At 41.1% G+C, this 72,089-nt stretch overlaps 2 protein-coding genes across 3 annotated transcripts; one reads left to right on the forward strand and one right to left on the reverse strand.

Annotated features, from left to right (window-relative positions):
- The first annotated feature begins 28,810 nt into the window (after window positions 1-28,810).
- ADO (2-aminoethanethiol dioxygenase) lies at window positions 28,811-33,948 on the forward strand. The gene has a single exon (XM_066242574.1). It carries the CDS (start codon window positions 29,155-29,157, stop codon window positions 29,965-29,967), a length of 813 nt encoding a protein of 270 aa, XP_066098671.1. The 5' UTR covers window positions 28,811-29,154; the 3' UTR covers window positions 29,968-33,948.
- Window positions 33,949-35,576: 1,628 nt separating this feature from the next.
- On the reverse strand, window positions 35,577-42,798 carry EGR2 (early growth response 2). 2 transcript variants are annotated; one of them, XM_066243801.1, is made up of 3 exons: window positions 42,700-42,798; window positions 39,794-39,902; window positions 35,577-38,457 (listed from the first exon to the last, which is right to left on the reverse strand). In XM_066243801.1, exons 1-3 carry the CDS (start codon window positions 42,796-42,798, stop codon window positions 37,208-37,210), a joined length of 1,458 nt encoding a protein of 485 aa, XP_066099898.1. In that variant the 3' UTR covers window positions 35,577-37,207. The 2 variants fall into 2 exon arrangements, with proteins under 2 accessions (XP_066099898.1, XP_066099899.1); XM_066243802.1 differs by lacking the exon at window positions 42,700-42,798 and adding an exon at window positions 40,003-40,280.
- Between the last annotated feature and the right edge of the window lie 29,291 nt (window positions 42,799-72,089).

The following is a 72,089-nucleotide window of genomic DNA, read 5'->3' on the forward strand; positions in this document are numbered from 1 at the left end:
TTTAAGGGAAATGATGGGAAGTTGAAGTAGCCAACATTTTTTTAAGTGAGAGATAGACAGGGACAGACAAACAGGAAGGGAGAGAGATGTGAAATATCAATTCTTTGTTGCGGCACTAGTTGTTCATTGATTGCTTTCTCATACATGCCTTGACCAGGGGGCTCCAGCTGAGCCAGTGACCCCTTGTTCAAGCCAGTGACCTTGGGCTCAAGCATTCAACCTTGGGCTTCAAGCCAGGAACCATGGGGTCATGTCTATGGTCCCACGCTCAAGCCAGAGACCCGTGCTCAAGCTGGTGAGCCTGCGCTCAAGCCAGAGACTTTGAGGTTTTAACCCTGGGTCCTTAGCATCCCAAACCAATGCTCTGTCCACTGTGGTACCACCTGGTCAGGTATAGCCAACAATTTTTTGAAAGATAGTCCAGTGAATAAGATTGGTTACTAAATTTGGTGAATGCTGGTTTGCATTCCACACGTTCTGTCAGAAAAGGACATCCATTAGGCAGAAAAATCAGTAAGGATGTAAGTGAATTCAACAACACATCAATCAACTGGATATAACAAACATCTATAGACTATTTCATCCAGCAAGAGCCGACTACACGTTCTTCTCAAGCTCACATGGAACATTCACCAAGATCATCACATTCTGTGCCATAAAAAGACAGTCTCAGTCTGGGGTGATCTTATCCAGAGGATTATGTGCCATTCTCAGCCCTGGGTTTCCTGAAATAGCTTTATAAAATCAGGCAGTCCAGAAAAGGTTGACTAAACCAGTGAGAGCTGGAAACAAGGAGGGCTGTAGTATCTGATACGCTTAATATGAAGAAGAGAAAACTTAAAAGTTACAGAATGGTTAACTGTCTTCAAATATTTGGAATGAGTCAGGAGAAAAGGAGAGAAGAAATGTTGTAGTGCAAGGAAGAACCCTGGCTGCAGATTTAGAGGAAACCAGTTTCATTGTCACATAGAGACTTTCTATCAACTGCACTACCCAGCCCAGGGATGGCCGCCACACCCAGGTGTGACTGACGGGGGACACTCCAGCACCATAAAGGCTGTATAGAAGGCAGGTTACCATTGGCCAGGGAGCCCTGAGAGACAGTCCTGCAATGGAGTCAGGGAATAAACCAGGTGACTTCCAAGAGCCCCTTGCACGGTTAGTTCCCTCTCAAGTGGGGCATGACGGGGTTCTCACATTGATTTTCTCTCAGAGCTCCTATACCACCTCTTTGGGTTTTTAAAAATAAGTGGCCCTGTCTTCTCCCAAAGATGGTTACCTATGAAATTTCCTTTCACCTGCAAACTAACATCTTTTCCTAATTTTCACACTGCCTCACTCCCTAATCCCCATATCTCTTTCTAAAATATAAATACTAAGATAACAGTTAACTCATCAGAGTGCCAGCTTCAGGCACCGTTTGCCTACATTTGTCTCCTTCCTATAATTGTCTCCCTCTGGCTCCTTAGATTCTGAATCTCCTTAATGAGCTGCTGGGTTAAATTGGCCCTTTGCCCAGTGTGGGGTTTCCCCAGTCTAGAAGTGTGAAAAGACGCATTGCAACCTGTGCCACCGGGGAAGTCCCAAGGCCTCTGGAGAGAGCTGAACTGTTTTATTTTAAATATTTAATAGAAGAGAAGCTTGACTAGTGGGTGTGGAAGAGAGGGGAATTTTCAGTTGTGAAATAGTGACTGGCTACTTTTTTCACAGTAAAAGATCATTTGTCTTCATTGCCTCACACATGCACACCTCTTTGATTAATCTGTTCTTTCATCAACTGTCCGATATTCTGGCAGCACCATCAGAAGAGTCAGGTCCTGGGGCACTAGCAGTACAACTAGGTTATACATTAGCATCTGGCCAGGCAGAAAACTTGTGATTGCTTTTCTAAAATATGGAAGAAGTCTTAGGGGCAGGCAATGTCTAAATGTTTACCACCGTACCAAAGGTCTTGAACAAACTTTTGAATGACTTTCATATATGAACATTTCACTGACAAATAAACTTTGGAATAAATATTCTCACTTTCTTTGGATTAAAATTTGATATTCCTCAAGTCACCTTGGTCCTTTTATAATTTTTCATAGTAACATCCTCCTTTAAAAGACCAGAGGTGAAGAAACACCTGGGAGAGTATGTCTAGTAAAGACTCTATCTACTGACAGTCCAAGTGCATGGTGTAATCAAACAGAAACAGCTTGCATGGGTCGCCAGGCATAACTTGTTCTATTGTACTTTGCGTTACTGAACTTCACAGATATTACATTTTTTACAAACTGAAGGTTTGTGACAACCCTGCATTGAACAAGTTTATTGGCATCATTTTTTTCAACGGCATTTGCTCACTTTGTATCTCCATGTAACATTTTTGGTAATTCTAGCAATATTTCAAACTTTTGTACATTCTCATATTTGTTATGATGATCACTGATCTTTGATGTTACTACAGTACAGTAATTATTTGAGGATGCCATAAACTGTACCCATGTAAGGTGGTAAACTAAATTAACAAATGTTGTGAGTTCTGACTGTTCCACCAACTTGCTGTTGCCCATCTCTCTCCCTCTGCTCAGGGCTCCCTATTCCTGACATACAACAATGTTGAAATTCGGTCAGTTAATAACTCTACGATAGCCTCTAAGTGTTCAGTGAAAGGAAGAGTCATACGCTCTCACTTTAAATAAAAATTTATAAATGATTAAGCTTAGTGAGGAAGGCATCTAAAAGCAAAGATAAACTGAAAGCTAGGCCTTTTGCACTAAACGGCCAAGTTGTAAATGAAAATAAAATACTTTTTTAAAAGTTTTTACTAAATTTATTGTATGACATTGGTTAATAAAATTATCCAGGATTGAGGTGCACAATTCTATAACACATCATCTGTATACTGCATTGTGTGTTCACCACCCTAAGTCCAGTCTCCCTCCGTCACCGTCTACCCCCCTCACCCTCCTCTACCTCCCCCAGCCCCATTTACCTCCTGCAATCCCCACATTGCTGTCTGTGTCTATAAATTTTGTTCTTTATTTAATCCCTTCACCTTCTTCAGCCACACCCCAACCCCCATCCCCTCTGACAGCTGTCAGTCTCTTCTCTGTATCTACAAGTCTGTTTCTATTTTGTTTGTTCGTTTACTTTGTTCAGTAGATTCCACATATAAGTGAAATCATATGGTGCTTGTCATTCTCTGACTGGCTTATTTCACTTAATATAATAATCTCCAGGTCCATCCACGCTGTCACTAAAGGTAAGATTTCCTTCTTTTTTACAGCTAAGTAGTATTCCATTGTGTAAAGGTACCACAGCTTTTTTATCCACTCATCTATTGATGGGCACTTGGGCTGCTTCCAAATCTTGGCTATTGTAAATAATGCTGCAATGAACATAGGGGTGCATGTATTCTTTCAAATTAGTGTTTCAGGTTTCTTTGGATATATTTCCAAAAGAGAAACTGCTGAGTCATACAGAAGTTCTATCTTTAATTTTTTGAGGTAACTCCATACTGCTTTCTACAGAGGCTGCACCAGTCTGCATTCCCACCAGCAGTGCACAAGTATTCCCTTTTCTCCACACCCACGCCAGCACTTGTTGTTTTCTAACTTATTGATGATAGCCATTCTTCTAGAATTTTTATTGTTTCAAGTATAATATTTAAGGTTTTAATCCATTTTGAATTTATTCTTGTGAATAGTATAAGTAGGCGGTCTAATTTCACTTTTTGCATCTATCTGTCCAATTTTCCCAATACCATTTATTGAATAGGCTGTCTTTACCTCATTGTATGCTTTTGAATTTTTTGTCAAATACAAATTGACTATAAAGGTGTGGCTTGATTTCTGAGCTCTCCATTTTGTTCCATTGATCTATATGTCTGTTTTTATGCCAGGACCATGCTGTTTTGATTACTATGGTCTTGTAGTATAGTTTGATATCAGGTAGTATGATTCCTCCAACTTTGCTTTTTGTCAAGATTGCTGTTGCCATTTGGGGTCTTTTATGGTTCCATATAAATCTTTGGAATATTTGTCCTAGTTCTGTGAAATACACCATTGGTATCTAGATAGGAATTGAGTTGAATCCATAAATTGCTTTGTGTAGTATGGACATTTTAATGATGTTAATTCTTCCTATCTATGAACATGGTATATGCTTCCACTTATTTGTATCTTCTTCCATTTCTTTCTTTGCTGTCTTATAATTCTCTGAGTAACATTCTTGGTTAAATTTATTTCTAGTTATTTTATTCTTTTTGAAGCAATTATGAATGGGATTGTTTTCTTAATTTCCCCTTCTAATAGTTGATTATTGGTGCATAAAAATGCAACTGGTTTCTGGATATGATTTTGTATCCTGCCACTTTTATATCAGTTCTAGTAGTTTTTTGGTAAAAATCTATAGTATTCTCTATATACAGTATCATGTTGTCTTCAAATAATGACAACTTTACTCCTTCCTTACCATGTGGATGCATTTTATTTCTTCTTGTCTGACTGCTATGGAGAGGACTTCCAAAGCAATGTTGAATAGGAGTGGTGAAAGTGGACATACCCCATCTTTTTACTGATCTTAAGGGGATTGCTTGCAGTTTTTGTGCATTTAGTATAACGTTGGCTGTGGGTTTGTCATATATTGCCTTTATTATGTTGAGGTATGTTCATTCTATTCCCATTTTGGGGAGAGTTTTTATCATAAATAGGTGCTGAATTTTATCAAATGCTTCTTCTGCATCTGTTGATATGATCATGTGATTTTTATCTTTCATTTTATTTATGTTGTGTATCACATTAATTGATTTGCGGGTATTGTGCCAGCCTTGAATCCCTGGAAAAAATCCCACTTGGTCATTGTGTATGGTTTTTTTAATGTATTGCTGAATCCAGTTTTCTAATATTTTGTTAAAGATTTTAGCATATATGTTCATTAGGGATATTGTCGTGTCTTTATCTGGTTTTGAAATTAGAATAGTACTGGTCTCATAAAATGAGCTTGGGAGTCTTTCCTTCCCTTGAATTTTTTTGAAAAGTTTGAGAAAGATAGGTGTTAGTTCTTTTTTGAATGTTTGGTAGAATTCACCTGTGAAACCATATGGTCCAAGACTTTTGTTTGTTGGGAGTTTTTTGTCATTATTATCATTACTGCTTCAATTTTACCCATTGTGATATGTCTATTCTGATTCTTTCATTCTTCCTGATTCAGTTTAGAAAGACTATGTTTTTAGGAACGTATCCTTTTCAGCCAGATTGTCCAATTTGTTGGCCTATAGTTATTTGTAATATTTTCTAACAATCCTTTATATTTCTTTAGTGTCAGTGTTACTTCTCCCTTTAATTTCTGATTTTATTTTAATCCTCTCTCTTTTTTTCTTGATGAGTCTGGTTAAAGATTTGTAAATCTTGTTTAACTTTTCAAAGAACCAGCTCTTGGTTTCATTGTCTTTTGTATTGTTTTTTAGCCTCCATTTTATTTATTTAGGCTCTGATCTTTATTATTTCCTTCCTTCCACTCACTTTGGGCTTTGTTTTTGGTCCTTTTCAAGGTTCTTTAGTTGTAAAGTTAGATTGTTTAAGATTTTTTTTTTTTGTTTCTTGATGTAGGCCTGTAGTGCTATGAATTTCCCTCTTAAGATTGCCTTTGCTGTGTCCCATACATTTTGGATCACTTTCATTTGTTTCAAGGTATCTTTTTTTTTATGTTTTTTTTATTATCATTAAGTGAGAGGCAGGAAGGCAGAGACAGACTCCTGCATATGCCCCAACTGGGATCCACTGAGCAAGCCCCCTACCAGGCAACGCCTTGCCCATCTGGGGCCACTGCCTCATTGCTCGGCAACCAAATTATTTTAGTGCCTGAGGCAAGGCTGTGGAGCCATCCTCAGTGCCCGGGGCCAATTTACTCAAACCTTTTGAGCCATGGCTGTGGGAGAGAGAGAAAGGGAGAGGTGGAGAAGCAGATGGTTGCTTCTCCTGTGTGTCCTGACCGGGAACTGAACCCAGGACTTCCACACACCAGGCTGTTGCTCTACTGCTAAACCAACCAGCCAGGGCTGATTTCTATCTTAATTTCATTGTTAACTCATTCATTGTTTAGAAACATGTTATTTAGCCTCCATGTCTTTGTGTGTTTCTCAGTTTTTTCTCATGATTGATTTCTAGTTTCATACCATTATGGTTAGAAAAAATACTTGATATAATATCATATTTTTAAACTTATTGAGACTTTTTGGGGGTCCCAACTTATGGTCTATACTAGAAAATATTCCATGTGCACTTGAAAAGAATATATAATATATTCTTCTACTTTTGGGGAAAATGATCTAAAGATATCAATTAAATCCAGCTGATCTAGAGTATTATTTAAGGCCACAGTGTCCTTGTTGATTTTCTGTCTGGATGATCTATCCATTGATGTCATGGGGTGCCAAAATCCCCTACTAGACTATATTGCTATTGAACTCCTGCTTTATGTCCATCAAGATTTGCTTTACATATTTAGGTGCTCTATGTTGGGTGCATAAATGTTTACAAGGGTTATATCCTCTTGTTAGATTGCTCCCTTTATCATTATGTAGTGTCCTTCTTTGTCTCAGTACTACAGCCTTTATTTTAAAGTCATTTTGCCAAATATAAGTATTGTTAACCCAGCTTTTCTTTTTCATTTCCAATTGCATGAAATATCTTTTCCCATTTCTCTACTTTTAGTCTGTGTGTAACTTTTGTTCTAACATGAGTCTCTTGTAGACAGCATATATATGAGTTTTGCTGTGTTATCCATTCAGCTACCCTATGTCTTTTGATTTGCGCAGTTAAGCCGTTTACATTTAAAGTGATTATAAGTAGTTACATACTTATTGTCATTTTATTCTTTTAACTATGTTCCTCTTTTTTTCCCTTCTTCTTCATTCCCCAATAATACAAGGTAAATAAAGAATATAGAGAGTGACGTCACGGAAATGGCGCCGTGAGCAGTGCGTCCGACAGCTCTCCCCTAAATCACAACAAATTTATCAACTAGAAACAGAAAAATTTATCCTCGGAGCATTCCGGAGTTCCACACAACCTGATAGCGAAAGGACTGTTATCACTTGAATCTGAGAGACGAGGGTGTGGAGGAATCTACCACAGCGACGTTCTTTCAAACCGCAAGGAAGTGCGCCTGTGTGCTATCAATAAGACCACCCTCAGATGCCGATAAGAAAGAGGAAATCGAATATTATGGATACAAAAGAAAGAGAGGTAACACAAATAGATGTGGAAAAATCTATGGAGAAAAGACTTAACATATTGGAAGCTTTGGAGCTAAATGACAGAGAATTTAAAATAGAAATCTTAAAAATACTCAGAGATATACAAGAAAACACAGAAAGGCAATATAGGGAGATCAGAAAACAACTCAATGAACACAAAGAATATATTACCAAGGAAATTGAAACTATAAAAACAAATCAAACAGAAATGAAAAACTCAATTCACGAGCTGAAAAACAAGGTAACAAGCTTAGCTAACAGAACAGCCCAGATTGAAGATAGGATTAGTGAAATAGAAGACAAACAACTTGAGGCACAACAGAGAGAAGAAGAAAGAGACTCAAAAATAATAAAAAACGAGAAAGCCCTACAGGAATTGTCTGACTCCATCAGAAAGAATAACATAAGAATAATAGGTATATCAGAGGGAGAAGAGAAAGAAAATGGAATGGAGAATATATTCAAACAAATAATAGACGAGAACTTCCCAAGCCTGTGGAAGGAACTAAAGCCTCAAATTCAAGAAGCAAACAGAACATCAAGTTTTCTTAACCCCAACAAACCCACTCCAAGGCACATCATAATAAAGATGACACAAACCAATGACAAAGAAAAAATTCTCAAGGCAGCCAGGGAAAAGAAGAGTACAACATATAAAGGAAGGCCTATTAGATTATCATCAGATTTCTCAGCAGAAACTCTACAAGCTAGAAGAGAGTGGACCCCAATATTTAAAGCCCTGAAAGAGAGGAACTTTCAGCCAAGAATACTATACCCATCAAAGCTATCCTTCAAGTATGAAGGAGATATAAAAACATTCACAAATACAGAAAAGATGAGAGAATTTATCAACAGAAAGCCCCCACTCCAGGAAATACTAAAGGGGGTTTTCCAACCAGATTCAAAGAACAAAAGAAAACAACACCACAAGTAACAGCTCCACCAAGAACACAATAAAACCAAACTTAAACTGTGACAACAAAGGAAAAAAAGGGGGGAGAGGATGGAGATTAACAGTAGCAAAGGATGATGAAGTGCAGAAATAATTATAAGATAGGGTACTACAATGAATATGGTAGGTACCCTTTTCATTACTTAATGGTAACCACCCTTAAAAAAACCACCACAAAAACACTTGACTTAAAAAAGGTAGCAACAGAGGAAAGAAGTATGGAACACAAACAAACAAAAACAAATGATAGAAAAACAAAAAAGAAGAATCAAACTAGATACAAAACTAACAGAAAGCAATTTATAAAATGGCAGTAGGGAACCCACAAGTGTCAATAATTACACTAAATGTAAATGGATTAAACTTACCAATAAAAAGACACAGAGTAGCAGAATGGATTAAAAAAGAAAATCCAACTATATGCTGCCTACAAGAAACACATCTAAGCAACAAGGATAAAAACAAATTCAAAGTGAAAGGCTGGAAAACAATACTCCAAGCAAACAACACCCAAAAAAAAGCAGGCGTAGCAATACTCATATCTAATAATGCTGACTACAAGACAGAAAAAGTACTCAGAGACAAAAATGGTCATTTCATAATGATTAAGGGGAAGTTGAATCAAGAAGACATAACAATCCTTAATATATATGCACCAAACCAAGGAGCACCAAAATATATAAGACAGCTACTTATTGACCTTAAAACAAAAACTAACAAAAATACAATCATACTTGGAGACCTCAATACACCGCTGACGGCTCTAGATCGGTCATCCAAACAGAGAATCAATAAAGATATAGTGGCCTTAAACGAAATACTAGAACACCTGGATATGATAGACATCTACAGGACACTTCATCCCAAAGCGACAGAGTATACATTTTTCTCTAGTGTACATGGAACATTCTCAAGAATTGACCATATGTTGGGCCACAAAGACAATATCAGCAAATTTAGAAAAATTGAAATTGTACCAAGCATATTTTCTGATCATAAAGCCTTGAAACTAGAATTCAACTGCAAAAAAGAGGGGGAAAACCCCACAAAAATGTGGAAACTAAACAACATACTTCTAAAAAATGAATGGGTCAAAGAAGAAATAAGCGCAGAAATCAAAAGATATATACAGACAAATGAAAATGAAAATACGACATATCAGAATCTCTGGGATGCAGAAAAGCAGTAATAAGAGGAAAGTTCATATCACTTCAGGCCTATATGAACAAACAAGAGAGAGCCGAAGTAAACCACTTAACTTCACACCTTAAGGAACTAGAAAAAGAAGAACAAAGACAACCCAAAACCAGCCGAAGAAAGGAGATAATAAAAATCAGAGCAGAAATAAATGAAATAGAGAACAGAAAAACTATAGAAAAAAATTAATAAAACAAGGAGCTGGTTCTTTGAAAAGATCAACAAAATTGACAAACCCTTGGCAAGACTCACCAAGGAAAAAAGGCACAGGACTCAAATAAATAAAATTCAAAATGAAAGAGGAGAGATCACCACAGACATCATAGATATACAAAGAATTATTGTAGAATACTATGAAAAATTATATGCCACCAAATACAACAATCTAGAAGAAATGGATAAATTCCTAGAACAATACAACCTTCCTAGACTGAGTCATGAAGAAGCAGAAAGCCTAAACAGACCAATCAGCAGGGAGGAAATAGAAAAAACTATTAAAAATCTCCCCAAAAATAAAAGTCCAGGCCCAGACGGTTATACTAGTGAATTCTATCAAACATTCAAAGAAGACTTGGTTCCTATTCTACTCAAAGTCTTCCAAAAAATTGAAGAAGAAGCAATACTTCCAAACACATTTTATGAGGCCAACATAACCCTCATACCAAAACCTGGCAAGGATGGCACAAAGAAAGAAAACTACAGACCAATATCTCTAATGAATACAGATGCTAAAATACTAAACAAAATACTGGCAAACCGAATACAACAACATATTAAAAAAATAATACATCATGATCAAGTGGGATTCATCCCAGAATCTCAAGGATGGTTCAACATACATAAAACGGTTAACGTAATACACCATATCAACAAAACAAAGAACAAAAACCACATGATCTTATCAATAGACGCAGAAAAGGCTTTTGATAAAATACAACACAATTTTATGTTTAAGACTCTCAACAAAATGGGTATAGAAGGAAAATATCTCAACATGATAAAGGCCATATATGATAAACCATCAGCCAACATCCTATTAAACGGCATAAAACTGAGGACTTTCTACCTTAAATCAGGAACAAGACAGGGTTGTCCACTCTCTCCACTCTTATTCAACGTGGTGCTAGAAGTTCTGGCCAGAGCAATCAGACAAGACAAAGAAATAAAAGGCATCCATATTGGAAAAGAAGAAGTAAAGCTATCACTTTTTGCTGATGATATGATCCTATACATCGAAAACCCGAAGGACTCCACAAAAAGATTATTAGAAACAATAAACCAATACAGTAAGGTCGCAGGATACAAAATTAACATACAAAAGTCCATAGCCTTTCTATATGCCAACAATGAAATATTAGAAAACGAACTCAAAAAAATAATCCCCTTCACGATTGCAACAAAAAAATAAAATACCTAGGAATAAACATAACAAAGAATGTAAAGGACCTATATAATGAAAATTACAAAGCATTGTTAAGGGAAATCGAAAAAGATACAATGAGATGGAAAAATATTCCTTGTTCTTGGATAGGAAGAATAAATATAATCAAAATGGCCATATTACCCAAAGCAATATACAAATTTAATGCAATTCCCATCAAAATTCCTATGAGATTTTTTAAAGAAATGGAACAAAAAATCATCAGATTTATATGGAACTATAAAAAACCCCGAATAGCCAAAACAATCCTAAGGAAAAAGAATGAAGCTGGGGGTATTACAATACCTGACTTTAAACTATATTATAGGGCCACGATAATCAAAACAGCATGGTATTGGCAAAAAAATAGACACTCAGACCAATGGAACAGAATAGAAAGCCCAGAAATAAAACCACATATATATGGTCAAATAATCTTTGATAAAGGGGCCAACAACACACAATGGAGAAAAGAAAGCCTCTTCAACAAATGGTGTTGGGAAAACTGGAAAGCCACATGCAAAAGAATGAAACTCGACTACAGCCTGTCCCCGTGTACTAAAATTAATTCAAAATGGATCAAAGACCTAAATATAAGACCTGAAACAATAAAGTACATAGAAGAAGAAATAGGTACTAAAATCATGGACCTGGGTTTTAAAGAACATTTTATGAACTTGACTCCAATGGCAAGAGAAGTGAAGGCAAAGATAAATGAATGGGACTACATCAGAATTAAAAGTTTTTGCTCAGCAAGAGAAACTGATATCAAAATAAACAGACAGCCAACTATATGGGAACTGATATTTTCAAACGACAGCTCAGATAAGGGCCTAATATCCAAAATTTACAAAGAACTCATAAAACTCAACAACAAACAAACAAGCAAACCAATAAAAAAATGGGAAGAGGACATGAACAGACACTTCTCCCAGGAAGAGATACAAATGGCCAACAGATATATGAAAAGATGCTCAGCTTCATTAGTTATTAGAGAAATGCAAATCAAAACTACAATGAGATACCACCTCACTCCTGTTAGATTAGCTATTATCAACAAGACGGGTAATAGCAAATGTTGGAGAGGCTGTGGAGAAAAAGGAACCCTCATTCACTGTTGGTGGGACTGTAAAGTAGTACAACCATTAGGGAGGAAAGTATGGTGGTTCCTCAAAAAACTGCAAATAGAACTACCTTATGACCCAGCAATCCCTCTACTGGGTATATACCCCAAAACCTCAGAAACATTGATACGTGAAGACACATGTAGCCCCATGTTCATTGCAGCACTGTTCACAGTGGCCAAGACATGGAAACAACCAAAAAGCCCTTCAATAGAAGACTGGATAAAGAAGATGTGGCACATATACACTATGGAATACTACTCAGCCATAAGAAATGATGACATCAGATCATTTACAGCAAAATGGTGGGATCTTGATAACATTATAAGGAGTGAAATAAGTAAATCAGAAAAAAACAAGAACTACATGATTCCATACATTGGTGGAACATAAAAATGAGACTAAGAGACATGGACAAGAGTGTGGTGGTTACCAAGGGTGGGGGGAGGAGGGAGGACATGGGAGGGAGGGAGGGAGAAAGTTAGGGGGAGGGGGAGGGGCACAGAGAACTAGATAGAGGGTGACGGAGGACAATCTGACTTTGGGCGAGGGGTTTGCAACATAATTTGATGACAAAATAACCTAGACATGTTTTCTTTGAATATATGTACCCTGATTTATTAATGTCATCCCATTACCATTAATAAAAATTTATTAAAAAAAAAAAAAGAAAAAAAAAAAAAAGAATATAAGTAAGAAAGCCTGTTGTCAGAGATCATCTAACCAATTTAAAGAATAAAAACATTCTAAGTACATGCTATTATTAGAGAATTTAACCTACCAGACTATAAATTAAAATCACAAAATGAAATTCTCTATTACTTAATATTTCTGACTAATACTTCATTATGTCATCTTTCTTCTGACAGACACATTCCCCCCACCTTAGGGAGCTGCTACATGTAAGGACCACTTCTTTCTCTTTTTTTTTTCAATCATAGTTTACATTCAACATTATTTTTAGTTTGTACTTGGCACCATAGTTATTATTATTGATTATATTCTCTATGCTTTAATTTACATCCTTGTGACTACATTTTGTAAATACCAATCTGTACTTCTTAATCCCTTCACTTTTTCACACATCTTCCCATCCCCTTCTCCTCTGGCAATAATCAGTCTCTTTATTTCAGTAGCAACTTGGGAAGAATAAAATCAATAACTAAAAGTCTACCAGGTGTGTTGTATGAAAGGAGAGAAGGCTAAAAGTCTACCAGGTGCTTTACTTTGCCCTCTGAGTATCTTTTTCATCACCCTCATTGTATGAAATGGATGCTCCTTTATCTGCCTCTGCCCCACTCCTGAACCCTAAGCAGGGTCCCAAATCTTACATCTGGAAGATTGGTGCTAAATAAATCTATTATCCCACAAACAGTATTTCTTGCTATACTAATGTGAGTTTAACATGCTAAGAGTCACCTGCTAAAGTGTGAACTTTTCTTCACATATAACACATTGCAGTATAAAGTGTACTTTTGTGAAATAAATAATTACAAGCCACATGCCAAAGGCCCAAAATAAAAATAGTTGCATCCACCAGGCCTCCTAAATTCTTTATGATAGACTCAGCTGTACAGTGAAACTATGGCTAAATGGAAAATTCATTTTCATTAATCCTGTTGATTTAGGCATATAATTTTCTTGTTTTAGCTTTAGAGCAAGAAAACTGCACCCTTAACTAAAGTCCACTTTATACATTTAAAATAAAACATGTCAGATAGGGGTTTGTTGCCTATCCCTGGTTTTCAGCTACCGTGCATAGCTGTGAGCTGGTCATGTTAGGGAGAGAGGCTGTAAAAGAGGAGACGCTTGTGGGAAAGTTCAGACAGCATTACCATAGGTTGGAGAGAGTTCCCTTAAGTAAGGCAGACTCCATGGGCTACACAATACACACTTGGCCAAACAGAAAAGTGTGTAACTCTTCCACAGATGCGCAAGTGGGGAAACAGCGGCTGAGCCTTTGCTCCATGTTTTTCGGCCTGCAGTCCTCTGCTCAATCCTTTCCATCAAGTTGCTCCTAATTTTTTTGTGGCAACTTGGGTCAAGCTGCACATGCACTTAAAGGCTTTTTCTAACACATCTGGGGGAGAGTTGACTTTGATGTATTTTGTGAGCCCATACTTGTCTTAATAGGTCATGAGCTCTATACAAATCCCTGTAACCTGCTTCTGTTCTCATTCTGGCCCCTGCATGTCCTGTCTCGAGGTAGATTATAATCTCCCCACCAGCAGGGATGTATGTCCCCTACCGTTTCCCTACAGAGTTTAGTACAGTATACTTTCACAAAATGGTTATGTAATAAAAGCTGGCAGGATGACTTGGCAAATTATATTCTAATAGGATTCTTTCCTGAAAACTAGTGGATTCTTGCATAAGAATCAGAGTTTAGGGAACACTGCAATGTGATAGGCCAAAAAAGGATTACATACATTAGGCTAAGGAGGAAAGGTAAAGATGTGAGAGCAAGGAAGGCCCTGCAGACCAAACAGCACCCTCTCAGAGCCGAGCAGAAGAAAGGGAGCACTGAGCACACGCAGGAGGAGCAAACTCAAGGTCAGGAGAGAACAGTGACACCCGAAGAGAAAGGTGCCCCATATTGAGCCCAGAGTGAGGAAGAGTGGGCTTTTTCTCTCTTTCTGTGTGTGTATGTGTGTGCACATGTGTGTGTACGGGAGCACTGAGATAGAGTAAGGTGGACTAGTGGAAGCAGACCACAGTCACAACATAATCAAATTAACTTGCTAGACACTGAAGGAGAAGCGTGAGGCAAAGGTTCACTGCAAACGGTTTTCTTCTCCCAAATGTAGTTCCCAAACCACGCCAGGTTTGACAATGTGTGGTAACTGAAATCTAGTGCTTCATGTGCTTATTTCCATGGTGATCCTTTTTGGCATTTCACCTCTTTTTTAAAGGTAGAAGGATGAATTAGATAATTGTCTCTAGTTCCAAAGTCTCTCTGGAAACCCAAGTTGTCATGGATGGTCTCAATTCTGCCAGTGTCCACGCCTGGTCACTCTTGGGCAGCCTTCCTAGACCAACTAACCTAATCAAGTACAGGGGCCCAGCTTCCCCGTGGGACCCAAAGCACCAGCAAAAGAGTCAAGACAGAGGGAGCCACTTCCCAGGACCCATTCCAGCTTCAGGTAAAACTTGTCCCCTAGGCAGTAACTCACGTGGAATGACAGTGCTGTCTCAGTGACTGTGTGTGTGCAGCTAGGGTCGGGCATGCTTCTCGAGGTGCAGCCCTTCCCTGGGAAGGGAGGGAAGGAAAGTGACAGTGCCATCACTAATTGCAAATTCTCAGATGGACTGATTTCCTTCACACTTCATTTTAGTGCTTCATACCTGATGCACTGAAATCGAAAATAAGACTTTATCTCCACCCCCTCTCTTTTTATAATAGAATCAAGAAGAGGAAAGAAATTCAGAATCCATTCTTTCATCAGATGGGGAAATTATACATTAAAGCAGCATCTCTGCACCAGATTTTCTTTCCCCCTCAGCAGTGCTGTCCCCACTTCCCCAGAACATTCTCCAATGACCATTTCTTCTCAGAGTGTATCCCAGAATGTGCCCTGCTTGAAAGAGTGCAAAAGGAGTAAGCTCTGGCCCTGGCCGGTTGGCTCAGCGGAAGAGCGTTGGCCTGGCGTGCGGGGGACCCCGGTTCGATTCCCGGCCAAGGCACATAGGAGAAGCGCCCATTTGCTTCTCCACCACCCCCCCTCCTTCCTCTCTGTCTCTCTCTTCCCCTCCCGCAGCCAAGGCTCCATTGGAGCAAAGATGGCCCGGGCGCTAGAGTGGCTCTGGTCCTCGGCAAAGCGAGGAGGGCAGAGCGTAGCCCCTGGTGGGCGTGCCGGGTGGATCCTGGTCGGGCGCATGCGGGAGTCTGTCTGACTGTCTCTCCCCGTTTCCAGCTTCAGAAAAATACAAAAAAAAAAAAAAAAAGGAGTAAGCTCCACAGTCACTAACATGCGTTAAAATTTTCACGGTATCATCACTGGTTTTGCTAAAAATATGTTAATTACATGTAGTCTTTGTCTTCCTCAAGAAACATATAACTCCACATATGAATTCCCTCCCCACCCCTGCCCCCCACAGTGAGGAAATGGCCCAAGTGGCACTGTCCTGGATTCCCACGCTCTGCCCCAACTCTGGGGCTTCAGCCACATTACCATAGGCACCAACCCCAGTAAGATGCATAGCCCGAAGCAGGAGCTTTTCAAGAAACGAACGTGCAGAGGTTCGTTTTTTGCAAATTTCAAAGCAAATATATTTCTATATAGTGTTGTTTTGTAAAATGTTTGTAGGACTTTTTTTGGTCTACGACTTTAGTACTTTACTAGTAATATTATCTAGGGAATTGCTGCAAAATCTATGGCATTTCCAGATAGTAAACAGCCACTTGTTCTGGTCTATGGTATTTTATGATTGTTCTGTTGACAATATCCAATAATTTCCATAATATACACTGTGTGTGTTTAGAGAAGTATAATCTAAGGAGAACTGTATGGCATGATTCTGACTGTCCTGAATGTTTCCAGATAGGTTTACTTAGTTTGGGTCAGCTGTTTTTATACTCAGCCCCTAGATTTCTATTCATCTTTTATGTTCATGATAGTTTACAAATGTAAATAGGGTAGGTAACAATAAAGAATAAGAGGTAATTTGAGTAAAGATCATGTGAAATCAGAATAATTCAAGATCTTCCTAGTTACTATTTCTTCAGAATAATTTAAACTTCTATTCCGTGTTTATCTTGGCTGTAATTACCACCCTGTGTAATCATGAATATCTATTAGAATTGGCAAAGCCATAGTAAATGTCTAGTATTTTTTTAAAAGCCCTTAAAGGGCCTGACCTGTGGTGCCACAGTGGGATAAAGCATCAACCTGGAATGCTGAGCTCACCAGTTTGAAACCCTGGCTTGCCTGGTCAAGGCACATATTGGAGTTGATGCTTCCTGCTCCTTCCTCCTTCTCTCTCTCTCTCTCTCTCTCTTCTCTAAATTGAATAAAATAAAAAAATAATAAAAATAAAAGCCCTTAAGGGGAACAAGGAAACCAAGACTAGAATCATTTTCACAGATCTCTATATTTTAATGAGAAAAATGGCTAATGCAAATTATTAAAAGGTGAACATTCATATGGCCATAAATATTATATTATTGTTACTATTATCAATAATAAAACACTATTACTTACCAATAATAAAAAACTTTACCTGAAAGCTTGTGGGAAAATCTGAGTTGAGACAAGAAAAGTAAAAACATAATGCTGGACTGAAAAAGCCTGGTAAAAGAGACAAGTGTGAAATTGATCACTCAGGTGTACTACTAAGACAACTGCTTATATAATATGCATAAGCCCAAACTAAAAGAAGAGGGACTATTCAGTCCAGTTTGAAGCAAGATACCAAAAAAACCCAAACAACAAGAAGTGTGGTCAATGCAGAATGTTAAACTTATATAGTCTGAAAGAAAGAACTGGTGAAACAAATAAGAAATATTTACTTTGATATTCAATTAGACTTTTTATTTAAAGATTTTATTTATTGATTTGAAAGAGAGGAGAAAGAGAGAGACAGAGAAAAAGACTGGGGGCGGGGGATGGAGCAGGAATAAACTCGTAGTTGCTTCTACGAGTGCCTCGACTGGGCAAGCCCAGGTTCTCAAACCAGTGAACTGAGGTTGACACCTTATCCACTGCACCACCACAGATCAGGCCAGTTGAACTTTTGAAAATAGGTTGAATTAACCACTAGAAAGTATAAGATCAGTACTCAAGGAGTCCATAACTCTACACCAGGGGTAGTCAACCTTTTTATACCTACTGCCCACTTTTGTATCTCTGTTAGAAGTAAAATTTTCTAACCGCCTACTGGTTCCACAGTAATGGTGATTTATAAAGTAGGGAAGTAACTTTACTTTATAAAATTTATAAAGCAGAGTTACAGCAAGTTAAAGCATATAATAATAATTACTTACCAAGTACTTTATGTTTGATTTTCACTGTTTGGCAGAATAAATCTTTATAAAACAACTTACTATAGTTAAATCTATCTTTTTATTTATACTTTGGTCGCTCCATTACCGCCCACCATGAAAGCTGGAACGCCCACTAGTGGGCAGTAGGGACCAGGTTGACTACCACTGCTCTACACAGTGAGTGCTGAAATGTTTACATAAATCAATCAGGCTCTGTCCAGGTCCCTGCAAAGGAGATGCCTGTTGTCTAAATCCAGCTGTGATCTGTGATGTATTTTGGCTCCCTCACTTTAGAAAGAAATCCAGAAATGAAGAGGCAAGTGACATTAAATGGGAGCAAGAAAAATAAACAAAAAAAAAACGTATCCTTAGAGGTTTGTTACAGCACCAATGTTGTGACAGAGTAATCCATACGAAAAGCCAAGCAGATAAAAACCCAGTGAGCATAACTGAATCGTATAGCTATGTGGAAGCTCAGTATGGGGAGCTGCTGAGGGTATTTCTGAAAAAATCCTGGAACCAGTTTCATCATGCTAGCCGTCTGATTTTCATGTTTCCCTATGTTTTAAGAAAGTTCCTTTTAATCATTAGAAATTTTTTGTTAGTTGAATATAAGACTGAACATCTACTTATGAGGGATTGTGAATTTCACTAGCAGGCCATCCCTTATGTTATCCACTGAGTGGTGCTGGAAGGTCCATCGTGTAGGTCTGAAACTGATACGTTAGACAACGAAGGAAAAGCAGGCTCCACACTGCTCAGACCTCCTCCATCAGCATGGGTGTCAGGCTCAGATGTCAGGTAATCTAGTCAATACTTTTCTCGAGTCTATCCTCATTGGGTCTATAATCTTCACACAACATCAGGGTGGTTAACTCTTTCAGGGTCTGGCACAAATTTTCTGGCGGACCAAGAGTAGAGAAACTCTAGTCTAAAGGATCTTTTTAGAGCTTTCTGTCTCCCTTTCATCATTCCTTTTTCCACACCTGGCACTTGCTTCTCATTCAACCACCAACTTTCAATTCCCAAGATAATAGTCTTTTGAGTCCTTTTTCTGAAGGACCTTGTTGTTAAAAAAATAATAAAAAGGCAGGTATATATTAATAACATGCTAGTTTTTAGCTGAAAACTAAAGTTTCAGCTTTAGGGTAAAGGGATGCTCCTCTCAGGAATATCTGCATTTTAAAAGGAAAATAATTCTTAGAGTGCAAACTTCTAATGCTACAGCAGGCCATTTGGGAAAGTGAAGTGGAACGTGAGAACAGGAGTGTTCTTCCAGTGCCCTCCAAAATCACCCCAAACTGGAAGTCAGCTCTGATTTGTTTTATTTCTATTAAGACTGCACTTACTAAGGAGTATCTAGATATCCAAATTCAACACACTACATTTTCCTTATAGTAAAATGATTTTAAAGAAAAAAAGTACCAAGGTCTGATTCTATATCATATCAACCCGGTGACTCTATTCCCCCAGCCTGGGATTTCTGTCAATATCTGGAGATATTTATGGCTGTCACATGGGGCGGGGAGGGTGGCTGTTGGTGCTACTGTCACCTAGTGGATAGAGGCTGGGAATGTTGCTAAGCAGCCTACAATGCAGGGGGGCAGCCCCACAATAAAGAATTAGCCAATACAAAATGTTAGTAGTGCCGAAGCTGAGAAACTCTGCTTTGTATGAACTGTTATGAAGTCAAAATTGGATGATATAAACACTAATGCCAATGAAATCACTATGCCCATGGTAAGAATGAAAACGACCATGATTTGGAAAGATTTACACTATTTTCTTAATATTTCTGATACATATTAATTCTGGCTCTGAATTATTTAAATTACTTTATCAAAACAGTCAATTAAATAAAATGAGACTTTATATAGTTCATGTAAATTACATTGGAAATGAGAGTTTTAATTAAAATTGGCATTACTGAAACTCTAATTGCTAGTTATTACTGGAGAAAAAAAGAAAAAAATATTTCCAAGATCAGCCAGATGGGAAGTCTCAAGATAAGAAATTATAAGCCAATGTTCATATTCCAATCAAAATAAAATTCTGTTTATACAGTTTAATTGTTTAAATAGTGAGCTGTACAGTACTTAAAATTAAACTGCTAAAACTGGCTAATTTTCTAACAAATCTTATTAGATTATTAATAAGTACAACAGCATTTTTATAAGAATGTTATGTTAAGGGCTCTATAAATTCTACTAGAATCAGACTAGTTTCTGATATGGTAAATGATATCTCTTTGTAGATAGATAATCTCCCTGCAGAAACATAAAATATCAATTTTTCAAAGTCCATTTCTGATTGATATACAATGTATTTCCATTTACATGCCCATAACCAGAGCAACACAAATGTCTTCTTAGTAACACAATCATAGGAACGTGCCCGCTGCACCTTCAATAACTTCTCTTTCAAAGCTTAAAGCACTCTCTCCTCCCTTTACCACTCCCTTTTCTTCTTCCTTTTCTCTTCTGCCATTCCCTGTCCCCAAGAAATGGCAGATAAATGGGAAAGACCTGCAGTGGAGGAATGTGAGGAAAACCACAATGATCTTTCAGTCATCCATGAGACTGAAAACTATCTCCAAACAGAAAAAGAAAGCCAAGTGAGGGCTTTCACTAACTGAGATTTATCTCAAGTCAGAAATAAGGCTCTTTCTTTTGAGGGTATTGCTTTTGGTAGATTTATGGAACTATTTATTTCCTTTTATTCAAGTCTGCAGCGAGCCACTGAGAAAGAATTCCAAATTGAGGTACATCTCTTGCTAGTTTCATGGGTTTGCAAATAAAGCAATCATCAAAGTCAAGGAGTGTACACTGTTTTTAAAAGCCCTATTTGTTGGACATAATACAGCAGCAGGATGGCTAGGCATTACTTCACATAATCATTTAATGTTGTACAGTGAATATCAGGTCTCGTGACTTTACCACTTTCTTAGAGTTTCATGATTAAAAAAATGTTGTCAGTGTGAAGACATAAATTGTTCAGTAGAGTTGTTAATGTAAGCAAAGGAACACAAGAGAGAAAAAATAGGTTTGAGCAGCCTAAATTCATTGCTAATTATGCATTCATTATAGGCTGACCAGCGCTAATTATCTAATTAAATTAAAGCTCGGCTGCTTTAGAGGGATTTCTCTGAGCTGCCATGATGGTTGTCGATTACCTCAGTGGGTCCTGTTGAAATGTGTAGTTAACTCCAGGCATATTTTGCTTTTCCAATAGCAATACATGCACTGTTGTTGCATAGTAATTTATGCTTAGAATAAAAAAAATAAAAAGCTTTTTCTTAAAAAATAACACGGAAACTCAGTAATTATGGGGTAAACATTATTTTAAACAAGAGCTCTTGCTCGTTTTGTTCAATGACTTATATTCAGGGAATGTTGATATAATCTGACTTAAGTAGAAACAACACAGACAAAAGAGAAATATGTATACATATCACTAAGTGTTCTCTTCAAGTGTTGATTTTAAAAAATACATTTAAAAAGTGTTTTTTATAATGCTCTGCAGTGTTTTACAGTATTAAATTTTATTATTTCATATAATTACAATTTTTTAATTCACAATGCTTTTTTAAAGCTGGAAGGAAAGTAGTAAGTCATCTAGACTAAATTCTTCACTTCATAAGAAGGGAAGTCAGATTCCAAGTAGTGAAATAACTTCCCCAAAGTCACACAGCAGGTTGTTAGAACCAAGATGGCATCCTCTCAAGTCAATTGTTCTTTTCTTCCTTAATTCCTGCTGTTCCACTTTCAAATTGTACTGTAATTTATTGTGCTTTCTCTAAAATTTATCAATAACAGAGCATCTAGTTAGACAAGATTTTTGGTATGTTGGGGGTTTTGTTTTGTTTTTACCAAAGGTGGCTTTGATTAGCTAGCATCTGACTCCTCTAGGAAACGTATAATACTGTCCCTATTTATTTCAAGTCAGTCAAATATCCCAAGATGTATTGTAAGGTATATGCTCAAGAGAGTGAGTTAAAAAAAAAAAAAAAGATATTACTTGCCTTGTCCAACTGAAAAAAAAATATGATAAACTTATGGTGGATTTTATTAAATTAATCAGTGTTCATGCAATTAAACTACATCCTGCTATTATGTTCCTAAGGAATTTGATCCTAAATTGGTAGACCATTAAAGGTCAAGCAATATTTACTAAGCATCCCTTGAGAAAGGCATTTCCCAAGAGAGTACAATTTCATTCTGAAGAGTTTTGCCCATCATCACTTCCTGTGATCCAGGATACAGGATCCTAGGAGTTCTCTGCAAGAACTCAGAGCTGGAACCTGCCCCTGACCCTTTCACAGTCATTTTTCAGGCAGACATTAGCAACGAACATACAGTTCCTTTCTGCCAAGTTAAAGAAGATGATTTTCCCTTTCACTACCTCTTAAAGATGAACATCAACTGTTTCACCACTTGTGGTTCAAATCTATTAATTAAAATAAATATAAAGTAAAAATCTCTTTCTGCCAAGAGGAAAAGGACAGATGGGAAGTGGAGGAGGTGGAGATGGCTGATGTCTTTGAGAGAAAAAAAGAAATGGAAAGAAAAACAAGAAGCATGAAATTGGGGGATGAAATTAATTAAGAGATTAAAGGATGTTTGGATTTCGTTTACAGTTCAGAACTATTTTGGGTTCTATAATAATTGCACTACTTAAAGGAAAAGAGGAAAATCTCTAATACCAAATTGGTAAGGGAGTGTTAAAATCTTAAATCACCTCTCCAAATGGTAATACCCGGCCTTTGGCAGTGCTTCAGACTGAACAGAGCAAAGCCTTTCTCTCATTCCTGACTTGTGAAAACTACACCTTTCCCCCTACCTCCCTATGCATGCTCCTAATTTTTAATTTCTTCCTCCCTTGCCTTCTACTGACTGAAAAAAGATACTGGCAAGAAAAACAAAAAAGGAATCTATTCAAGTCCTTTTCCATCCCAACCCTACAGGAATGTCTCTAGAATCAGAGTTAAAACAATGTCTACCCGACCTGTGGAGACATAGTGAATAAAGTGTCAACCTGGAACACTATGGTTGCCAGTTCAAAACCCTGGGCTTCCCTGGTCAAAGTACACACAAGAAGCAACTAGGAGTTGATGTTTGCTGCTCCTCCACCCCCACCCCCTGCCTTTCTCTCTCTTTCTCTTCTCTCTAAATCAATGAAATCTTTAAAAAAAAAAAGTCTATAGCTTATATCATACAACACATCTCTGCAATTTTTCGGTGCAATTTGTACATCTAAAGTCTAACCTGATATAAAGCCAGTAGCCAGGGCTATCATCACAGCAGCTTGGCCCATGCAGGCTCGCATTGGATTCGGACAGTCGGTAAAGAAACAATGGAGCCAAAAACTGATGGGCCATCATTTTTAATCCTAGCTTGCACCTGGCGGGCAAGTAAAAACACACACTGGGCTCCAAAACCCACTCACATTCAGTGCTCACAAAGCTACTGACTTATCTGAGTTTCCTAGAATCAAAGGTTTCTAGCTCACCAGACTTATTCTCCTCTGGCTTCTCACTCAACACTCCGCCATCTTGGCTGCTTCTCCTGGCCCCCTCCACGTGGCCTTTCTCTGCTCTCTCCTCTAATGATAATCTCAGGAACCAAGAGAGCAAACTCCCGTTCTGCCCCCCATTTTATAGTGTAGAAATCAAAACCTTTAATCCAATATACAAAATAGGGAAGTCTCTAATACAAAGTCACTTATCTGAGGCATGATGGGATTGTACCACCTCACATCAAAAAGGGTGGGAAAGGCTTAGTCCTAAAACCAAGCCCCAGGCTACAAGGATTCTGCCTGCCCACAGCCCACCCCCAACACACATTAATATCACCTGGACGACGGCTTCCACGTGGGCAGTGCCATCTTTAACAAAGGGAGCATAATACATTTTATCTGCCCAACACCTGAACACTAAACATTCCTGACCTTAGCATATTTAGCTGAACAGCCCATATACCAAAGTGATTTGATTTCAGATAACCACACAAAGTTCAATCAGAGTAGAGTGGAGTTACTTTAAAAGATTTTAGTGGGGCTAGATAGAGCTAAGTCCTCATAAAGAGCTAAGAGAGTTATGGTATAATTTTAGACAAATGATTTAAGAGAAAACCCATGTTTGGTTTTGCTTGAATTGTCCTTATAATTGTCTCCATCATCCAAAATGAGCTAATGAGATACTACAAGGAATCTTAGAGATTGTCTCCCTGAACCATGAAAAAACAGGGATCTAGTGAAGTCAAGAGATTTGCTCAATAACACACAGCTAGTTAGTGGCAAAGCCATGCCTAGAATCAGCTCTTCTGCCATTGCAACTATTTATTTTATCCTTATAACTTGACATTCATTCATGAGATTGGATGAGAAATATATATATATATATGCTTACATTTGGTAAAACTGAAAGCCACAATATAAACCCAAAATATTTCAAATTAGGAGTAAGTCTAAGAGTAAGAAAATTTTTTTATTATTTTATTACCAAATTCTATCCTTAAAAAAAAGGCAGATACAGGAGTAAGGTGGCAAGAGTTATTAGGGGAAAAAAAAGACTTCCTTCCCACTTAAAAAACCAAAGCATTGCCGGCTAGCATTTGAAAATCGCAATACTCTTGTACTTTTATGACTGGGTCCCAGTGTGATCACAGGAGATAGACAAAATGAATTCTAAAGAAAGATTTGAGAAAAAGTCAGATGGTAATCTATGTTGTGAATTAAGGAAAATAAATCCTCATGAGAAGGGCCAGGAGAAGAAGGGTGAAAAACATACATACTAGCCTACCTTCCCAAGATGAAAAGATCATAAAAATGTACAGGTGGAGTTAAGAATATATAAGAATATATATATATTTATTATATATTATACATTTATTTATATAACTGTGCAACAACCTCTACCTCCAAAATATACACACACACACACACACACACACACACTTGCAGGTAAATTCCTTGCAAATGCAGATATTCCTTGTTAAATTCCCAAAGCCTAAAACAGTAGCTGGTATTCAGTGGACACTCACTATTTATCAAATGATAGATTCCACCCATCGTAAACTTTCCCAAATCTTGTTTCTGCCTGTATTTCTAGCACTCACTCACTATCACTTCTGTTTGGTCTGTTCCCTTTTCTGAATTTCTTTAAGTCTTCATTCTGCTTATTGCAACACTGAGGAAAATAGAACAAAAAGCATAAAAGGAAAGATGCTAATGGTCATAGAAACCCACTCAGTCTATGCCAGTGGCAATAAGGCAGAAGGTCAAGTAAAGTGCTTCTTACAGTCAAGGCCCTTAGGATTGATCTCATTTATTAGTACAGCTCTGAAGGGCATCATCAAAAGGAATTATGGAGGGATCCTGTCTGTGGCCTAAAAAAATGTACCACATACCCTATGGATACTCAGCACTCCTTAAAAACTTTAATGTGTCAAAGATTCAGATGCAGTAGGTTGTAGGAATATGCCATGAAGACATGCAGTTAGGAAAACAATTAGAGACAGCAAGGCGCCGTAGGGCAAAAGCCCTGAGCAGACAGAGTCCAAGGCTTCTCTGACCCTGTACTAGAAACAGTATATGCTGGAAACAGCAAAACAGCAGAATAAGATTCAGCAACAAGAAATGTTTAGGTTCTCAGAACAGATATTAGAAGTTAGCATGTTCTTTGTACTTTATTCGCCCCCTGAAAACTTATCTGTTTCCTTGAGTTATTTATACTGGCTAATAAATATCTGAGTAAGGTTGGGGACGGAGCTTCAGTCCTTTGGTCTGCTGACCGGGGTGGTTGCCTCCCCCTGGCCCCTCAGAGCATTTCATCTAGTCTCTGAATAATTCATTGTTGCCTCAACAAGTAGTGCCCACTGTGAGGAATGGGAACCAAACAACAGGTTTGTTACTCAAAGTAGTTCATTGTCACCGAGACAGTAGGTCTCTACATTATCTGGGAATCAGCACTTTCAACAAACACCCCCAGGTGATTTTGATACTGGCAGTCTTTAGAAATCTTGTACTCGTTGGCAAACAGGGAATAGCAAGGGCCTGAGGAATGGTACTATAAGGAAGATGGTTTAACCAATAAAAATCTTTGTTTATCTCTACCATGAAACTGATTCTCAAGACAAGTCAAACTCCATTTTAATTTTTCTTGAATATTATTTAAATTCATAGATCTTTACTGCTTTTAACCATTTTTAAACAATAGCAATAGCTATTATTTTAAGACAACAACATGCTATCATCAGTGTTTTACACCAGTGGTCCCCAACATTTTTTGGGCCACGGACCAGTTTAATGTCAGAAAATATTTTCACGGACCGGCTTTTAGGGTGGGACGGATAAATGTATCACATGACCGAGACAAGCGTCAAGAGTGAGTCTTAAACAGATGTAACAGAGGGAATCTGGTCATTTTTTAAAAATAAAACATCGTTCAGACTTAAATATAAATAAAACAGAAATAATATAAGTTATTTATTCTTTCTCTGCAGACTGGTACCAAATGGCCCATGGACCAGTGCCGGTCTGCGGTCCGGGGGTTGGGGACCACTGTTTTACACATATATCTTATCCTATTTTATAGATAAACTTCAGTTAAATAAGTACAAACAACTATTAAAAAGTGACAGATTCAGAAATCAAACACATCTGTATGTTACTAAAGTCTTTGTTCCATGAAGTCTATACTTGATATCTTAATAGCAGTAAAAACCAATAAATAAAAATCCAGATTTGTAAATGAAGGAAATTTTTCTCTTAACTATCCCTCACTTTAGAAAAAGAATACCTGGGATTTCATTACATGATGAACTTTGACAGTACATTTAAATACCTTAAAAATGGCATTGCAACCTGTTGGGCAAATAAGTTTGTAACACTTGTGTTATTAACTCTTATTAAAAATGGCACTGCCCATGTGGGGTGACTGGTTACCTTCATGCTTAAGAAGGGGTTTGGTTATGCTAATGTGTGCTGGAGGAGGGGGTTGCCCCACCAAAAAGTTTTAAAAGGAGGAGCTAGAAGGCCATTTAGAGAGAAGACCAAGTGGTTGTAGGGGCAAAGGCAGTCAAGAATGGAGGCATGCAAGAGGGGACTGAGACTATTGGGCCTTTGATTCTAGGAAAAACCAGAGAAAGTCAGTGGCTTTGGGAGCCCTGAATGGAAAGGGAAGTGTTTTCCCACTGTGTGTATTTTCTCGCCCGCTGGTTGCGAGCAGGAATAAAAGACGGCCCACCAGTTCTTGGCTCTGTTGTTTCATTACCGTCTGTCCGAATCAAATGCAAACCTGCATGGGCCAGGAGGCTGTGATGGTGGCCACGGCTACTGGCCTACCACAACCTCTGAAAATGATCAATCTTAAAAGTCCTTTTCTAAACCAAATAACCATCCTGTCAATCAAAATCACCTGATATTAAGAACCGATTAACTATTTACAGATGTAGTAGTGGTTCTCAAACTGGGATGATAATCATTTGGGGAACAGCTTAAAATAAAAATTCTAGGCTTCATACCAGTTCTGAATCAGAATTTCTAAGGTGTAACCCCCAAATCTTTACTTCTATACAGCTCCCCATGGGCTTCTGATCAGTAACCAGGACTTGGAAAGACTGGTACCCTAACTCCGGTATTCCACAAGTGAATGAAATGAGGTTCCAAAATGGTAGAGTCCGCCTAAGACAAAGTAGTATAGTAGGCTGGAAAAACAATATCCTCCACATTTGGTGCTTTTAACACCAAATCATGCTGCCATTTTTGGTAAAACTGTCTGTTAAGCTGTTTATTCCCTGCCAATTACTTACTATCCTAGTGCAATTTATTCTCTCATCTGCAAATGAAAAGAGTGTTCACTTCTTAAAAGTTGCTGTGAGGATTAAATAGTATAGTATCGATAAGATAATGAATGCATTTAACAGTGCCCAGCATATACTGAGTGTTCTTTATATAGGTTACATAGCTACCTAAAAAAAAGCATTCCGTTTTTAACTGAAAAGGATTTTTACTGAACCACTCTAATTACAAAATAAACAAGAAGCCCATGTTTAACTTTGGAAGCCCAAAGAAACTTTAAACTCAAGGTAAGCGTTTGCCTATTTCTCGCACACCATTGTATCTTACAGGATGCCTCAGAATCGTCTAATCAATCTCAGTATGGCGACGTAATCTGTATTTTTAAAAAGCATCCTTCTCCCACCCCAACCCCCAGCCAGGTGCTTCTTAGGCAAACCAAGGTTTGATAAATATCACTGTACAGAATCCGTGACCACAGCAAATGGCCTCTCGAGAATCCTCAAAAAAACTACTGTGCTGTGTAACCAGAAAAAGCAACGTCCACAGACCCTGCTGTTGATGCAAACAACAGCTGGGGACAACTGTGCTGAGTCGTCACTGGACCACCACGGACGGCCTCCACCGCCTATGAAACTTTAAAAATTACTAAAGTGCCGTTCCGTAATCCCTGTGGCAGGCAGTGCTGCGTAGGAGGCCACAAGGTGCTAAAAAAATTAGCTGAGCCACTTCTTTCCCAGGAGTGAAGCCAGAGAAAAGTGATCCAGGCTGGCTGAACAGGCCCCAGCGGCGTCAAAAGGTTAACGACCCTCTAAGCCAGTCGCCTGGGATAGCCAAAAGCCTCCAGGGCACAAGCCACCTGCCGGAAGTGCGTCACACCAGCCTGCAGGGGATCCCGGGAGTTGTAGTTAACTGGCTTTTTCTCTTGTGCCCCGATTCGCTTTCTTTCAAATACGCAAACACCTTCCAACTGTAAGGAAGGTCGCTTTGTAACCAAAATATCGAATCCTCCCCTTTTCCAGAGGACAATGGAAATTCCGTCAGAGCTCTTGCGGAATATCAGACTACAAGTCCCAGCATTCTGTGCAAAGCGCTAGGAGCGCCGGGCCACCGTCGTAGGTACTGGCCCCAACAATGGAGCGTCGGGCGTAAGGCAGAGCCTGCCAGCGTCCACAACGCTGGTACCTGCTCCTGGGTCGTGAGTGCCGGGTGTGGGGCGTGCGCGTGCGCATTCGGAGGGGGCGTGAGGTGGGCGCGCCGAGCCGTTGCGGGCGCGTGGCTGCTGAGGTTAGCGGCCGCGGTGCCCCGCGCCCCAAGAGCGGGTAATTGCGGGGCGTCCCGCCTCGCCCGGGGCTGCGCGCAGCTGTGGCGGCCGCCGGGGACCGCAAGGGGCGGAGGAAAGGAGGGGGCAGGCTTCGGCACTCGGAGGAACAGCCGAGCATGCCCCGAGACAACATGGCTTCCCTGATCCAAAGGATCGCCCGCCAGGCGTGCCTCACCTTCCGAGGCAGCGGGGGCGGCCGCAGCGCTTCCGACCGCGGCGCGGTGCCAGGCCCCGAGGCGCCGATGCCGCAGGGCTTCCCAGAGAACCTGAGCAAGCTGAAGAACCTGCTGACCCAGGTCCGCGCTGAGGACCTGAATATCGCCCCGCGCAAGGCCACGCTGCAGCCGTTGTCGCCCAGGATGCCACCCGTTACCTACATGCACATCTACGAGACGGACGGCTTCAGCCTCGGCGTGTTCCTGCTCAAGAACGGCACGTCCATCCCGCTGCATGACCACCCGGGCATGCACGGCATGCTCAAGGTCCTCTACGGCACCGTGCGTATCAGCTGCATGGACAAGCTGGAGGCAAGCGCCGGGCACAAGCAGCGGGCCCCACCGCCAGAGCAGCAGTTCGAGCCACCGCTGCAGGCCCGGGAGCGGGACGCCCTCCGGCCGGGCGTTCTGCGCTCGCGAGCCGAGTACACCGAAGCCAGCGGCCCCTGCGTCCTCACACCGCACCGGGACAACCTGCACCAGATCGATGCTGTGGACGGGCCCGCCGCCTTCCTGGACATCCTGGCCCCGCCCTACGACCCTGACGACGGCCGAGACTGTCACTATTACCGGGTGCTGGAACCCGTCAGGGCCAAGGAGGCCACCGGATCGACCTGTGACCTGCCTCGAGAGGTGTGGCTCTTGGAGACCCCGCAGGCCGATGACTTCTGGTGCGAGGGGGAGCCCTATCCAGGGCCCAAGGTTGTCCCTTGAAGCTACAGGAGCCGGGGAATGTTGGGTCCCCCGGCCGAAAATGTGCCCTACTCAGATCGGGGCCTGGCTGCCAGCGACCTACCACAAGGGCTCTCTCCCTACCCCCAGATCGCCTGGGCATTGGATCTACTGGAGTGGGCTGTAGCCGCTTCCTCCGGAGCTTTGGGAAGCGCGGGCGACTGGACTGCAGCCACCGGGCACGGTTATGGGGGTGGAAGGCTAGGTTGTTTCCTGGCTCTGTCACTGCCACCTGGGTTTTGATTTGGGGGAGGGGAGCAGGAGACTATCTGAAGCGCTTCCATCCTAAAGCCATAATGAAAATATTCTTCCCTCTGTCCTCCACTCTATACAAAATACACTGAAAGATTTTCTTTTCTCCCCTCGCCTCCGCCTTGGGTAAATAGGGTTTGTTTTCCACTTATGTCCCTATGCCCTTTTAGTCCTTGCTGTAGTTTTAACTTGACTGTGCGTGACCCAGTGGTTTGAACTGTTTTTAGTTCAAGTCATTGGTTAAAAACTGGTTTAAAGAGATGAGTTACTGTATCAAGTGAGCTGCCCTGCCAGATTAATTAGTTGTGCAAATAAATCATTTTTCCAGGGTTAGGGAGGGAATCATCTCCGAAACATAACTATACATGTAGAGGACAAGATTGTCTCTTGTCAGTAACCACATCTGGTTTACTCCAGGAGCATTTACTAAGAAATTCACACCTGTGTATCACAGTGACAAACTGTCACATAGACCTTATCTTCCCAATAATTGAGCAGATTTCTTGTTGCAGATTCACCCTAATGCAAAAATTACATTATCCTCAAGTGACTTTTTTAATGGTAGTGTAAGAGGTGGTAGGGTAATTCTGTATTTTATAACCAGAAGATTCAGAGGCGCTGAATCAGTATGCTTCCAAATACCTGAGTGTAAAACATCTCTGGCCAGCTGTTGAATTCCATGTCCCTATTTACTTCCAGTATTTCCCTGCAAAAGTGGAGAAAAATGTTGAAAACTGTTTCAAATTCTCTCAACCCTAATGTTCCAGAGGGCTGGTGGTTCCAACTGTGTTGTTGGTGGCCCTATTCTCAGTACCCTGTCAAACAAGAGAGAGCCATTGCTTGCTTCATCTGGTGTGGTTTTCTATAGGAAGAGAGAAGTCACTGGTGATCAAGGCTACAGAATTGATAACTATACTGCTGGCCCTTTTAGGCCACCAAAACTCGGGCAAAACACTTCCACACAGTTGTGCTATCTGTGACCAGTTTTATTTTTGTCCTTTTAATAGGCTAAGCAACTTGACCTTGTTTACAAATGCATTGACACCATTTGCTTCAGGCCATGGAGCACTATTGTTTTCCCCTTTTTTTCTATTTATAGGATTCCTTTTTACACAAACTTTTAATAAAAACAAACTGTAGAAATAAACACTAAAATTTGCCCAGCTGTCGTCTAAGCCCTCTTGATTGACTTGCCCATGTGGCAATCCAATTCTAATATCTGTAGTAAAGGGAGATTTGCTATTGGTGGAAAGTGTGAACCCTGTAGGAAAACAGTATGTGCCTTTGCCTCTTTATTCATACTGGGTTACAGAGACCCAAAGTGAAGGAATATTTGTTCCAAATTTTTAAATAGAATGAAAAGGCAAGTTCTTGATTTTATTTATTTTTTTTTTAACAAGAAGAGGCTTACTCAAGGTGACGTCCCACAATGTTACAAAGCCTGACACAGGCATTATGCCAAGAATTTTCTCTGGGGACACTAACATTGTTTTATGGTAGCTTCACATTCTGGTGTAGTTATATCTCGGGGACACTTTGAAGCAGTTCTTGGTGCATTCAGTTAGAAAATAAGTTCTGCATATGCAAATGATGATTTTCTTAGAAGAATGTTCACCAAATGGTGGTTTCATAGCACAGTAGAAATGTGTTTGGTTGTCAATCACATACCTACCTGAAAAGGTAGGTTTTGAATTATATTGTAGCCAAAAGTTAATTAACTTATTAAGATTGTGGGTGTTCATGTGTATATTATAATATAACCTGAAGTACATTAAACCTACAAAAAGTCATTCTGGCAATAGGACAATAATAAAGGAAATATTTTTCCCAAAAAACTTTATTATGTAAAGTTCTCAAGTACAAGCAAGTTAAATGAAAAAATTAAGGTGCTTTTCAAAGGAATAACAAATTATTGCAGGCCAAAACAGCAATATTCTATCTCTAGTTAAGTTCAAGACAGTGAAACTTTTGGTTCACTAATAAATTCTGAATAAATTAATGGTGAACATTAATTTATTTTATAATTTAGTGAGCCACTATGAAAAGGATATTTTTCTTACAAAGACAAATGCACAGAAAAACCTTACACCTTTCTGCATAAACTTAGTTATGACTAACTTCATGTGCTGCTATTTCCATGTATTTCTGCAATATAAACTTTTAGTAACAACTGGGGGGAAAATTTGTCTTCCCTACAAAGACTAATGAGCACAATGATACGAATCACTTTTCTGTTGAATAACCTGCAATAATTGCTTCTCATGGGTAACAAGTTGTCTAAATACTTCTAAAGCTTTTTAGTTTTCTGGTTATATCAGTGGCCATTTATATCAGTGGAGAGTATTGTGTGTCTACCGTTTACTTTACGAGAATTGATTTTTTACTAAGCCTAATTTGTGTGGATTGAGTTTATACCAATTGCTGTTTATTAATGAAAATGGTGAACCTATTTTTAAAGTAATATGTTTGTGAACAGGAGTGGTTTCTCTGACCTTTTAACACTAATATTCCTTAACTTCTCCCAAAGTCTCCACCTTTTACTCCTCCTTTTGCATTGTCCTTTGTAAGGGCTCAATCTTGGCATCCCAGGAGGACTCTGTCATCACTTAGCTCTTCCAAATGACTGAATCTTGTGCTATCACTCTACTGCTCATTGAAGAAGCAATATAGCTTTAATTCAGGTTTCTGCCCATTGCTATTCAACTCTAACCTGAGGGCAGTAATGCTCGTGTAACTCTCCTGGTCTGAACTCTGGTCCCCTTAGTGCAAGGAGGCATCTACTGTCAGAGAAAGAAATAATTTGTTAAGCTCCGTATATGTACCGAATCTTCAGATCCAGGAATGTTTACATTTCTGGATTAAAATCTGTACTTGTGGAAAATAAAAGCATGTTTGAAATTGGTTAGAGGTAAATCTTACCTGATTATTGCAAAATAGAGAAGGAAAATATTACATGCTACAATGACTACATTTTAATTATTCTTAAAGGTTAATAATCTATACTGCAAAATTATGTTGTACTAAAAACTGGTGGCCTGCAGATTCTAAAATTTATTTCCTTGAGAGTCAGCTTTGAAACTGTGATTGAAAACATATCTGAAATTATTTAATGTTTAACCATACTATTTTTCTGCAACAAAGTATCTCTTCTATTTAAGGAAAATAAGCTAGTGCAAGAAAACAAAAATACTTGCATCCACAAAGGAGAGAATCGTTGGACATAAATATTTTCTTTTACTATAAAATATGTTTGGACTGGAGGCATTTTAGGCACTTGTGGTGATGCTGACCATTCTTCACATGCATACACACGATACATTGTATTGAACTGTTAAAATATATTACAGCCATTTTTAATATATATACCAAACAATGTGCCTTAATTTCATTAGTAGTTAGGATATTGAAATCAAATATTCTGGTTTATGAATAACTGAAAACCTTATTTAGGTTTAATAGACCTGTTTTTATTTTATTAATTGAAGTTATTGGGATGACATTGGTTTACAAAACTACAGGTTTAGAGGGTACAACTCATCAAAACGCCGTCTGCACACCACATTGTGCACCTTCTTCCACTGAACCATCTCAAATGCATTATGATCTAAATTTATGGAATTACTCTCCAGAAGTATATTTTTAATAAGAATTCCCAGTAGCAGCTGGAACACCAATAATATTATTCAATAAAGCATTGACTATAAGAAGGAACAGACTTGGCTTTATATGCTTTATTTCTTGAGCAAAGTATAAACTGAGAGACTTGTGAAAAGTACCTGAAATGTTTCAAGCCAGAAGTAAAATCTGATTAAAGATTGACCTAACATTGTTGAAATTAAGGAATAAAAGCCACTCTGAAAAAACAATACACTGGTATACTTATACCACTTCAAGCCTAAATCAAGGTAAAAGTGAGTATGTAACTAATTTGACTATCATAAAATGTATGTAATCTTAATCTTCTTTAAAAACCTTTTTTAGTCTGTTGCTTTATAAACAATTGTTTATGTTACCTTAACAGAAGCTGCTCTGAAATTAAAAATTGGCAAGACAATTACAGATCATATAAAACTTAGATATATTTGAATATAATGAAATTTTGGCAGGAGAAGTTTCATTAAAAATATAGTTATCAAAATGTGGAATTGTTTTATATGTGTTTAAAAAGATTGGCCAACCAAGGAAGATAATATGCTGACAAGCTACGAAATAGGATTTTTTAAAAAAATTTTTGAGAGAGGAGCAGGGAGAGACAAGAACATCCAGCTGCTCTTGCATGTGCCCCGACCAGAGAGTCAAACTGGCAACCTCTGTGCCCTGGGGTGACCCTCCAACCAACCGAGCTATCTGGCCAGGGCTTTATTTTATTTATTGATTGATTGATTTTTAGAGAGACAGAGAGGGGAGGGGGAAGGAATTTGTTCCACCCAGTTGTGCATTCATTGGTTGACTCTTGTTATGTGCCCGGACCAGGGATCAAACCTGCAACCTTGTTTCAGGATGAGGCTCTTAACAGACTGAGCTAACCCCGCTAGGCTAAGACATATGAGCAGAATGAAGCCGGTCACTAGAACAATCTGACACTGAAGTTTAGAAATTTTTCTTTAGTAGTGATATAGTTATTCTACATCTTTGAAATTTGGACAGGGAAAAAATAAGAAAAGGGTTTATTACCTCTGTATATTAGATCTCAAATTCTAGTGCTAGTAAGAACAAAAAGTTTCCAGGAGTAGCTGTTGCTCTCTGCTAAGATATAGGCCATCAATTATCGGTCTGGACAAATAGGACAGGGTTTTCAGACGATGACGCTTAAACAGGAGGCACTCCAGTGTGTTGCAGTTGTGTAAGGATACAGAAGCAGTGGAGGAACTTGAAATATTTAGGCCCAATTTTAGAGAAATATAACTTCATAAAGACAGTCATTTGCTTTGTATGATAGACAGCTTTTTTAGGGGTGGTGACTTTATATTTTAAAATCATTCCAAAAGGCTCACAGTAAAATGAAGGATATGGTATACTCTTTAGAACTATTATTATCCAGTACCGTGTAGTACAATATTTATCTATTTTATTCAAGTTGTCTTTGAGATCAAAGGCTGTTGTACACATATCTAATGAGCTGTGTATTTTGGTAATGTTTAGACCCACCACACCTATGGCAGATTAATGATCCTTCTGAACAGGGGGTAATCGGGGAGAGAAATGAGTCCTGGGGTAATTCCTTTGGCAACTCATAAATGCTGTCATCAGCAATGTCTGAATGCATTTTTGATCTGAAGAGGTGATAGTGCTTTTCAAAAAGTTTTCTGTGGTCATGAGACTAATCCAGGAACCTGAAAGTCATTTCCAGCTTGACCACGCCACCACACTTTCCACAAAGCCACATTTCGTCTGAGTTCCTGGCCCTGGTCAGGGTTCTGAAAGCAGTTGCAAATGTGTAGTCTCCGAGTGGGCACTTGTTTGTCAGTATTTATTTTCCGGAGCCCACTCAGGAAAGGAGAGAAGCTATAGGCTGTTATAGAGGACGGAACAATGAGTCAAAACAACGCCTCCCCACTTTTACACTAATGCATTGGGGAAATCCCCAGAATAGTAGGTTTGATTATGAATGGAGATTGCTTTGGGGTGAGGGCTGGTATTGAGAGGCTAGCAAGGAAAACTTGGATATCCTGGCTGGGTCAAAGCATTGAAATCACTGGATGACTACTGAATGCTCACCCAGCAAATATTTCAGAAACGATTTCTTGAGCAAAAATATTGTTGAAAAGTATTTATTTACACTATTGTCATAAACCACTCATTATCTGAACTTCAGTTAGTGGTTTTGTGTTAGAATAAATCATTCATGTTTCCACGACTATTAAGAGCTAATAAACCAAGTTGGCTCCAGTAATATTATTTACATTCTTATCTGCAATTTGACTACAAAGGTAACACTTTTAAGTCACAAAACAGCATACAAAAATATACTTTCTAAAAAAAAATTCCAAATATTAATAGGCAGATATATACAGCCATACTAAACCCAGGGCGTGATTTTTTTTTCTTTATCCATAATAAGGCAACCCATTTACATGCAGACCCTGTAACATCGTCTACATCACACAAGGCACCAAGGACACTTCCAACACAATTGCATGCATCCTAGTTTCAGAGAATATATGTACATCCCCTTTTAAATAAGTTAACCTCTGACTCATTTCAAGAGGTCATAAATGCTTTACTTTTTTTTTTCCCAAAGGTTCAAAACTTGGAGAACAGTGCACATCAAAAATACACAAAATCTGAGTGGATATACACTGCAAAAATAGTCTTTACATTTCTCAAACAACTCAAAAAGGAGCAGATATTGCTAGGTCCCTCCCATCACATTGCACTTCTGTTCTCTGAGTTTATAGTACATATTGCTTAAAGGGTTGAGAGGACTAGATAAGCTTTGATTCACTGTTCTAGGGCCACAGAACGCAGCATAAACACCATGCTTTACTCACTGTACAGCATCCCCCAAATCAGTCCCAAGCCATAAAGTGCACATCAGTTTTGCTTCTGCCTTTGCTGTCCCTACCTGAAGGGATCAGCATCTCCCAACCTACTGTAGAAAACGTCTCAGATCAACTCAGACATTCAGAGTCAAAAAAAGCCTGTAATTGGTCAAAATGGGGGGCGGGAGCAAAACCTAGTCAAACAACCCTTTAAAGCAGGGTTAGGCCTCAGCCCTCTAGAACAGGGACCCCCACCAAACCCCCTTCCAAACCTCCCCGTGACCTTGGGGTGATAACTCACCAAAGAGAGACTAAGGTGGGCTAATGTTTAGGAAGGGCCTGCTTCTAAATGGAAAGAGGGGCAGTGCTGGGTCCACCAAGGCCCTTTGCCCAAGAAGGAGGAAGGATGGTAGTGTTTGCTGTGCAGCTCCAGTGGACCAAGGGGCTCTGGGACCTCTAGGAGCAGGTGTGTCAGCCTGAGTCTGGTCTCAGGGTGTCCTGGTCCTAGAGGAGCAAGTGGCCAGGGACCCTCCACCAATGGAGCTGCTGTTGCTGCTGCACAGGGGCACTCCAGCCTGCGTGCCCCCGGTGCAGGAGGCCGTGGAGGCCACTGGCACGGAGGTGGGGGCACTGCTCTTGCGCTCCTTCTGTCTCAGGTGGATCTTGGTGTGACGCTTCCTCTCATCACTCCTGGCGAACTTGCGGCCGCAGTAGTCACAGGCAAAGGGCTTCTCGCCAGTGTGGGTGCGGATGTGGGTAGTGAGGTGGTCACTACGGCTGAAGTTGCGCATGCAAATCCGACATTGGAAGGGCTTGTGCCCCGTGTGGATGCGGATGTGCCGCGTTAGTTCGTCGGAGCGGGAAAAGCGCCGATCACAGCCTTCTGCTGGGCACGGGTAGGGCCTCTCATGCACTGGCGTCTTGCTGGGCCTGTTGGGGTACTTGCGAGGCCTCAGAATGGGCCGCAGCGGCAGGTGGTGTGGGTTATAGGCAGCGGCAGCAGCTGCTGCTGAGCTGCTGCCAGGCAGCCGGGGTCCCTCGCTGCCTCCACTGGCCCCTGGCCCTGCGGCCCCAGCACTGGGGCCCCCCAGAGTAAAGTTGCGGATGGTAGAGAGTGGAGTGAGTGGAGGGGGAACTCGCAGAGAGTCCAAGGGGCAGGAGAAGGGTTTGCGGTCTGGGCCAGCTGTACCATGCAGGTCTCGCTGGCACTGTGATGGGAAAAATCCAGGATAGTCTGGGATCATGGGAAAGAGACCTGGGTCCGTGGTTGGCTTGGGGGACGGGTAAGAAGGAGGCGGTGGATAGGCCAGAGAGGAAGAGGTGGAAGTGGTGGGTGCTGACAGGAACGCTGAAGGGTCCTGGTAGAGATCTCCTGCACAGCCAGAATAAGGAGGTGGTGGTGGCGGTGGAGAGTAGAGGTGATCCAGGTCAGGCTGGGTCTGGGACATGGTGCACACACCCAGGGGTCCTGTGGCCAGTGGGTTGGGAGAGGCAGAGGTGACGCTAGATGAGGCTGTGGTTGAAGCTGGGGAGGTGACCCCTTGCAGGATGCCTGCACTCACAATATTGATGATGCCTTCTGGGTAGCAGCTGGCACCAGCGTACTGGGGGTCAATGGAGAACTTGCCCATGTAAGTGAAGGTCTGATTTCGGGGTGCAGAGACAGGAGCGAAGCTGCTGGGATATGGGAGATCCAGGGGCCTCTTCTCGCCAGTCATGTCAATGTTGATCATGCCATCTGGGGAGAAGGAAGAATGAAGGTGGAGCAATGAGAATGCAGCCAAGAATCCCTCCTCATCCCCTCTCACCCGGGTCCATTCCCAAGGCCTAGGATCCTAGCAATTTAGAACTGGGTGGGGAAATCGCTGGCCAGAGACAGTAAGAGGCTAGCCCAAGATTTCACAGTGGCAGCCAGTACAGTCTGGGACTCCAACTACCTCCTGGAAAGCAGGATGAGCTACTCCCCCCCTCCACAGCCATCTGTGGCTCCAGTCCCCAATAAAAACACCCAATAATAGAAACAATATTAAAAATTCCCCATCTGCCTGAACTTCTCTCCCTCTCCTTCGCTTGCGGGGTCCACGACTGGGGCACCGGGCAGACAACACCCAGACGATTGCTCCCCGCCGGGGCCGCAAAGGTGGCAGCCCTAGAGGGCAGCCCGAAATGGGGGCCGTGATTTCCCGGCTGCTCCCTATCTCCGGTGCCTTCTCTCCCTCCCTTTCTTGCTGCGCTTCTGCTGTCGGCTGCTGGAGGGAATCCGGCGCTGCGGTGTAAGGAGTGTATAGGTTTCCTTTACCTCCCACCCGTGTCCCACACCCTCGCGTCCTTGCCCCAGCCCAAGGCCAGTGGCAGGGCTTGAAGAAAGGCGTGGGGGGCCGTGGGAGACTACCTTCCACCGCATCGCCAAGAAAACCAGCGGCACCCGTGCCTCCGCAGGCCTTCCTCGGCAACCCAGGAGCCGCTTCCCGCGGCGTCCCGCCCTCCTCCTCCGCCCCCTTCTCTCCTCCTCGCCAACCTTCTCAACTTCGCTAGTCGCGCGCAGGTGGGGGCGCTCCTTAAGGCCGCACCGGTTGGGCGTTCCGAGACTTTCCCCGGGAATGCTCTGCCTGGGAGCGAGCAGCGGACGCTTTCCTCTGGAGCTTCTCCGCCACTCGGCTCTCCAGAAGCGCAGCTATTTTCCAGAGCCCCGAACTTTCTCGTCACTTTGCCCCTACCCCAGGAGAGGGGAGGCCAGGTGCCGCCGGCGGGAGCACCGGCACAAGCCCCCAAAGTCCCATGGTGCCCCTCTTCTACTTTCACCCCTGAGCCCTCCGGAGGCTGGGCGCGCGCGGCGCACGAACGCCGGCTCGCTGGAGACCCAGTACATTTGCCCGCGCGCCAAGCTCCGGCACCCGATCCCTGCTCCCACGGAGCTCCTGCTGCACCCAGTTCCAGTCTTCAACGCCGTTCACCTCGCGCCCCAACCCTCTCCTCCAAGTCCTGCACACATACACCGTACCCCACCCACAACCTTCCACCCACAGCCTCCGAGCTGCGTGGGTCCTGGCCCGCGGAGGGACCGCGCGGCTTACCTCCGGCCACTCCGTTCATCTGGTCAAAGGGGCCTCCCAGTTCGGCATTGGGGAAGATGGTCACCGACGTGGCAGCGAGGTCCTCCACCGGATAGATGTTGTCAGACAGCTGGTGCACAAAACCACTGAGAGTTACTGGGATTTTGTCTACGGCTTTGGCGGTCATCATTTGCTCCTCGCACAAACTGGAGACCCAACTCCCTCTCTACCTGGAGTGTCAGAGAAGCCGTTTTGGAGAGGGATTGGACTTAGCCTAGGTTGATATCTCCTTTTACCCTCCACACTTAAAAGCAGCCACCAAAAAGAGAAAAAAGAAAAAAAAATCCAACAGAAATAAAACTAGCAAACAAGTTGCTGTATTTTTAAGAAAGAAGAAAAATGGCTATTTGCCACTGATTCTCTCCTGTGTTCCGGCTGGGAAGCCAGGAGTTGCTGATGTAGTGTTATTATAACAGTCGGTGTGTCCCCTCGCCGAGCTATTAATCAATTGCTGCTCTCCGGGTTAGATGGAAAGTGTTGCTCTAAGTATTTATGGGCAGGTCCTCAATGCCCGTGACGTCGCTGCCCATATATGGACTGAGGAACAGGGCTGGGCCAGGCGGCTTTTGCCGTCACATGGCCGATTTGCATAGGGGTTCGGCTGCGCGGGCTCCACCGAGCTCGGGACTCGCGGCTTGCAGCCCGAGGGATCCGCTGTGGTCTGGGGCGCGCGGTCGGAGCCGCAGCTCAGGTCCAGGGCAAAGGGCCTGGCGGGGACGGGGCGCGCCGCGGGTCGGGCTCAGGCCAGTAGGGGAGAGCTAGCGGGTCGGGCTGCGGCGCGGCCTCTTGGGGCTGGGAGGAATTCCGGTTCTCCGGGACTTTCCAAAAAAGGCGAAGATCCGGTGCCGGCGGCTCCGCCTCCTCAGCCCTTGTTTGGGAGCCATTCCGGAAAATTAAACTTCGGAAAGAAACCGAGCGGAGCCGAGACACTACAGTCAAACCCCTACTCACTTTCTTGGCAGCTCAAAACCGCAAGCACAAGGAGGCAGCGAAGTAAAAAAAAAAAAAGAAAGAAAAAAAAAACCTTCGTGCATTCACGGAAGCTGACTGCTTTTTTCTGAATTACTTGGTGGAAAGAAGTGGCTGATGATAAGAGTGAATGCGGTGTTGCTTTTTTGGAAAGTCTGTTCTATTTATACAGGAGCAAAAACGGAACAGGTTTTGGGTTGTTTGTTTGTTTAAGTATTCTGGGCACATTGGGGCTGGTGGGGGGGGGGGCGTAAACCCTATGAGGAACAGAATAACTGCACGGAGCTCCGAGAGAAATCCTCTGCGGAGACAACCCCCCTTCCCGCGCTCTCCCTTCCCCCTTCAGCTGCAGCACTGAGCGGTCGCCCTACCGGTGTTTGGGCGGTCAGCTTTGTGGGGGCGTCCAGGTGGAGGCTTGGACATTTACCCTGCCCCGCCATACACACATTCTCTCCCCCCCCCCACCTCCACTTCCTTTACACACACTCCCACCCCCGCTGCCCTCACACACCCACTTTGCACACCTTATGCTACACACCTCCCTGTTGACAGCGAGCCGGTGCGCCAGCCTCGCCAAAAGGGTACCCAACCGGCAGAGCGGAGCCCAGGATTGCTGGACAGAATGCTCTTCGAAGACACCCCTCCTCATCTTACTGCCTGTACGGAACCACTGCCCCGGCAACCCTCGACCCCGGAGAGCCTACGCTCCGGGGGTGCGCCCTGTCTGGACAGAATGCTCTTCGAAGACACCCTTCCTCATTTTACTGCCTGTACGGAACCACTGCCCCGGCAACCCTCGACCCCAGAGAGCCTACACTCCGGGGGTGCGCCCTGTCTGGACAGAATGCTCTTCGAAGTCACCCCTCCTCATCTTACTGCCTGTACGGAACCACTGCCCCGGCAACCCTCGACCCCAGAGAGCCTACACTCCGGGGGCGTGCCCTGTCCGAACACGCTGTACTCCAGAACACATATATTAGAAGGTATATTCTTCCTTGTCCTCGCCAAGAGCCACCTGGGAGAGCCCAGAGAAGTCCTGAGAGCAAACAGCATCGCCGTGCCAGTTTTGAACCACCATCACCCCATACGCGTTTCCCTTTGCGAGGAAAAACAAACAAAAAATCTAGCCTTGATGTAAACCTTTCTGTTTAGTTCCCAAAGCAATTTTTAAAAACTTCAGAAGTACAGACGGCGGGTTTCTGGCTCGCTTACAAGCTCTATTCCTACCTGCCGAAGCACCCCGTCCCACACCGGAGCGCTCCGGACCCCACGGTAGGCTTGTCCCAAGTGTCCAAGCCTGGCGTGTCGCCGCTGCCTGGCACCTTCCCGCCCCAATGCAGGCAAGGCCTGGGATAAAACGCGGGGGCAGCCTCCAGGGCCCGGCCCGGCCCTTTCCTGCCTCGGGTCCGGGACCGCACCAACCTCTTGGGGGCTGGGGCGGGCGAGAGCCACGGCGCCACGCCGTGGAGGAAGCAAGGCGCTGCAGGCGGCACTCCGCCGCTCACCTGCTACCGCAGTGAGCCTCCTTCCTCCCAGCCCCCAGCGCGCCCCCCAGCGCGGAAGTCAGAGCCCTGGGGTACCCGGGCGGCCGGGAGCGGCCTCTACGCCTCCACCTGAGTGCCGCTCTTCCCCCTACCCGCCACGATATCTGTTCTCCCGCGGCCGTCCATATTCCTGACTTCTAACGCCCAGAGAAATTTTTGGGAAAGTTTCTCGCTTGTGCTGCGCGCTCTTTTCCAATTGGAGAGAAAAATGAAAGGAAAAAGGAAGGAAGTCGCAGCAAGGTTAGCACCCTTGTAGGTTCGCCACCCTCGGCAAAAATATGCAGAGTCCCGTTGAGAGAGAGAGAGAGAGAGAGAGAGAGAGAGAGAGAGAGAGAGAGAGAACTGCGCCCTTACCACGTGCGCCAGCCCGCTCCGCCTGCGATCTGGCCGGTCCCGCGGCCCCCGCGCTGACCACCGGCAAGACGACGCCTCGGAGGGGAACCCGACTCGCATCTCCAGCCTTGAGTCCGAAAAAAGAGGGAGGGGGTGACCGAGTTATGCAAATGTGGGTCGTGGCAGCGGGATTCGGGTTACTGCCCCCGCCAGCCTCTGAGGTGAGGCACCCACCGGCGGCAAGCGCGGGCGCTGCGACAGCTAGCGCTTCGCTCCTCTTCATGCACGTGGGCGGGCAGGCGGGCGAGTTGCCGGGGCCGCCCCGCAGCGGGCGCTGCTGCCAACTCCTCCAGCGGCCACCAAGCGCCGCCCTGAGGGGGAGCTTCTGGACGCCCCGAGTGCTCGAGTGAGCAAGGCGCACAGGGCAAGACGTAGGCTGGGGTGGCCCTGGCCAGGGTTAGCCGCGCGGCTTTTGGCTGCTACCCTTCAGAAAGGAGGAGACTGAGTGGGGGTCAAATGGGGGAGTAAGTCCCACCGAGGGGAAGCGGGCTTGCCTGGTTCGTCTGAAATGCAGATTAGAGTATATAGGAGTGACTGACCCTCTGGAACTATTCGGAGCTTTCCAACAACTCACACCTCCCTTACCCTGCATTACGCATCACGTCAAGCTCGCCATGTGCCGGGAGTGGGTTGGGACAGAGGCAACCATCAACCAGCAGCGAGGGTATGCAGACTCCCAGGAGGGTGCCTGGGGCCAGACCTGGGAGGCCTTCCCTGAATCTATCTCCACTGGAAACGGGTCAGTAGATACTCCCTGTTACTATTTTTATTTTTAAGAGTGTAATAGAACAAAGTCTAGGCACACTCATTTCAAGCCAGCTACCTTGAGGACAGGTAATAAATTCAGAAAGCTAAAGTGACTTGCCTAAAGTCACCCAGCTGGTAAGTGGGGGTGTCCAAACTTGCAACCAAGTCTTCTGACTCCAGGTACCCTGCTCTGGTCGCTCTTGGAATCAGGAAAACCCAGTTCCGGAAATGCAGCAGTTCTCTGAGGATTGGAAGACTGGCTTAGCCCCCTAGGGCTTCATCTTTCATCCTTCTCCAACTTCATCTCTTTCCTTTGGCATTTCTGAGGAGAGGAAAGCTGAGATCAGGCCTTTCAAAGGACAAGGTACAAGGGGTTGACACGGACATACAAACACTCACAAACTGTGAAGGAAGAATTAGAATTCTTGGATTCTCTAGAGACCTACTTATAGGCCCTGTAATAAGAGAAGTCGACCTCATAGTATCCTTCTTGGAGGGAAGAGGTGAGAAAAGAAATAGGCAGAGACAGATAAAAACTCCAAATGTATTTACAGAGTAAGATACTGTGCCAGGAAGGGTGTTGGGATGAATGGGCAATGTGGCAGCTGAGCACAGAGATGTAATGTACCATGCTCTCTACTTTTAGGCTTATTTTGATCAAAACCTGAACAAATAAATGCCATTCTTTAAAATAGAGTTGTCAAAAATCCCAAGTAAATGGGGCGCTCCAAGATGTGTCAGGATTATTAAAAGAGTAGCAAATTGATACGAGATTCTGATTTGCTTTGTCGTGATTCCAAAGCCAGAAAGTAAAAAAGGAAGGAAGCCTGGGAGCCCTTTAATAGGCTTGCCCTGGAGAATGGGGGGTTGGAAGAGGGGAAGGAACAGGGAAAACAGCCTGAGGGTCCTGGCTGGCCCTCAGAGGCCCCTTGTGAGTGGTTTTCAGCCCCCTCCTCACACCCTACTCCATCACAGAGACTGAGAATCAAAATCAGCCATGAGGCATGTTACAAATAATTTGTTAACATTTGCATTTGGACTTATTAAGAAACATTTTGAACAGCATTATAGACTATTCCTAGTGTAACATCATTTTCACCCACTTTCATTCTAATACTACTGCTAGAGTGAGAAACAAAGGAATGTCTGAATTCCCCTGAAATGTGGACACACACACAGGGTGTGGATCCACATGCGAATGGTATAGGACAGACATCTCAGTAAGAATCGGGCTAACTGCCAAATCTACCATCTAGCCAAGTCTATTTTAATGGTGCCAGTGTGCTGAGAAAACTGACCAATGGTTCCCTACATTTAGCATCTCACTGTGAATCTGGTAATCCCAGAGGCTATAAACCAAGCATAGATTATGCCAATCAAAATCATTGTAAAGCCTAAGAGAAGCATTTCTTCACACCAATCAAGTGTGCAACAAAGTCATGTTTCGTTGGCACAAAGAATCTGGCCAGGAGGAAATAAGACCTCCTTCGTCTTACTTTGCAGCAGCAGCCAACACTGGCCTAACCAGAGGGGGCTCAGGTTCCCTCCCAGGTGAGCTATCATTAAGTCCACAGATATTTCTTGAGGATCTACTATGTATCAAGAGTTATGCCAAACTCTGGGCATACAGTGGTGCCTAAAACCAGGCCTGGTTCCTGTTCCCGTGGAGCTTGTAGTCAATCACATAAATAGACAGTTGTAAATAATAGCAATGTACAGCCCCAGTGAAGGAAAAGGGCAAAGGACCCAATCGAGTCTAGAAATTTAAGGAAGGCTTCTCTGAGTGGACAGTGATCTGAAAGATGTGCAAGGATTGGGGGAAGGTTGCTGGATAGGGCATCCTAGGGGGAAAGAGCAGGTATGGAAATGCTCCAAGGTGAGAGGAAGCGAAGAGCATGCAATAAAGAAAGTGCAGAGTGGGTGGGAACCTCTAGGCCACCTTCCAAGCCTCGTGCATGCTGGGGCCGAGTGCAGCCAGTGCCGAGAGCCTCTTTGGAGTCGCCCACCCCTCCGAGTAGTTTAACCTCTGCCATGATCTTTTCTGGCTAATGGAAATGACATTATAATTTTCACATATGAAATGTTTTTTACTGTTCAGCTTCTGCACGTGAGTGAGAACATGTCGACAAGGTTGCAGCCAGAAGAGAGAACACACATAGGCTGTTGACATCAGCATTGTGTTTCAGTGACTGTCTCAGGGAAATAACATTCTTTCGCCGTCTATTTCTCAACAAAGAAATGACACTGTGGATTTTGTTCCATTTAAAATGAACAGAGGAGGGAAGTGCAGCTTTCTAGTAGAAACATAGTATGTCGGACCTACAGATCATTTTACTATTGCTGAAAAACTCAAAGGTAAATCAATGTGTCATTTATCGTGATTAAGACAAGGAAAATATCAACCTGGCGTCCAGGTTAATGAGTGATAATCTCTCAGTCTGATCATAAAAGCTTGAAGCAAAATCTCCATTCCAAATGACACCTTTTTATGCCTTTAAATTTTAAATCATTCAACCCCTACATTTAATTTATTAGAAATGAAGTTTCCTATAACTAGGGAATTCCTGGGTTTTTTTTTTTTTTATTTTATTTATTGATTTTTAGAAAGAGGGGAGAGAGAGAGAGAAGGGAGAGGAGCAGGAAGGATCAACTCCCATATGTGCCTTGACCAGGCAAGCCCAAGGTTTCGAACCGGCAACCTCAGTGTTCTAGGTCACGCTTTATCCCACTGCGCCACCACAGGTCAGGCCTATTCCTGGGTTTTTTAACGCACATAACTCCAGCCTGCTTACATCACCACGTTACAAGAAATAATTTTTCTTTTTCCAAAAAAATGTCAGACTTGCCACAGAAGCTTTGCTTTTATGTGTAGAGAAGGATGGGGAAAGTAAGTGCATCCTGTTGTTAGAGCAGTTGTTTTGCAACATGTAAACCAAAAAGGGGGGGAAAAGAAACACACGAACATTTTATATTTCAACTGAGTGATCCTGGTAAGAATGGTCATTCTTTATTGTGTATAAGATGATCAGCTCTGGAGGCTCACGTGACTCAAATTCTAGGTTCTGGGTTCAAGTTCTGACCCAAGACACTACCTGGCTATGGGGTTTTAAATAAATTATGTAACTTCTCTGTGCCTCAGTTTCCTCATCTATAAAGTGGACAAAATGATTCTACCTATCTCCTGGGTATATTGAGGATTAAATATGGTGCTATATGTAAAACATGTAGCACACTGGTACATAGTAAATACTCACTAATTTCTAGCTATTGTTAAATTGTTACTACCATTGCATACCCCCTTTGAAGACAGACACTGGACTGTGTTTTTCTAGCTTCGTTGCTTTATTCCAACCACCTTGAAAGATAGGGCTGTTTATTTCTATTTTACAGGTGAGGGAACTGAGGCTCAGAAAAGACACCGAGCTTTCTCAGATTCACACAGGAAGTTGCAGGGCCAGAATGTGAATTAGTCTCTCAATTGCCAAAATTCACATCATTCACGTACATTATGTGATGCAGAGCAACACATAGCAGATAAAAGCAATAGTAGCAGTACTTAAAATATTAATATATAAAGTATTCGTGATATTTATTTCTGAATTCTGAGTTTCAGCTTCCAAGAATAATGATAATACTTAGGAAGTTCAGGTTTAAGTTGTAAAGAGAAAAAGTAATCCAGAAAACAGTGGCCATTTGAATGTAACTTATAGCAAGCTATAACCTCATAAAAAATGTCATTAAACTTACAAAGCTAATTTTCACAATAATAATCATCTAATTGACAAAGCACCTTTCCCCCCCCCCAGTGATATCAAAATACATAATGATAATACTGCTGTTTTCCAAAGAGTTTTGAAAATGTGGAATAGAAATTTAAAATTTAGCAAGAGTGAGTTAGTGAGTAGCTTGCAAAATCTGGAGACAGTTCTCCATAAGAGACATTCTTAGCCTAAGTCTGACCCATTTAAGGGACCTGCCCGGTGCTGCTGTCTCGCATAAGTCTTATGCTGTTGGTTTTTCAACTCCATTATAAATTCCCTCAAGGCAGGGACCTTGAAGTATGCTCCCTGTCTGTATTTCAACAAGTAGAGTTCTGGATGGGAACCCAATATATGTCTTCTCAGCAGTGAGAAGGAATAAGGCCTAGAGCATCGGAGATTTTTATATGCTGTCTCAGAGATAAAACTGGTGTGCCACAAGAACTTTTAAAACATTCAATACATGATTATTCAGTCAGAGGCACTGATCTCTTTTCCCTTAGATTATCAAATTTAAAAAATGACAATAGCAAACACAACAATAGCCACCCAGTGTGAATGAATCAAAATTATACCTATTTTTTGTCAGATCAGAAAAAAAAAAAAAGATACTTTTCAGTGTGCCACAGAACTTTAGTAATTAGTTTATGGGTGCCATAAAATGAAAAAGTTTGAAAATTGCTGTGCTATCTTGTCAAAGGACTCCTAATTAACAAATTCCACCCAGCCCACAACAGATTACCTCTAATGATCTCTCCAGGAGATGATGGAGTTCAGAACAAAGGCAAGGACCCCAGAAAACATCCTCTGAAAGATTTGTTCTCAGTTACACCCATTTCTGGAGGTTTAAATCATAAAATATTGAGCTGCCATCCTCTGCTCTCAGTGCAGCGAATGCCACTGAGGGGGTGGCAGCCGGCAACGAGGGCCACTGTGGAGACATCTACCCCAAAGCCCTGTTCAGGCCACGCTTCCCTCTTTCCTGACTCTGCCTTCCCACGTATTACTGGTCACAGCTGCAGGACAATGCAAGCAGCTGGAGAATGGAAAGGACTTGGGAAGGAGCCCCAAGACCCTCTTCCCAGTTCTGCCTCTGCCTCTTGGGTTGGTGGTTGATGCAGGAAGAAATCAGCGGTGCTGGAACAAATCGGACATCGCTAAAGTCTTTGGTGGCAGCTTCAGGGACTATTTTTCCCCCATATCTGATGATACGTCTTAACCATATGCCACAAAGTTGTAGAGACATCACATCCTCGCACCCCTGCCCAGAATTTTAAACGGCAGCCAAAAAAGGACACAATGCTTAGAAAAAGAGTTCAATTTTTTACTATTTTGAGTGAGAAAGGTAGTCAGGGCAGCAGGAAAGGATTGGTTAGAGGCAAAATGCCATACCTGGATCTGGCTGCAGCACCAGTGGAAAAAGCACTAGATTAGAAATCAGGCTCGTTGGTGTCTTTCCATAGTGATAATGTTCCTAGTAATAATGGCTAATATTTATTGAGCACTTAAGGGCACTAAGCACTCTGCTGACTATGTTGCCTCATCTTTTAGTCTACCAACCACCCCATGAAGCAGATATCATTACTCTTTACACTTATAGATGAGGAAACCGAGTCACCAAAACCCAAGCCACGAACTAATTAAGTGGAAATGCCAAGATGCAAACCCAAGCCGTCCAACTTCATTGCTTGAGTGCCCAGTGCCTTCCCTAGCCTGTGTAACTAGACAAGCCACTTAACCTCTCTGGGCTTCAGTTTCTTCATCTTTGCAGTGGGGCTGGGCATGCTTGCTCAGTTGCCCTTGGCCAGAGTATTGTGGTGAATCAAAGGAAGAGGATTAAGAACGTGTTCTGAAAAGCAGGACACACACTACAAATCTAATTGTCTCCCAGAACAATTGTTTTGGTTTCTGGACCTGCAGTAACAATAGTGGATATAGACTGGGATAGGATAGGGGCGACATTTATGATTCCAGGACAGGGACAAGGCACCAACAATAAAACTGAACTTCTAATCTGTTTGCCTGCTGACCATTCCTAACTGAACTTCTACTCTTGTTTGCCTGCTGACCATTCCTAAGGCCCTTCAAAGTAGCCCCATTTTCCCCCTCACACTGGAGGGTAGTTCAGATCTGTGTACTCCTTTTCATCTGGAGGTGGGGTTGAGAAAGGTGACCCCAGAGGTTTGAGGTTTTTGGAACAAGCCCTTGGCAGGTCTGCTTCTCCTAATGCTAATAACAAGCCTCGACACATGATCACACTCCTTCTTGAATCCTGATAATTAACTAGAATACATGTTTCTGCTCAAGAGTTGTTTTGCCTGAGAGAATATTATGGTTATAATGTAGTCACACTGGTCACAGAACAATTTCAATCAATGCCCTTGTGAGCACATAATCAGAGCCTCACCAGAGATCTGGCAACTCCCAGACTTTTAATACAATTAGTAAGTTTACTTTTTAAAAATATGATTAGTTAGGCAACAACCTGTACAAATTCCAAGAAGGGGGAAACCAGAACGATTTAGATTCTTTTCTCTCTGAATTTTATGAAACAAGACCAAAGACACAACTGAATGACCGTTTTAGTCCCTTCATCTGTTACTCAGAAATCTTAGGGATGGAACGTGCCTTAACAGGACACTTTTTTCCTTGCCTTTCCTGTGTTTCAGGCTTTTCATCACAAAGCTCTCGCATATAATGCCAACCTGAATGGAATGTCACCCTCAGATTGAAAAATGGTAATCTAGAAGCCGTGTGTGTGTGTGTGTGTGTGTGTGTGTGTGTGTGTAAAATGGTTGAACTAGAGTGGACTTGACTCCCTCTGCCCTACACAAATTCCCTGGGTGGTCTGGAAGCCACCACTAGGGCTTATAGAGCAAGCCCACAATATGCTGGGGCTGGGCTAGGTAGATGAACCAGAAAGTAAACAAATACAGGGATGGGCCTTTCTCGCTTCTAAATTTTGGGACAAGCTCATAGTATTCAGTTAATTGATTCAGTGAATATCGACTAAGAATTTACTATACACCAGGTACTGTACTAGGTGCTTGAGATTCAACCACTGAGCAGAACTCCCTGTTTTCATGCAGCCTACAGCCTGAAAATACTTGTAAATTTAATTCCAAGACTCATTTTGTAGTATCTTCCCTTGTCCTCAGCCAAAATCATTTCGAAGCCACCCACACTCAGGTTCAAATCTCTCCTAAGGTAATTAGAGAAAGAGTATCAAACTTGCTCCAGTAATACATTCTGGTGTTCACTACTCCTGTAAGACATTCTTCAGAGATATAAAACATCCTTTTTTTTTATCATGCACTTAATTCTAGTTTTTTTCCTCAGGAGACATAAAAGAAGTTAGTCATAATGTTCTGGGTAAGAACCAGTCACAGGCTGGAATATAGCCTTCAACTGTTTCTGTTTCATGTGGAAAAACCTCAGTTTCTATAGCCTGTCTTTAGAATTTTTGCCATTTGACCCTTCTGCCATCCAAGCCAGCTCTTTGATGAGCTTCCTAATTCCCCACACTTTCCAATGCTGGTAAAGTCTAATAAGACATTTTATGTAGCACTCTACCCTTTCTAAGTCCCTTTTTCACACATTACTTCCTTTGGGACTTGAAATATAACCTCATGACATTGGCAAGGCTACATTCACCTTTCCCACTGCCCACAGCAGCCAAGTGAGACACAGAGAGACCAAGTGACTTACCTAAGGTCACAGAGCTAGGGGAGGCAAAGCTGGCATTCCTAGCCAGGTCTCCCCGTGCTGATGTTGAGAACTCTGTTTGTCTAATGTGAGCCTCAACTACTGGTTGAGATGGCCCAGGCATGTGACTGCTTGTGAAATCCCTCAGACACTTTCATGGCTGGTGGCCAGTTAACATTTAGGTCATGTATCTTCTTCGCCAGGTGAGTGCTACCTCTGTTCTGTATCCCCATGGTTTCATCCCCAATGGGTAAAGACTGAGCATAAAGTTAAACAACTCACCAGACAGATCTGAGCTTTCTATGTCATTGAAATAAATTTGGGGCCACTCGCTCCAGATCCATTCCCTGTAGTCCTCATTTGTCCCATTTCTGCGAGCTTGGCACTGACTCACTGATTACCACTTTCCGGGTATCAGCCTCTGGTGCAATCAGAAGAGATTCTAATCTGTGTGGAGTGGCTTAAGTGTGGTTGGGTCTACCTTACTGGGGTGACCAGCCTGACCAGGGGGAGGAGACCAGTTCATCAGCTTCATCAACAGTGGCCTTGATGGTTTTGTTTTTTTCCGAACTTAGCTAACCTATGCCACAGTCTGCTAAAAGATTATCATGATGGTATTTTTAGGTGAAATATTTTGTGTTTATGGCTCAAATCTGGCCAATTTTAACTTGTTTGTCTCGTGGGTAGCACTGCCCTGATGCATTCTTGCCCAGAGGGTTGCAAGAGGGCTATTAATACAACGGAAGAAGCTGACTTGCAGATCCAGGAACTGACCAGTAACTGTGCTGATCCAACTTCAGATCTGATTCATCAGAATCCTAGTCCTAATAATCTATATTAAAACAATAGCAACAGCAAAGAAAATACCCCTTTAAACAGTTAAATGTGATGGTGAGCTGAGTGCCTAGCACAATTTTTTAAAAATTTACACTCCTTACCACAACCTATATGTGTTCATATGACTGGGTCTTGTCCTCCTCCTCCAACCACAGCTCTTTTCTCTCTCCCCATGTTCCCCATGCTCAGCCACCTCTTAACCTCTCAAGCTCCTTTCCATTTCACAGCCAGTGTGCTCACTACATCCTTTGCTTAGAATGGTTCCTGCCCCAACCCTTTGATCAGCCCATGTTGATGTTTGTTCAGTCCTGCTGCAGACAACTGTTTATGTCCCCTACCCCAAATTTATATGTTGAAACAAAATGCCCAATGTGATGGTATTAAGAGGTGGGTAATCTGGGGGGTGATTAGGACATGAAGGTGGAGCCTTAATGATGGGATTAGTGACTTATAAAAGAGACCCCAGGGATCTCTCTTGCCCTTCTGCCCTGTGAGGACTCAGGGAAAAGACAGCCATTTGTAAACCAGAAAGCAGGTTTTCACCAGACACTGAATCTAATGGTGCTCTGATCATGGATTTCCCAGCCTCCAAATTTGTAAGTAATAAATTTCTATTGTTCATTAACTATACAGTTTATGGTATTCTGTTATAGCAGCCGAAACAAACATCTTATGTAACTCTCAGCACAATCCTTCCCTTCCTGGTCACCTACTCTTCCTTGGTAATACTGTCCATCACTATGCTTGATTTTCTTAAATAAACTAATATGCTTAGTGAATAGAGGCTCCACGAGGGTAAGGACCATACTTGTCTTGACCATCACTGTATGTCCAGTGCCAAGAACAGTGCCGGCAGAGAGAAGTATGCAGTAAGCATTTGTTGAATGAATGGAGTGAAAGAGCAATGATCAGCCAGGTTTGGGGTCCATTGTCTTAGTATGGTCCTTTCCCTCCCTGGGTCCCATTTGCCTCATTTATAAAATAAGGGTTATAGTCTTCGTAACATGTAAGGCCTCATCCAGCTTTGGCAGTCTGTTATTAACTGACCAGAAGACCTGTAGGAAGTCCAAGGTTGCAGCCTCACCATCACCCCAAATCGGACTGTGGTTTTTCTAGGTAAGGAAACAGATTAGTCCCATAGATGGTACCTCCCTCCTCCATGAAGGAAAAAAATCAGGCTCTGAACATTCCTGATAGAAATTGTCCTCCATGAAATGTTTTTAACTGGAACCTATTGCCTTGCTCATGCCAAGGCATTTGCAAACTAATAGAGCCAATCAAATTTCAAAGTTGGGTTAAGTACATCACTACTAATAATAAGTAATACAATAATAAATAAATAAACAATAATATAAGAATAAACTGTCCCTGGCAAGATAGCTCAGTTGGTTAGAGCATCGTTCAGATACACCAACGTTGCCGGTTAGGGCACATGCAAGAATCAACCAATGAATGCGTAAATAAGTAGAACAACAAATCACTGTTTTGCTCTCTCTTTCTTGCTCTCTCTCTTTCCCTTCCTCTCTCTAAAAATCAATTTTAAAAAAGAATAAACTGTTTTTGCACATTCACAACTGAAAACCTACTTTTCCCACCCATATTTATATATGAGTTATGCTTAGAGAGAGACTTACCTGAGTCTGCAGCTACCAAGGTCTCATTTTACTTGTAAGTAAATAATCACCTTTTTTATAAATAAAGGTAATTTATCACTTTTTCAATCTCCAGGTAAGACCTTTGGGTTTCATCAGTTTTTTCAAATGGATGATCTGCTTAAAATGGTATGGAATATGTTGGAAAGGAGATGGTAAATAAAAGCAATACAGAAACTTAATGCAACTTGTATTTTTTGGTCTAAAGCAGTTAAGGGTGCATGTTGTTTTTGAATGAATGTTGTTAAATACCAGTAAATAATTAGAGTACAGAAACTTAAAGCAACTTGTATTTTTTGGTTTAAAGTAGCTAAGGGTATGTGTTGTTTTTGAATGAATGCTGTTAAATACCAGTAAGTAAATACTATTATTATCAACACTTGGCTTTGAATACTCTAATAGCACCCCAGTAGGCCTCTTTAATTTCAATGATGTATTTTAATTTTGACTATAGAAATGAAACTACAGTGTATATAACTTTTAGAAAATCAAGAACAAGTTGAACAAGAATAGGTAAGCTTAATTGGGGTCTGGTTATTTAGAAAACACACACAAAAATCAATAAATGATGTAAAGAGAAAAGCTTGTAAATAAAGAAGTACGGTTTTTATTGTCACGTTCGAATAGAATTAAAAAATGTGTAAATTATAACTGATAGTTATACGAATGTTATCTGTTAGAAGTGGGGTGGGTGGTGAAATGCTGACAAAATAATTCACTAAGTATGTTTGAGACCTACTGAGTGTTAGGTCCTATGCCAGAGGTTACAGGAGTTGGAAGATGAATTAGACAGAGTCCCTGCCTCTTGAGACTAGTAGTAAAAAAGAAAGAGGTAAGGCAAGCTCACAAATAAATGGAATGCATGGAGGACATGGTATTATCAGACACATGTTGCTATGGGTTCCCAAGAAGGGAGAAAACAGTCACAAGTGTGATAGTGGGGGTCAAGTAAAGCAAAACACATGAAGGTTACTTATTTTTCCGATGTAGGTGGATCCATGTCCTTTGTAGGTCAGTACACTGCTTTACCCTACACCTAGTTACAGGGGTGTAGCAGTGGGAGATGGCCAATAAACATTGATAAGAGAAATTGATTGATTGCTACTCAATAAAAGACAAAGGAAACATATTACAAACATAATACCAGCAAATTGGTAAAATTAATGGATCCTGGCACTCAAAGATTGATAAAAAATGTGGCTATGGTAGTTGCAGACCCATAAACATAAGTGCTATACATATTTATAATCTTTAGTTTCCTGGGCAAAGGTTATTAAACCCAGTCAAGAAAGGAGAAATATGCATTTGTGCAGTCTACTCAAGTGAGGGAGGTTGCTTTTAGCAGCCACTGAACTTGCCTTATTTCATCAGAATGCTCTGAGAACTGCAAGTGGGTACGTGCCTTTGTGAGAGGAGAAGGTGACCCCTGAATTGTGTTGACTTGGTCTTATTAATAGTTAATAGAAATAAAAATCAGCCTTATGCATAAGGCCCTCAAAGCCCCAGGACATGGCAGGCCTCTACAGATACCCACCCCAAGCTCTGGTCCCTGAACCCTGTGCAGTTGCTCTCCACATCACCTGACTAGCTTTGGTCTGCACACACTGTATGGACAGCATTACTGAGATCCACAGCCCCTGCTAGAGATGCACTATTATGAACAATCAGACTTCGCATTTTAGTTTGTCTCCTACTGCTTGCATCTCCACAGGGCTCCTGGATGGAATGAGAGCTAAGAACTCACTTGAACTACAGACACTGAGTTTGGAGAGCCAGGGGTAAGCCCATTTCATGACAAGAAGCCCTTTGCATTGGGCTGGGAGACCGGCAATCAGAAATTCAGGAGACACAAGGACTTAGCCCCAAATCTACCACTGCTCTTTATAGAGGTTCTGCCTGAACGAAAGCTGGGAAAATTTAGCAATGAGTCTCATGATAAGACAGGTGACAGGAAGAAAGAAACCTGTCTCTGGCCCTGGCTCTCAAAGTCTCCGTTTGGAGTAAATTTTCAGAATGGAAAATTGACTATTTAAATTTCAATGAATTAAAAGAAAAAGAATGGACGTTTTAGTGGTTCTGTCTCAGTGATTTTTAATTAACTTTCAGAAGTCTACAGCAATCACTGTTACCTGTGATGCTATTATAGATCAAATGTGATGGGCATAGATAAAATTAAATGTTAATTGGCATAATTACTGAGTTAATATTTTAAGATTTATTATCTACATTTCTCTGCTTTTGCCTTATTTTACATTGCAACTCAATACAAAGATTTTAAAAAAGAACTTTCCTTTTATGTCCACTGAGTTATTTTTCACTTTGAGTTCACTAGTTATTAGTCAGAGATGATAATAATAATTTTTCTTAAAGTGCAGGCTGCAGCTGAGAATTTCCAAATTTCAGTGAGTCACCTCTGAAGTAATCAAGTCATTTCTCCCCAAACCTCAGGCTTAGAGTTTCTACCAGGAAGGGATCCAGAATTCCCCATCCTGACACCAAGCATCAGCACCATGATCCCTTCACCCTGCAGCGTGGCTGGCTGTCATTGGGTAGTCCGTGTGAGCTGCTATGGTCCTTGCAATCAGGCCTCGAAGGGGGCCTCTAATTTTCATGTGCCCCTATGTTGACTGTCTTAAACACATCATGCCCCAAATCTATGTTCTCCTGCCAAACAGTGATTAACTATCATTAACTGAAGAGAAAAATCTGTTTTTCAGGAAAAGCCGGAGTAAGGACCTGAACCATGAGGAGATCCAGCTTCTAGGCCAATAAAGTTTGAATCAAGGAATCTCAGTGTGGTTCTGTGTTAGGTCTCTCAAACTTCAGTCATTTTTATTTTATTCTGTACTGTTATTTACTTCGCACTTTTCTTTAAATGATTTATTTAATAAATAAATATATTTTTAAAATAAAACTTTATATTGCTACTGTAATAAAAAATGTAGCATTTGATATAAATAAAAATAAATCATAAGGATAAATATACTAAGGTTTCCAGCCCACACAGTAAAGTGGCAATTGAAGTTCAGCTTCTGGGAGTAAAAAGGATTAAATATGGGGGATAGGAACTGCCTCACTACTTAAAACCAAAGGGTGAGGCAAGCTCTTCACGACCATTTTATATTATGTGTATTAAAATGTTTTTTCTGCTGACCCACTGTCTGAGATTATGGCTGAAAGAAATGTAAAAGATAGACATAGCCTTAACACTGGGACTTCAATCAGCTGACTACTGGATCTGATTTGTGAGTGAAATAATCATAGAAAGAGAGAAAAGAGTAACTGATTAGAAATCTTGGAATAAAAAATATGCTATTGGAAAAAACAAAACAATTTAATAAAATAAAAATCAGGGTTGAAGGTAGTCAAAGAGAGTATTGTTAAGGAAACATATTTTTGAGGAATTCACCAAAATACAACACAGACACAAAAGATGAAAATGAAGTAGAAAAAGAGGAAACAAAATGACAGCAAAAAGTAAGCTCATTGACTCAGTGGTGAGCATTGGCCTGGGATGTGGATGACCCAGGTTTGATTCCCAGTCAGTATACACAGGAGAAACAACCATCTCCTTCTCCCCCCGCCCCTTCCTCCTTTCCTTCTCCTTCTCCTTGTCTCTCTCTCTCTCTTCCCCTCTCGCAGCCATGACTCAATTGGTTGCAACCAATCCTGGGCACTGAGGATGGCTCCCTGGAACCTTCACCACAGGTGCTAAAAATAGCTCAGTTGCAAGCATGGCCCCAGATGAGCAGAGCATTGGTCATACACAGTGGTCACTGAGTGGATCCCGGTGGGGCATATGTGGGAGTCTGTCTCTCTATCTCCCCTCCTCTTACTTGGAAAAAGAAGGGGGGAAAGAAACTAAGTTCATATGAAGGATAAATTGAGACTCTTCAACAAACTTTTATAAATTCCAATAGAAAAGAATGGAAAGAATGATAAAGAAGCATTATATAAAGAGATAATACTTGCAAATTTTAGCGAGATGACCTAAGATAAAAAATATATTGCAGAGCACACTTAGCTCCCAGATCTTGGTTTCTAGTATCATTTGCTAATAAAAGGAACTAAGGCTCCTTAGAGAAGTGGCTGATTCTAGGACTGGAGCAGGAAATATACAAGATGAGCCTGGAGTAACTTTTAGCTCCAGAAAGTAAGAAAAAACAAAAGAAGATATTGATAGAAGTAGAGCAAAGAAACACAGGAGCCAATTGGAAGTGCTTACAAGGGCCCAAAGGCAAAGAACTTAAACAATAAAATAAAGCATTGGGTTTAACCCAAAATATAAAAATACCCATGAGTCTATATTGATATAAATAAATTATTCAATAAAAAATACATATCAGGAGACTAGACAAATCTCCCATGTAGAAAATTTCAAATAATTTATGTAGGTACTCTTCCCTTGAGACAATGGAACATAACTCCTCATTACTTAAGTGCAGGATGCACATACTGATTTCTTTCAAAGAGGGCAGAAAAGGGAAGGAAGAACAGAGTAACTTTAGAGCAAAGAACCCCAATAATCACTACCTTAAGTTAGGTGATAAAGTTAATATAAATAGTGATAAGTCAGACTGGTAGTATGTACCCTTGATATGATGTGACGAGAATGGCAATTTACCTGTTTGATCTTACAAAAAACATATTACTCCAAACTAATTATGAGGAAAACATCAGACAAATCCTGTTTAAGTCACATTCTATAAAATATCTGACCAGTAATCTTCAAAACTATCAAGGTCATCAAAAAAGAGAAGAGGTATGCAACTCAATATAATACCATCTACACACAGATGGTTTTGTAAAAGTTGTATGGTTTTGCAAACCAATGTTATACCAATTAATTCAAATTACAAAAAAAAATGAGAGGAGGAATGTCACAACCAAAAGGAACCTAAGAAGACATATGACTAAATATAATGTGGCATCCTGAAACAGAAAAAAAGGACATTAGGGAAAATTTGAGAAAATCTGAATTAAGTATGGACTTTAGTTAATAATAATGTATTAGTGTTGGTTTATTAATTGGAAATAAGTGAATCATAGTAATTTAAGATATTCATAATATGGGAAATAGGAACTTTATACTATCTTCTAAAAACTTTGTAAATAGAAAACTTTTCTAAAATCAGTAGCTTAAAGTTCAAATGACCAAGTGCAAGGATAAATAAAGACTCCCTGGGATGAAACTGTAGAATATCAAGGATAATGAGACCATCTTGAAAGCAACCAGAGTAAAAATTTCTACAGTTAAGCTATCTAAAGTCACAGTTAAACTTACTTTAATTAGAAGCTACTATGAAGATAACTTTAAAAACAATAGTGGAAATAAAATAATAGTCAACTTAGAATTTTATACCCAGAAAAACCTATCAGAGAAAGAGCAAAATTAACCCATTTTCAACATAAATTTACTATTTACATAACTTAAAAGAGCAATTAAAAGATGCACTGTAAGGAAGACATTTTTGAAGAAAAATTTAGTTGGAAGACCTATACTTGCAGATATCAAGACATCATAAAACTTTAGTGTTTAAAAAAAACACATTGATACTGGTAAAAGGATAGGCAAACATACCATGAAACAGAATAGGACCTAAAAACAGACATACATACGTATGCATTTGTGAATTATGATGAAGGTGTCACTGTACTATGATGGGAAATGATGATCTTTAATCAGAGGTGCTAGATCAATTAGTTATCAAAAGGAACCTTGACATTACTTCACACCATGTACAAAGACCAATTCAAAATGGATCATAAAATTAAATGTAAAAGGTAAAACAATAATGACAACATAAGCAACTTTTTATGATTGTGGGATGCATACAGAATATAGCTCATACAGACACTAACTACCAAAAAAATTATTGATTATTTAGACACCATTAAAGTGAAAAACTTGTTTTTATCAAAGATACATTAAGAGAATGAAAAAGGAAGCTATGTAGGCACAGAGTGGGAGAAGATATTTGTTACAGAAATATAAAAATAAACAACTTATATTCAAAATTCATTTTTTAAAAAACTCCTACAACCTGATTTATAATAAAAATGGTTAAATTCTTGACCAGAAACCTCATAAAAAATTGATGTTTATGGTCAGTAAACATATATTTCAGTATCACTAGTCATCAGGGAAATGCTATTTAAAACTGCAAGATACAACTGCCTATCTACTAAAATAGCTACAATTTTTTAAACGGAAGATAACAAATATTTGTGTAGATGGGGAGCAGCTGGAACTCTTATTTACTCCTAGTGGGAGGTTAAATTGGCTACAACCACTTTGGAAAACTATTTGGTAGTAACTGCTAATGCTGAAGATTTACCTACCAGAAGACTATGCATTTCAACTCCTAGGTATTAAACTGACAGGTATAGGTACATATGTACATCAAAAGACCTGTACTATAATGTACATAGCAGTGTTTTTCATAAGGGCCAAAAACTTGGAAATAATCCAAATGTCCATTAAAAAAAGGATCAAATAAATAAATTAGAGTATATGCAAACAATAAACAACTACCCAGCAATTAAAAACCCTTTGCTATAACGTGGATAAATTTTACTGACATAACGTTGAGTAAAAGAAGACAGACACATATGAATACATGATTAATTGCATGTATATTAATTTCCAAAAACAGCCCAAACTAATATATAATGATTGAGATCAAATAGTGGTGATTTTTTGGTTTGAGGGAAATGACTGGGAGGGGGCATGGCAGAGGTTCCTGAGGTGTTGACAGTGTCCTCGATCTGGGTGGTCAGCACACTCACAGTATAAGGACAGAAATATTGAATAAGCACATATGAGTCAAAACCTGCAGTATCTCTAAATATTTCAAATTCCTAATTAGATGTTAAAAATGATAAGACTGAAAAAATGCAGAATCTAACTAAATACCTTTTATAAGAGTCTACCTGAAAACAGAATCTCTATTATAATCCAACTTAGAGGTAGTAAATGTTGACACTTAATAAATCTGTATTATGAGTACATGAGTATTTTATTATTCTCAATATTCTTATGTATGGTTCAGAAAAATAAAATACATCTATTAATTGGAAACAACAAAATTTCAAATTGAAACTAGATTGTATTGTCTGTTAAAGGCTTTGAACTTGAGGCCGTTTGTTATGAACAAGAATTGGCAAATGCAACTGGCAAAGAGACCATTTCTTTGATGCAAACAAATGCATGGAAAGATAACTTAAGTGACAGGAGCAGAGATAGTGAGACAGACTTGTACATGTGCCCCTATCAGTTTCCATCTGGCAACCCCTATCTGGGGCCAATGCTCAAGTACAGAGCTATTTTTAGTGCCTGAGGCTGATGCACCTCAGTGCTAGGGTCATGCTAGAACCAATCAAGCCACTACCTGTGGGAGAGGAAGTGGGATAGAAGCAGGAGAAAGCAGATGGTCATTTCTTTTGTGTGCAGTGACCAGGAATCAAACCTCAGACATCCATATGCCAGGCCGACACTATCCACAAAGCCACTGGCCAGGGCCTAGAAAGATAATTTAAAAGGAAATACTTTTTTTTTGTTGTTGTTGTATTTTTCTGAAGCTGGAAACAGGGAGGCAGTCAGACAGACTCCCGCATGCGCCCGACCGGGATCCACCCGGCATGCCCACCAGGGGGCGATGCTCTGCCCATCCAGGGCGTCGCTCTGCGCGACCAGAGCCACTCCAGAGCCTGGGGCAGAGGCCAAGGAGCCATCCCCAGCGCCCGGGCCATCTTTGCTCCAATGGAGCCTCGGCTGCAGGAGGGGAAGAGAGAGACAGAGAGGAAGGAGAGGGGGAGGGGTGGAGAAGCAGATGGGCGCCTTTCCTGTGTGCCCTGGCCGGGAATCGAACCCGGGACTTCCGCACACCAGGCCAACGCTCTACCACTGAGCCAACCGGCCAGGGCCAGGAAATACTTTTCTTACTCTGGAGAAATGTTACCATCTAATGTCGTGTTATGCAGAGCATTAGAAGCATCTCACACTAAAGGACCCTGGAGTCATAAGAACCTGAAACCTGATGCTGGTACATATTACCCTGTAAAAATAAGGATTAAATCAATCTTACTTTCTATTACAAGAATCAGAAGAAAGGCTTTTGCGATGTACCTGGAACACGTCAATCCATGTAGACTCCAATTCACAGCAACTGCTAAACAGCTCACTCTTTTTATTATGTTTTATTGTAAGCTCAGAGTTGGAAGTATCTTTTTCATGAATGGTCATTGCCCTACCCCACCTCCAGTCTCTCAGCCAAGAATAGACACAATATGGCTTAAAGACTCAAAGAACAACTGAGTTACCTCAAGCATACTATTTTACATCCCTAGTTCACCCTTTGTAAAATAAGGATAATTTCTTCCTTTTCTACCTTATGGAGTTGATATGAAATTCTCATGACAAATAGATATGAAAAGCTCTAGAAAGTTCAGATTGCCTTTCTAACACAAGAAGTGTTAGTCCTATAAGGAATACCATCAAGGTGCTGTTTAATATGGCAATGTTATTCTGTTTATAAGGAACAGACAAGGATGTTTATTGATGTCTTATTTTTTGCTTCCTCTGAAACATACAATGTTGTTCCAGATAAAAATGACCGCCTTTCTGAACAACCACCTCCTGAGTGAATGAGCCATCTGGTGTGTTCCTTTAGCAGGGGCTTTGTGTCAACTACACTTGTCTATTTTTCTTTTTCTTCCCACTAGACCATAAGCCTCATAAGGACAAGGTCCTGTGTCAGATATGCTGTAGTGTTCCCATCACTACAGCTAGCCCTCCAAAATGGAGCCAGAATTCTGGCAGTTACACTTAGTATGTTGCTCTCAATGCCTGTTTCCTCATTTGTAAAATGCAGTTACTTATGGTGTCTTATTTCTTTGGGTTGTATGTAGTATAGATTAAATGCAGAAACTTATGTAGTATGAGGTAACTTAACACAACGCTTGGCCCTTAGCAGTATGTAGGTGTTAGCTGTTAATATTATTGCTGTTACTGTCACTGTCACATTTAACCCTGAAGGAAAGAAGAGAACTAACATTTATTGAATTCTCATTTGCTGCTCTCTGTGCTCGTAATCTTCATGAGTTGGGATTTATTCCCATTTTGCAGATGAAAAAGGCAAAGCTCAGATAAGTCATTGGCTTATGGTTTGTTACACAGGTACAAAATGGCTGAGTCCAAACATGAATCCAGGTCTGTCTCTACCATACTTAGAGTATTAATGCATATGAAGAGGGACAGGAAGAGGGAAAACCATCCATTCACCTTGGACTGAAGAGGCATCATCTAAGAGAACCCAAAGGTAAATGCAGATTTCTGAGTCTCCTACCCACCTGGATCCCAACTAATTCCAAGTGAACATTAGTTTAATGACTGCAGAAAAACCAGGAGGAAAGTCTGCTAAACTCTATTGAATGCAACATGCCCCATATTTGTTCAACCATAGGACCCTTTATTCAAAGCTCACTTAGTACTGTGTCTCTGAACTAATCTCACATGGAACAAAAATTGGGAAAGGCTCACTCTGCAAAAACCTAAAATTCAACCTGATATTTCCATGGGAAACCTGTGTACTAGGGGCTGGCCATAGTAGCTGAGGGCCCTTTGCAACCCCCAGATGCATATGGCTTACCTTGCAAGGTGTTGAAATTCTTTTTTATAAGTTGTTAATATTGAAAACATTCATATAACAATTCAGATCTCTAGCCTCCCCTAAAATATCACCAGATCTACCAACAAAATGCCAACATTCCCACATAGCAACAGACTAGAGTTCAGACATAGCTGACCTCTTAAACAAGATACATTTAAATGCTTTTCATTTTGCCACAGGCCTCACATGTCTTATTGGTGTCTTTTTGTCAGCTTGGTCTGCTTCATTCATATGTCACTTTCCTGGTCACTTTGGACCTTTGCATTTATGACCCTGATATATTATAAATGCTGGGGGAAAGAATGACCTTATGAGGAAACATTTGGGAAGACTCCCAGCTGACTTATTTACATCTGAACCCTACTCAGAGTGATAGTCTTATCAAGTTTAGTTCAAGATGAAAAATACATAGCAAACATTTACTGAAATCCTGAAATGAGTCAGGTACCCCACCAGGCTCTGGTGAGAAAAAGAGCAACGAGAATATAATAACAACAACAATACACACACATACACACACACGTGTGTGTGTGTATGTGTGTGTACATATATATATATATATATATATCTGTACCATATATCATATATATATGGTACAGATCCCAGGATAATGGGGAAGACAGACAGACAAAAATTGACAACACAGCCCTGGCCGGTTGGCTCAGCGGTAGAGCGTCGGCCTGGTGTGCGGGGGACCCGGGTTTGATTCCCAGCCAGGGCACATAGAAGAAGCACCCATTTGCTTCTCCACCACCCCCCCCTCCTTCCTCTCTGTCTCTCTCTTCCCCTCCCGCAGCCAAGGCTCCATTGGAGCAAAGATGGCCCAGGCGCTGGGGATGGCTCCTTGGCCTCTGCCCCAGGCACTAGAGTGGCTCTGGTCACGGCAGAGCGACGCCCCGGAGGGGCAGAGCATCGCCCCCTGGTGGGCAGAGCGTCACCCCTGGTGGGCGTGCCGGGTGGATCCCGGTCGGGCGCATGTGGGAGTCTGTCTGATTGTCTCTCCCCGTTTCCAGCTTCAGAAAAATACAAAAAAAAAAAAAAAAATTGACAACACAATCTAGCAACTGCCATGAGAATGGCATAGGTAAAGTGTAATAAAGTGGAATCATTCCAGCTTTTCCTAAGGGAAGCCCAAGGAGGCTTCCAAAAGCAATAATAGTTAAGTTGTAACTTGAAGTTCACCAAGTAAAGGAGAAAAGGAAGTGCAATTCAGAACACTGGTGTGATATGTGTGAGACCCATAATGGAGTACATCCCAGCATGTCTGAGAATGTACAGGTTGGTTGGTGAAGTTGGTGGGCTGAGAGTGAAGGGTGGAGGGTTTGGAGACACAAGTAAAAGGTGAGTTAGAGCAAGACTGGCTAGGTCTTTCACTCCATCCTAAAGGATTTGAGCTTCAACCTAGAGACCAATGTTTTTCCATCTCTTTTTAATTAAACACTCCCATTACTTAAATATTTGTGAGTTTGTACCATCAAATAAATGTTATTTATTTATAAATTATATAAATACACTAGCATCATTACTAATACCCAAGGCACAAATATAGATGTAGGATGCCATTCCTATTAAATTAAACATAAATTCATATATCAAATACTCTTTAGAAGCACAAGGTAATTGTTGTGTAAGACATAAGATTGTAAATAGTAATGGAGGATTATATTTAGAAATTATCATTTAGCTACTTTTTTTCTTTTTTCTTTGAGAGAGAGAGAGACAGATAGACTGAAAGGGAGAGAGATGAGAAGCATCACCTTGTAGTTGTGTCACTTTTTAGTTGGTCAGTTATTGCTTATCATACATGCCTTAACCAGGGACTCCTCAAGTGGAGCCAGTGACCCCTTGCTCAAGCCACTGACCTTGGGCTTCAAGCCAGCGACCTTTGGGTTCAAGCCAGCAACCGTGAGATCATGTCTACGATCCCATATTCAAGCAAGCAACACTGCGCTCAAGCTGGCAACCCTGCACTCAAGCTGGCAATCCTGTGCTCAAGTCAATGATTTCTGGGTTTTGAACCTGGGTCCTCAGTGTCCCAGGCCCATGCTTTATCCACTGTGCCACCACCAGTCAGGCTAGCTACTCTTTTCAAATTATAAACAATCAAGGATGTAAAAGCATTTTCAAGATATTAAATTAAGGGCAGTTAATTACTCAAGGGCCATAATTAACACAAATTCTTATTATTAACAATGCCCAGGTTTTTTCAACACTAAACCATATTTTAGGTTAGGAGTTCCCATCTAGACTATAAAAAAATGATCATCTGTTGAACAAAAATAAAAAGACACCTGTTTTCCCTCACAAATTCAATGAAGTCTTTAGTTTCTTAAAGATTTAACAAATAAAATTAAAGATGAGCAATAATAATATAATAGCAAACATTTATTAAGCACTTAAATTTTGCCAGACATTGTTATAAGCAGCCTACATACATTAGTTCATTTAGTTCTCCCACTGTCCTTTGACTTGCTATTATTCTTCTTACCTTACCAGTAGGAAACTCGGACACAGGGATATTAAGTGTCCAAGATCACACAGCTTGTAAGATGGAGTTAGTACATGAACCCAGAAAGTCTAGTACCACAGCCTTTGCTCCTAGCTACTCAATTACAAGAATGCTCATCCAAGAATATTTAAAACATAAGTAATCTAAATATAAATGCCAACACATCACAGCAAATTTCCAATATGGACTAGTATATACCCACAAAAAAAATATGTTTCTTCATAAAAATTTAATGTATAGGAAATATCTATGAAACTACCAAACAAAAAGTTGAAAATAAGTGACATTTATTGAGTGGTTATTATGTTCCAGTTTCATTCTAAATTATCTATAATGGCTTATCTCAGTTACTTATTACACTAACTTTATGAACTATATACTTCATCCCCATTTTACATATGAGAAAAAACTCCCAGAAGTTAAAAATTTGATCATCTTTATACAACTCTGAATTCAAATGCAAGAAGTCTGAGTCCAAAGCAGTGCTCTTAAATAATACTCTAAGCAACTTCCCCTTTATTCTTCTATAAAATTGAATGTAATTATAAGTGTCCATTAATTCATTCATTTAACCAATATTTATCGAGCACCTTATATGATCCAGATACTTCTTAGCAATGGGCTACAACAGTGAACAGGCTTACAAAGTTCCTACGTTATATTCTAATGGGAAATAGACATCAAACCGCTCATTACAATAAAGTTTAACAAGCACTAAGACAAGGAAACTTCCAAGGTGCCTTGGGAACCAGTAGTCTAATTAATTCCCGGTATGACAAATCCCTTCTAAATCCTATTATGTTTATATATCAGACTGGGCAGGGCACAGTTCAGATGATCAATGGGCATGCCAAACATCCACCTCGTGAGAGAAGCAGTCTCTAGTTGTTCCTTATTCAGTGGCTGACATAATGAGCTACCTTGGCCACAGATTAAATTAGGACCTGCAAAAATAGCTTTATTATGAATGGTTGTCATGCTCCTGGTACCATGAGTGAGAGCAAGAAAGAGGGTGTAGGGCAGGGGTCCCCAAACATTTTACACAGGGGGCCAGTTCACGGTCCCTCAGACTGTCAGAGGGCTGGACTATAAAAAAACTATGAACAAATCCCTATGTGCAGTGTGCATATCTTATTTTAAAGTAAAAAAACAAAACGGGAACAAATACAATATTTAAAATAAAGAACAAGTAAATTTAAATCAACAAACTAACCAGTATTTCAATGGGAACTATGGGCCTGCTTTTGGCTAATGAGATGGTCAATGTCCGGTTCCATATTTGTCACTGCTAGCCATAACAAGTGATATGACGCGGTTCCGGAGCCGTGATGTGTGCGTCCCGCATCACTGGAAGTAGTACTGTACGTGAGTGCCGCCGCCACGCTTTGCGGCGCCGCCACATCTTGTGCTCCTCTCACGGACCACCAATGAAAGAGGTGCCCCTTCTGGAAGTGCAGTGGGGGTCGGATAAATGGCCTCAGGGGGCCGCATGCGGCCCACGGGCCGTAGTTTGGGGACCCCTGGTGTAGGAGCTGAGGGTTCACGTAGGGATACTCTAGGAAAAAGGCTTAGAGGAAATACATCAAAATGCTACTTCCAGATAACATGATTAGCTATCACCAGATAGAAGGAGTTAGATGATGTCAGTTGGCTTTTTGCACTTTTGTATATTTCATATTTTCTACATGGATAATGTGTTACATTTGTATTTTTGAGTTTTCTATAGCGTGAATATTTTAAACATGCAGGCTTCAAAACTCCAAACAATTTGTACAATGTCTATAAATTGTAGAAAAGAGAAAATAACCAACTAGAGATTTCTCATTTTTTTGACTACAGGAACCAAAATTCTACATCCTATCATTTTTTTTTCAATTGCACTAAGATACACATATAATTTACCACTTTAACCCTTTTTAAGTGTACAGTTTAGTGATACTGATTATATTAACATTGTTGTGCATCCATCATCGTCATCCATCTCAGACTTTTCTTCTTGTGAAGCTGAAACTCTGTACCCATTAAACAGTAACTCTCTGCTTTCCACCCCCCAGCCCCAAGCAATGACCATTCTACTTTTTGTCTCTATGAATTTGACTACTCTGGGTACCTCCTGTAAGTGGTACCTCTGCAGTATTGGTCCTTTCGTGATTGGCTTATTCATTAGCTAATGTCTTCAAGGTTCATACATATGCAGCCTATGGCAGAATTTCCTTCCCTTTAAAGGCTGAATTATATTCTATTGTATCTCAGTATATGTATATACCACATTTAGTTTACCCATTTACACTTGGGTTGCTTCCACCTCTTGGCTATTGTGAATAATGCTGATATGAACATTGATGTATAAATATATTTTTGGGTCCCTACTTTCGTTTCTTCTGGCTGCATACCAACAGTGGAATTACTAGGTCACATGTTAATTTTATGTTTAATTTTTTTGAGGGACTACATAGGTTTTTTCATAATGATTGTATCACTTTACATTCTCATCAACAGTACACAGGGGTTCTGATTTTGCCACATACTCCCCCTTTTTTTTTTGTTTGCTTGTTTGTTTTTTATTATTATAGCTACCATACCTGGTGTGAGGCAGTCTCTTCTTACGCTTTTGATTTATATTTTCCTGACGATGATCATCTTTTCATGACTTTTATTGGTCATTTGTGTTTTGTTTTTATTTTTTGGAGAATTTCTATTCAAGTCTTTATCCATTTGCTTCTGTTTTTTGGTGTGTGTGTGTGTGTGTGTGTGTGTGTGTGTGTTTTGAGTTGTAGGAGTTCTTTATATATTCTGGATATAACCCCTTATCAGGTATATTATTTGCAAATATCTTTTCCCATTTCATGTTGATGGTGCCTCACATAAACCCTATACTTCCAACAAACTAGACTAATTGTCAAACCCAGAGATGTCCAGTTTTTCCCATCTTCCTACAAAACCCCCTTACTCCATCTCATTAAAACTCTGCCATTTATAGGAGTCCACCTCTTGATCTTCTGTTCTCTCTCCAGGTGGAGGGAATGTCTGGATTCCCAACACCTCACATGGCATCCTAACATCATTATCTCTATGTCGCATATGCCTCCTATTGGAGTTTATTTTGTGTTGGGGGAAGGAGACAATGCCTTCTCTATATTTGAATTCTTAGTCTTTCTTAATATTTGCTGGGGGGTTATTTACTCTGTCTTCTAAAAAACTTTTAAAAATCACACAAGTAATAAAGTAATACATGCTTGTAAAAATTCAACCACCATATATTCTTTCAAATTAGTGTTTTGGGTTTCTTCAGGTATGTTCCCAGAAGTGGAATCGCTGGGTCATAAGGCAGTAACATTTTTCATTTTTTGAGGTAATTTCATACTGCTTTCCACAGTGGCCATGTCAAGCTCTATTTCTACCAACAGTGCATAAAGGTTTCCTTTTTTCCACATCCTCAGCAACACTTGTTTGTTGATTTATTGATGATAGCCATTCTGATAGGTGTGAAGTGTTATCTCATTGTGGTTTTACTGTGCATTTCTCTGATGATTAGTGATAATAAGCATCTTTTCATATGGCCATCTTTATGCACATTATTTATAATACCCAAGAGTTGGAAGTAGCCCTAGTGCCCATCAGTAGATGAGTAGATAAAAATGTTGTGGTACATTTACACAATGCAACACTACTCGGCTATAAAAAAGAAGGAAACCTTACCCTTTGAGATAACATGAATGGACCTGGAGAGTATTATGCTAAGTGAAGTAAGCCAGTCAGAGAAAGACAAGTATCATATAATTTCATTCATGTGTGGAATCTAATGTACAAAATACACTAACAAACAACATAGAAACAGACTCATAGATACACAGAACAAACTGACCGACAGCTGTCAGAGGGGTCAAGGGTGGCAGGGCTAGGTGAAAAAGGTGAAGGGATTAAGCAGAAAATAATCCAACCACCAAAATCTGTGCAGGAAAAACAAAATCCATTCTCTATTCCCATTGTCTTCTTTCTAATTCTTCTAACAGGAAAGATTCATTAATAATTAACTTTGTATTTTTAACTCATTTAGATTTAAATATATATAAATACTTTTTGAATATAATTTAGTTGGTTAAAACACAAATGAAATTACAGTTTACCTATTCTGCTCTGACTTGAGTTTTTCACTTTACAATATATTTTGAAGATCTTCCTATGTCATTACATATAGATCTAACTCATTAGGTTTAATCGTTCCATGATATTTCATTTATGAAGGTACTGTACTGTACTTAACCATTTCCCTTGGAAATCTAATTTTCTTATTTTTTCATAATTAAAATTAATGCTGCAATTAACATCCTTGTGCGTACATCATTATAGTCATTATATGAGTGACCTGATCTATAAAGTAAGGGTAGTCTGTTAGATAAATGTTAAGCACATAAAAAAAAATGTTGATGTTGACAAATTGTCCACTAAAAAGCTAGTACTGACAACAAATATGTGTTGAATAAATAAGTTGCAAATTATAATTCTCTAAAGGCCTTAATCATTCTGATCCAGTGCCCAGCACAGGACCACACACAAATAGTCAACACACATTAACACACATTCCTATTTAGCAACAGTGGTAATCAGTTTTACATATTCCTATGAGTTGAATACAGGATGGGCAATAACTATGTGAAAGCAATCTACAGATCTTAGCTGACTACATGCTTAATATAAGGCAAGAAGAAGCAGCATCTTAAAAAAAAAAAAAAAAAAGCCTGACCTGTGGTGGTGTCAAGCTAGAATGCTGAAGTCCAGGTTCAAAACTCTGGGCTTACCCAGTCAAGGCACATATGAGAAGCAACTATGAGCTGATGCTTTCCACTCCCCCCTCTCTACTGCCTTTCTTTCTCTCTCTCTCTCTCTCTCTCTTCTCTCTAAAATCATTAAATAAAATCTTTTTAAAAACCCCAAAACTTCTTTGGTTACATAAGTAAAAAGATAATTTCCAGATCACAGGGTCAACTAATCAATTCAATTCAACAAACATCTGTCCCATAGATTTGTACAAGTCATACGACATATTTTTTAATTTGGGGTACTAGTCATAAGACAGTCACTGACAACCTGGGGAGTTACTCAGTATGATAAAAGCTCTAATGCCATGTCACAAGAGACAGAATAGAAAAACTGAGATATTTAGCCTTGGGAAGAGTCAAGTTAGGAGCCCATGATAGCCATCTTACACAATTTGAAAGGCTGACACGGGGAAAGAGGAAGCAGACACGCTCTGTGAACCAGCACTAATGGGAGGACTTGTCAAGCAGAGAGATTTCAACCCAGTATGAGCTGACCACTTTCTAACCACTTAGGTCATTCAACAATGAAATGAGCTGTCTCGTGAGGTAATGAGGTTCCCATCACTGAAGAGGTGGCAGAAGAAGGGTGTTATCTTTTAAGGATCTTGCAAAGGCTGTCCTAAAGGGTAAGGCATCTTCAGTGTCCTATAAGCATGGAAGCAACCAGTCTCCTCAGGGCAAAGGAATGAGCTCCTGGTCTGCTTCCCAATTATTCCAGCCCCTCCATCTGCAATGACCTGAAAAGTTCTCTCCTAATATTCTAATTGTGGAGCACAGACCATAGAGTTGATAAGATTGCACTAAGATGTTAGTAGTTGCAAGACCCTCAGGAGGAATGTGATATTATTTTTACAAAAGGTCTGTGGGAAGAGGGCAATCTTTAATCTAGAAAGGTGGAGATAGTGTGCATTGTGGCATTGTAGTGGAGGCCACATCTGAAGGCAAAGAGTAAACTCCTGGTACCCCTATAACTCAATCATAAGCCTGGAGGGGGCCTCCAGTTCCTTTTCTGCTGCACAGGCTCTGGGGGCCAAAGAGACAAGGTGGACATCAACATTGACTGCATCATTTATTTCCAATTTAAGATCCAGCAATAAGAGTGAATAGATATTTGCCAAGAGATGACTATGCTCACCTTCCCTGCCCATCTTCTACTCCAAGATCCAAGGAATTAAAGGGATAAATGGTCCCAAATTTTATACACTTTCTTCTGTCTTCAGATTCATGGCTGCCTGTCCTCTGATCTTGTTTCTTTCAAGAGTTCTCGTGGCTCCTGGGCCAGATTCAGGCCCTCCATCCCTTCACCAGGTAACTCTGCCCACTCCCTGAGGCTCCCACCCACCTCTCGGAGGCCTGTTCCAAGTCTTATGGTGATGTCAGTGGTTTCTGGCTCCCTGCCTGCAGCCCACGCTTTCCTCCACAACAAAAATGCTTCAATTCTTCTGCCTCCATTGCCTTTCAAGTTGTCGGTCTCCAGCCAGCCACAAAGGGCTCTGTTCTCCTGGTGTCTCCTTAGCACAGACTCAAGACTGCCCCAGGGCAAGAGTTGGAGTTGGTTGGGGTGGGTGGGGAGACGCTCAGGGCCTCTCGTATACCCTTTTCACTGAATGTTGAGGAAACTGAGACCCAGAGAGGAAAGAAGGTTCACTCAG

Source organism: Saccopteryx bilineata, chromosome 9, assembly GCF_036850765.1.
Source record: "Saccopteryx bilineata isolate mSacBil1 chromosome 9, mSacBil1_pri_phased_curated, whole genome shotgun sequence".
Lineage (NCBI taxonomy): Eukaryota > Metazoa > Chordata > Mammalia > Chiroptera > Emballonuridae > Saccopteryx > Saccopteryx bilineata.

What these genes read in the sequence shown, in the direction of transcription:
- ADO (XM_066242574.1), top strand. Translation starts at nt 29,155, where the DNA reads ATGCCCCGAGACAACATGGCTTCCCTGATCCAAAGGATCGCCCGCCAG.
- EGR2 (XM_066243801.1), bottom strand. Translation starts at nt 42,798, where the DNA reads ATGCGAGTCGGGTTCCCCTCCGAGGCGTCGTCTTGCCGGTGGTCAGCG. An exon ending in GGAGCGGGCTGGCGCACGTG is followed by an intron (nt 39,903 to 42,699) that starts GTAAGGGCGCAG and finishes TTTGTGCACCAG; the next exon opens with CTGTCTGACAACATCTATCC. An exon ending in GATGAACGGAGTGGCCGGAG is followed by an intron (nt 38,458 to 39,793) that starts GTAAGCCGCGCG and finishes CCTTCTCCCCAG; the next exon opens with ATGGCATGATCAACATTGAC.